Source organism: Cupressus sempervirens, chromosome 5 (assembly GCF_028749045.1).
Source record: "Cupressus sempervirens isolate cs-2001-9-10 chromosome 5, ASM2874904v1, whole genome shotgun sequence".
Classification (NCBI taxonomy): Eukaryota; Viridiplantae; Streptophyta; class Pinopsida; order Cupressales; family Cupressaceae; genus Cupressus; species Cupressus sempervirens.
In genome coordinates, this window is record NC_143122.1 from 721,382,200 (window position 1) to 721,454,288 (window position 72,089).

General features: G+C 32.6%; 1 protein-coding gene and 1 pseudogene across 3 annotated transcripts; one reads left to right on the forward strand and one right to left on the reverse strand.

The window, feature by feature from the left end:
* Positions 1–11,842: 11,842 nt before the first annotated feature.
* On the reverse strand, positions 11,843–37,858 carry LOC149558020 (putative glutathione S-transferase DHAR1, cytosolic pseudogene; annotated as a pseudogene).
* LOC149558021 (monogalactosyldiacylglycerol synthase, chloroplastic-like) lies at positions 37,857–50,284 on the forward strand. 3 transcript variants are annotated; one of them, XM_089832459.1, is made up of 10 exons: positions 37,857–38,278; positions 39,076–39,248; positions 40,477–40,638; positions 40,786–40,927; positions 41,098–41,322; positions 43,487–43,549; positions 45,866–45,940; positions 48,606–48,823; positions 49,827–49,943; positions 50,130–50,284. In XM_089832459.1, the coding sequence occupies exons 1-10, from the start codon at positions 38,069–38,071 to the stop codon at positions 50,167–50,169; spliced, it is 1,425 nt and encodes a 474-aa protein (XP_089688585.1). In that variant the 5' UTR covers positions 37,857–38,068; the 3' UTR covers positions 50,170–50,284. The 3 variants fall into 3 exon arrangements, with proteins under 3 accessions (XP_089688585.1, XP_089688587.1, XP_089688586.1); XM_089832460.1 differs by lacking the exon at positions 37,857–38,278 and adding an exon at positions 38,887–38,941; XM_089832461.1 differs by lacking the exons at positions 37,857–38,278; positions 49,827–49,943; positions 50,130–50,284 and adding an exon at positions 38,872–38,989 and having other exon boundaries at positions 48,606–49,185.
* The last annotated feature ends 21,805 nt before the right edge of the window (positions 50,285–72,089 follow it).

A 72,089-nucleotide genomic window follows, 5' to 3' on the forward strand; every position in this document is an offset into this window, starting at 1 on the left:
AAACTTACAAAGAAAATCTCATGTGATAATGCATACTATGTTGAAGGATTAAACGTGTGTCACAACTAGGCAATATAGGCTACAAAGTAGAATTTGGAAACAAGTTTTCCAAAATCTATGACACTGATGGAAATATGATAGGAAAAGTAGAAAAAACTAGGAGTAATTTTTTTTACCTAGATATGGAAGATACAACCTGTCATATTATTAGATTTGATGATGTCTGATTATGGCATAAAAGGCTAGGTCATGTTAATTTTGATAATTTGATTAGCATCAACAAAAAGAAGAAAGTTAGAGGTTTTCCTAAGTTGAAGAAGCTTGAAAATACCATGTGCAAACAATGTCAACCAGGAAAGATGACAAAGTTAAGTTTCAAAAGAAAAGTTTACACTTCCAAAGAAGTATTAGAGTTAGTTCATACAAACTTATGTGGCCCAATAGAAGTCCAAAGCTACCAAGGAGACATATACATAATGTTTTTTGTGGATGATTACTCTAGGATGATGACTGCCATGTTCTTAAAGAAAAAATCTGATGCATTTCAAATGTTTAAGTGGTATTTGGCCAGGTTTGAGAAGGAAATAGAAAAGAGTTTGAAGTACCTAAGATCAGATAGAGGAGGATAATTCACATCAAAAGAATTTGAGACATTTTGCAATGATAAAGGAATCAAGAGAAAAACATCAGCACTAAGAACTCCCCCACAGAATGGGATTGCAGAAAGAAGGAATAGATCAATGATAGACTGTGCTAGAACATTAATGACAGAAAAAAAGTTGCTCTGAAGTATTGGAGAGAAGTTGTAAGTACAACAGTCTACACCCTGAATTGAGTTCAAGTCAAGAAAGGTACAAATGCAACACCTTTTGAATTATGGTATGGTTACTCACCCAATGTAAAACATTTCAAAGTGTTTGGTTGTAAATTCTATATTCTTAAAGATGCTAGAAATGACAAGTTTGATGCTAAGAGTGATGAAGGCATATTCCTTGGATACTCCACTAGAAGAAAAGCATATAAATGTTTGAATATTAACACTAACAAGATTACGAAGAGTACAAATGTAAATTTTGATGAGTATGTAGAAGTCCAAGTTGATGAATCCAAGAGATCAGAAGATTATAGATCTTTTGTATACTTCTATGAAGGAATGCCTACTGAAGAAGAAGCTTTCAATCAGGTTGGAAACTAGCAACAAATTTTAGTATTGGCCGAGTTATAGCCAGTGAATGATGAGCTACATCCAGAAGCTAAGTTACAAAATGAAGAAAATGCACATTCTAATTCTGAAATCAGTACACATGAAAGAGATAATGAATTACCAAAGAGAGATGTGCACAATGACTCTGAAGCTGAAAGATCAAACATGGAAACAAGGACAGAACCAAGACTATCCAAGTATGTGAGAAGACATCACCCTATAGAACAAATAATTATGATAAGGATACCAGACCAATGACAAGGAATAGACTAAGGAATGAATTATGTCTACTGAGCAAGATTGAGCCCAAAACAATGAAAGATGCACTAAAAGATGATAATTGGCATAAAGCTATGGAAGAAGAGATAGATTAGATTGAGAAGAAAAAAACTTGGACCTTGGTTCCTAGACCAGCTGATAAGAATGTGATTGGTACCAAATGGGTGTTTAGAAACGAGCTAGATGAGAATGGTGATATCACAAGAAATAAGGCCAAACTAGTCTGCAAAGGTTATGCATAAGAAGAAAGATTGGACTATGGGGAAACATTTTCCCCCATTTCAAGAATGGAAGGTGTGAGAACACTACTTGCATATTCTACTTACAAGGGTTTTAAAGTCTACCAAATGGATGTAAAGTTTTCTTTTATGAATGGAATACTGGAAGAGGAAGTCTACATAGAACAACTAGAGGGATTTATTGATAACAACAACAAGGATATGGTCTGCAAATTGCATAAAGCACTTTATGGTTTGAAGCAAGCACCTAGAGCATGGTATGAGAGACTTCAAAAATATCTTATGAAGATAGGATTTAAGAGAATAGATGACAACAACAACCTGTATATCAAGGCAGAAAAAGTTAAAGACATTTTGATATCTAAAATCTTTGTTGATGATATAATATTTGGAGGAAAAGATGCCCTATGCAAAGATTTTTCTAATAAAATGAAACATGAGTTTGAGATGTCAATGTTTGGAGAAATCAAATTCTTTGTTGGATTGCAAGTACATCGACTGAAGCATGGCATATTTGTGACTCAATCAAAATACATCAAGGAGATACTCAAGAAATTTTACTTAGGAGATTCAAAACCAGCCAGTACACCAATGGTAACAAGACATAAGTTATCCAAAAATGATGAGTTAGTTGAAGTGAATTGGACAATATATAGATCAATGAATGGAAAGTTGCAGTATGTTGTGCATAGTAGACCAGACATTGCATTAGTTGTTGGAATAGTGGCAAGATTTTCTGTTAATCCAAGAGAAAATCATCTTATAGCAGTAAAGAGAATATTGAGGTACCTAAAAGGAACAAATGACTTTGGTTTATACTATAAGAGGAGTGAAAAGTTTGAGTTGAGAGCCCACACCGATGCAGACTAGGGAGGTAACATTGATAACAGAAAGATTACCAGTGGAGGAGCACTTTTCTTAGGGAAAAGATTAGTCACTTGGACCAGCAAAAAGAAAAGTCGTACCTCACAGTCCATAATAGAAGTTGAGTATGTTGCTACTGCTATCAACTACACCAATATTGTATGGATCAAACATCTGTTGCAAGGTATGAAGGAAGAAGTGACTGAACTTGTGATACTCTATTGTGATAACACAAGTGCCATCAACATATCAGAGAATCCTATGATACATGCTAAAACAAGCATATTTCAATTAAGTACCACTATGTAATAGAATTAGTGGAAGATAAGCAAGTGAGGATGGAATATGTCAGCTCAAAGGAACAAATTGCTGACATCTTCACAAAAGCACTACCTAAAGATACATTTGAGTATCTTAGAGGTAAGTTAGGCGTGATACCCCTAGCCAAGGCTGTTTGAGCAACAACAAGATTTCCCTACATCAAATGAGTTGATTGTTGAAATGTTATAAATTGATGCAAAGGATATTTATTTTAGCTTTTTGCCTAAAGTAATCAAAGTACTAAAATTTCAAACAAGTCACAAGCAAGGTGATAGAGGGAGAAATTGGAGTACTTGCAAATGCTACACTTGCATGTTAAGATGTTGAAATAGTATGTCTTATGCATTGTTTTCAAAGAGGGAGAAATAGTAGAAACTGATCAAATCTACATAATCAAATGGATAGAGAGAGAAGTAACTAATATTAGAATTAAAAAAACTGATCAATGTATATAGAGGAAGAAAAAAAAAATTGATCAAAATGGTAAGCTATAGAAAGGAGGAAGAAATAGAGGTCCAATTATTTAAAGGGAGAAATAGTAGACAGGAAAGAGAAAGGAAACACCAACTAAGAGGGAGAAGCAGAAATAAAGTAATCAGGATAGCAGATCAAAGAGGGAGCTATAAAAGCTGATAGAAATGGTAGAAGCAGAAGCAAAGTAATTAGGATAGTAGATCAGAGAGGGAGATGTGAAAACTGATGGTAAACAATTTCTTTTTGGCATTTTGATTTACTATTTTAACCCAGTTAGCATTTTGATAACTTGATTGATCAGTTTGGTTCACCATTAATGCCAAAGGGGTAGAGTGTTGGAAATCTGATTGAAAAGATCGTTGTTGAAGAACGAAGAAGATTGATTGCAAAGAGGGAGATTGTTTATGAAAAATGTTTTCAATCATTGTTTTGTCACTAATGTCAAAACTCTTATTTGATGGAATGACAATTTCTTATAAGATCCAAGTACTATCACTTAGTTGATTGATGAAGAGGATTTAATCAACAAGATGTAACAAAAGCACCTAAGGTAAAGGTTGAGTTATGGTTTTGTAATGAAGTACAAGGATCAATTAAGACATTGGTAAAATGATGTATTGACAATATAATTGAAGATATAGAGGTTGACCACACTTAGAAACACTAGAAGAATAAATTATAACAAGGTTGTCTGCAAAGCTTGACTAAGTTCATTAGTGGGTGTTGAGCAAGCTAGTTCATGCTGAGAAGATTTTCAATTAGTGCCGAGCAAAAATAAACTTTAGTAGACGTCGAGTGATATAGAAGGAGCCAAGCATGTTTAGGTGCTAAGAAAAGTAACAGGTGTCGAGCATCAGAAAAATTTAATGGATGTCGAGTGAATCCATAGTAGGTGTCGAGCATCAATAAAAAGTAGTTAGTGCCGAGTAACACAGTATGTGTCGAGCACCAAAAGTTCAATAGTGCCGAGCTACTACATTATTTGAAAAGTCAAAGATTCGCCAGATCTAAGCCGATAAGTTTGTTACCTTAAATTTTGTGAATCAGATGGAGGATAAGGATGATGAGCTAGTGGCAGAAAATTTTAGGTAAACCATTTATTGGCGAGTTCAGGAGGATTCTTCATGATGTTTCTAGAAGGAATAAAGATATGGGTTAGATTCATTGAATCCTACCTAATCCATTTGATCTAGAAGATAGAGTGGGAAGATTTGAGAGGGAAAATATTTTCTACACTTCTATTTAAGGAGTCACAGGCCAAGAAGTTAGAGTTGCTGGAGTGCCAAATTGTGAGGTGGTTGAAGGGTGTCAAGGACGAGACATCAAGAGAAGAAGGAAGAATAGAGAACAGAGACTCTACTTCGATAAGTGGCCATATAGGAGATTGCATTGGCACATTGAGCATAAAGACTCAAGGAGACAAAGCTTGAAAGGAGGGCAAGCTATTAGAGCTACAGAGACTGAAAGGCAAGCAAATTGTAAAGAGCTAAAAAGAGATCTGAAATCTGCAAGTTAAGTTGTGAGTTGTATCAGGTCAAAGCCCTTGTTGTTACTCTCTAAAAATTGTGTCAACTAGGGTAAAATACTATGGACTTAGGTTGGTTTAACAACCTTTTGTAAATCCTTTAACAAGGTGGCATTCTACTTGAATGTTCTAAAGTCCTCTAACCAGGCCCACTTCTACTAGGGCGGTTAAATCCTTTAACTAGGTCACATTTAACTGTGTGTTGTAGCCTTTAATAGGGCATCACTTTAGAAAATTGAAAATTGAGTAGCATGTTACTGGTGGTTTTTCCCAAATTGGGTTCCCATGCAAATCACTATGTTATGTGTTGATCTTTCATGTGTCATGTTTACATGTTGATTTTTAGTAACTTGCTAAGTAGGGAAGTTTAAGCTTGGATGAATGAATAGTTTAATAGGCTCACTATACTTGGTGAAAAAGTTTCATTAGGACATTTGGACCTTGAATAACTGATTCACCCCCCCTCTCAGTTATTCTAAAGCATTTCTAACAGCAATGATGTAGACCATAGAACCCTAACTATAATCCCAAACCTAAACCTAAACCTTAACCATATGACTCACTCTATCCCTAAACATGATGTAAAATATAATTTTAACTATAATCCTTATCCTAAACCCTAACCCTAATTATAATTATAGCTCAAAATGTATTAATAAGACAAACCCCAATCATAGTCATAATCTAAAATATAGCCTACCCTAAGTATATTCCTAGCTATAGTCTTTATTATAACCCCATCCCTAGCCCTAACCATGATTTAAACCCTACCCCTAGCCAAAATCTTAACCATAATCCTATAGCCTAGCCCTAATAATAATCCTAACTATGACTAAACATTAATTGTAACAATAATCTAGACCTTAATCTTAAACATAAGCCAAACTCCAAACCTAACCCTGAGTTTATCAATAATTCTAAACCTAATCCAAATCATACTCTAAACCTCCTAATGATAATTATAAGTCATGCCCTAACCATACCCTCAAATTCTAACCCCAACCATGATGTATACTTAAACATTCTAACCGTAATCCCAAACACAATGATAAGACCTATTTCTAGGAATAACATAAACACTCACTTTAGGCTCAATCATGATGTAAACCCCGATTATATTAGATTATATTTAATAAAATAAGTTATATAATTATATATTGATTTAATCAATCTCTAACGTGTACTGTGACCACTGCTAGTAAATATATAACCTATATACAATACGTTGAGATGTATCAAGGCATTTAATTTTTTCATCATTCAACTTTAATAAAAAATAAAGTTGAAAAAAATCATTCACTTCTAGGGTTTATAATATTATGTTATATCAAGATTTTTTTTATCATTCAATGCAATAAAACTATTAAATTAAAAAGCTTCACTGTCTTGATACATCTCAATGTATTTTATAATAACAATTCGAACCATTCCCTCATTATAATAAAAAATGTAACCTTAATATGTGCCCTAGCTAACTTTGAGGTGAACCCTAAATATAGTCCTAATCATTACACAATATTAGAAGTCTATCCATAAACCTAACCCTAAAATTAGACCTTGACACTTAATTATAATTATAATTATAACCCTAACCATATGTCTAAACCCTAACCATAATCATAGTTATTAAATATTAAATCCTAATCGTAAATGCTAAAATTTAATTCTAAATGGTAAACCATAAACCTAATGCTATATCCAACTACGATATAAATATGTTAGTAAATAAATTTATCACTACAAGTGCTTCTAAAAAACTGACCCTGGTTTCCTTGTGGGTAGTGGAAAATGTTCCAATAGTTAGAGAGATCGCAATTGATCACTATCACATTACAATTTTCCTCTAATGGGTGTATTTGGAATTTTAAGTACTTTGCACCTGAAAGCACAAAAGGATAGAAAGCATAAATTTGAGCCAAGGGAAACTTCACTGATAGACATACGAGCACTAAATGAGATTTTAGGATCAATAATGATTACAAAGGATATATTTATCACAACATGCAACAATGGTATAAATTTAAAAATCTTCTAATTGCACCATTACATAAAGGACTACCTACTCAACATATGAGAAACATGCATGAATAATTGGTAAATGCATTTGAGACATATTACTAAATGCATTCACATTATTTCTTTAGAGATGTACAACTCCAAAGACAATTGTGTTCTCAGTGCAAACTTCAAAAGAAATTTCTCCATAGTTTTCCCCCTTTACAAAAAGTCTCTCCCCCTTTTACATAACTAGCTTCCTTGTATTTATAGGCATTGTCATGTAACTAACTCCCTTCTAAGTTAATAACTAACTCCCTTTTACGTGTTTGAGGAGAGGTTAATTAACCTCAATAATTTGTACAAAAATAATTAGTTAATTAACTTTCACAATATTAACCCCAAACTTATAAATCCACTAATAAAAAATGTGCATAATTGATCATAGTGAAGCACTTGGTAAGTCTTTCATTGACGTAAAAATTAATCATTCCACAGGTAATTATATTTAGGGTGGTGTTCTTTGACTATGTTTTTGTCACTTGACATCCTTCAATTATTGAATGAAAAATAATTTCGATTGGATTCCCTGTGTGGTGAAATCTTCAAGAAAATCTTCACTAGAAATCTTGGGTTGCTCCAATGGATGCATGTATTCCTGTTGTAAGGAGATATGAACTTCTTTAATTTAACATGATATCACTTCAGATGGTCTCGATATTCTGTTTGTTACTAAAGGTCTCCATCTCTAAAAATGTCCTTCTACTCAACTCGTGCATTTTCTTGAAAGTTTTTAATGACTTCAAAACCTCGTCCCTTTATGAAACCCCATTTCTTGAGAGATTTTGTCAAATGAATGATCTCATGTTTCCATATGATGATCGCATTTGTTCAAAATCAAATTTTAATATATTTTTAATCAGTTTGTTTAACAAGTTTGGGATTTTTGGTTGCAATTATGAAGGCATAGACACCCTCTAAAGCATTATGTCAAATAAGTGACATGACTCATCACAATCCTCCATCAAATCTGATAGCTAAGGTAAAGATCGACAACATAATGCTGAAGTTTGTGTAATGCCCACTTGTAGCCTACTTTTTTATTATGATTGCTAAACTCTTTTTGGCATATTTCATGCATGTGTTAGTTTTAGAGATATTTGATTTATAGTTATATGATATTGTTTCATGACTTGGATTATGTATATATCAATGATGATTACTTAGTTGATTATATTTCATATTTAAAGATTAGGATCACTTACGTCTTAATAATGCTTTATTCTTAGTTAGTAAATTTGGTTTCTCTCATGATAACTTCATATGATTGGACTCTAAATGATTATTATTTTATATTCATAATGATCAATTTTAATGTTTGAATATGCGATGATTTGTACTCAAGATTTATTATAGTACTTACCCCATACTTGCATGTGTATAGCGTGTGTGTGTATTTTACTTTTCTGACTAACGTGTCCAATGTGGTTAAGGGAGGGAGTCATAGTCACCTGCTAGTCGAGATTTACACGATGTACTAATCCTAGCCATTTATTGTGTGTGTGTGTGTGTGTGTGTGTGTGTGTGTGTGTGTACATGCTCATCTTTTATGTAGGTTGTAGGTATTGGGCATCAACTTCCCTAAATTGCTAGGATGAGCATGCCCTGTCACAATAACTCAATGGTAAGAATGAGAAGTTAATGATCAGATACAATCCCAACCATAGCCTAAACACTTGTCCTGCAAATAGGACTCGTATCTGGTTGTCTACCCTTTGTAAGTCCATGAGTCTATTCGTGCACATGTTGTTTGACTTTCTATTTGGTTGATTTTCCTTATGTCTTATGTGGCTTTGACATTGTGATTTCTTGGTTGAATGCTTATTTGTGATTATTGAATCAATTATTGATATTTGAATCATTAAATATTATTTAATAAAAAAGAAAAAAATATTAGAATAAGACGATATTTCATTTGTTATAATTATTAGAATATTTGGCTAAACTAAAAGATTTAATTTAAATTAAAAGAATTTAAACATTAAATATTATTTTATTGTAAATATTTAATTACTATTGACTAATTTAGAGTTGCATTTAAATAATGCACTCTAATTATCTTTATTGATTAAAATAACACATATTTGTTGTTAAAGTGTTGGCATTAAACAGTATAGTGGGAAAATAAAATAAAAGAGTTTATTTAATTTTAAGTGAGTTAAATATGCATGAACATATTAATTAAATAAAATAATTATATTTTGGGCTTCTTAGAGACAAAAACGCTAAAGGGAGTTAGGGCTCTATATTAGAGGTTTTCAGGTCATTATTTCACACATAGGTTTTGGGAAGCAATTTTATGATATTTTGAGAAAAAAAATTGGAAGCTTTGAAGGGTTTATTGTTAGCATCAATGTAAGGTAGAGTTTGAAACTCGTAATAACATTTTTCATTTGAAAATATGTGTATGCTTCGTGTCTTCAGGGTGCTTGAAACTTGATTATTATTTTGTTTTATTAGCTCGAATATGTGCAAATGAAATGATACTCTTATTTGTTTTCTACAAGAGAAAATTTTGAAGAGAAAATGATTTAGATGAGTTAGGGTTTGATGGAATATTGCATAGATTGAATTTACAATTTATTTATTTTCTCCTCATCACGTTATTTTAAAAAAAAAATAGTTGGCTGGGAAAAGTTCGTATATAAGAGTGTTGGTATAAATTTAGTAAAAAGAAATTATTTAAAACATTTTATATGTTATTAAAATTTTATTAAAAAAATAACATATACATTTTTTTTTGGGAGGCCAAGCCATGACCCTTGACCTTCCTATAGTGTTTTGAGGTTGTCGCGGGTAGCTAAGGCTACCACGGTAAGCCAAGGTTACCTCACACAACAGGCTGCTAAGACAACCACCTCATAATTTGGAGTCTTAAAAATATTTTTATTTATTTATATTTATTTAATATTTTAAAATTAAATTTTAATAAATTTATTATTATTTAAAAAATCAAGTTACTTGATATATATATATATAAGTTAAAGTTTTTAAATTAAAATATATTTTAATTAAAATTTGATTATAATGGAATGTTTACATTTAGTTTAATTATATTAAAAGTTTAATATGTAATTTCTTTTAAATTATTTATTTTTAAATGATTATTATTTAGTGGAAAATGATTTGAGTTATTAAAATATGATTTATTAATTTTAGACTATTATTTTTAGATGCTCTATGAACTAGTTATGTTTAACTTGAAAAGGCATATATATTTAAGAATTAGTTTATAACTAATTATAAACTTGTTTAAATTTCTAGGCAATTACATTTAAATATTGTTAAAAGTCAAATGTAACGGTGATGTTCAAATATACTTGTTTTAAATATAATGACATTCGGGGATTTATAAGCTCGATAAAGCTTGTTAATAAATAATAAATAATTAGTCATGAAGACATCATTTGATTTTTTGAAAAAAAAAATGTATATCATTATGTTTAGAAAACATCCTTAAGGTCAAACTAGAGTTCAAAAAATAAATGATTTTTAACCATGTAACTTGGATGTTTGTGTTTCTCCTTATGTGTAAGTAATCATACACTATTCTTTTCGTGGTGGTTCTTTTTCCTGTGAGTTGTTTAGTTGACCAACTAGGACACACACCAGAGATTTTTGTGATTTTTTTTAATAATGTTTATGTGTTCTAATGCTATGATGAGCTTTGTGATCTAAATTGAAATTGCATTTATGAGATTTATTTGGTTGAGCATATATGTTTACTTGGGTTTTGAGAACTCATGTTATTTTTGGGTTTCCTGTTATGGAACCAAATTTGATCTTTATTGCTTTGTGGTATGGGACACAATTGTGTTCTCTTTGTTCGAGGCATAGTATTTTTTTGGAATCTCAAGTAATGTGCAAGAAACCTGAAATGCATGTGGCTCCATTCTTCTTGAAGGTTTATAAATTCTTCTTGCCTTAGTGGACTACATCTCTATCATATTGCCATGGTCCGCCCAACAACAAGTGGCAAACATCCATAGGCACTACACTATAAAGTATCTTATCTTGATACTCACCTATAAAAAATTCAACATGCATGTCTATGGGAGTGGCTTGCAATAGGGGTCAGGGATCCAAAGTGGTCAGTACCATGGTAACCTATTGTAAGTTTTGTAACAAGTGATAACATAGTAATTAAAATATCTTCCCCAGTCCTTTCCTTGAGATACACTAAAAAGATAAGTTAGAGATGTGCCTCACCCATGCCTTGAGTGAATCAGTTCATGTATATATATATATATATATATATATATATATATATATATATATATATATATATATATATATATATATATATATATACACACACAAGAAACCTTCTCACATACTTTAGATATATATATACATTCAATTGATGTATTTGTATCTATTCTCGCATACCTTGCAATATGTGCAGTGGAGGTTGTTCATTAAATGTATTTCATTGTATCAGTTGCATTTGCTTATGAGATGATGTATATGTTATTTCTTTATGATCATGGAACATTGTACTTGAGAATTAAACTAATTAACATAACTTCTTAAACATGACTTAGTGTGATGAAACCCTTGAATGGAATTTGTATTTTATTTGCTTATGTGTAATTAATGTGTATGTGTATATTTATTTGAAGCATGTTGTTATTTTGATGTTGTTTAAACTTTAAAAAAATAGTTCCACAAACATTGTAACATGTTAGGTTTATTTCTCTTGGGTTCCTGAGAGGGGTGTTACAATTTTCCTCAAAATTTCGCAGTCTCAAATTGAGAGATATCATAAACATGAATCTCAAGGATGTATTTTTGATACATTTCTCGAACATCTTCATCTTTTGTGGAATTCATGACCTCATTGAAAGGATTTGTTGACTATAGTTTCGATAATAAGTTCCATTAATTTGCAACCTTTGTATGAAGAAATGATTCATGGGAGAAAAGAGGCTAAATGTAGTTGTGAACACAAGAAAACTCTTCTCCAATAGACCACTTTTTGAAGTGACCCAAAGAAATCTTAAAATGATATAGCTTTGGAGAAAGACTCAGGTCTACAACCAAAATTTTCTTCTCATTAATGAATGATCCATTAGCTTTCAGGTGTTCATCTGAGGCACACAACTCATTCAATAAGGCCTTCTCTATTCCATTATTAGGGTCATGACTTTTCAAGAAGGCAATGAATGTTGAGAAAATCTTTGACCCTATTGTTGCCTTCTTAGGTGGTGTTTCCAATGATGGCTTAGGATATTTCTCCTCCAATATCTTGGTGATAACATCAGAATCTGGAATCCACTTATCATTAATCTTCACAAGGGAAACTTTTCCTTCAAGACTAATTTGTAGAAACTAGTCTAGCTTATCACTAAGATTTATCAACTTCATGTTGTATGAGATATGCTTTTCCATGTATAAAATTTCCCCTACATTGTCATTGTGGCCATTGGAGCTGATATCCTTGACAAAATCTATTTTTTTGCATTTCATACATTTGGCTTTATTTCTACGAAACTGCTTTCATGCCATGTTGTCATACTCTGTATACCATGCCCATAGTATGAGTAATTTAAAAAATGATTGATGTGTAGTTATTTATATTCCATGCTTGATATTTTACCAAACATTTGTCATTCTCACTATTTTGCACAAAATGGTATAAAATCTCAAGCCTTTCTTAATGTCATCGAATTAGCTTTTGTAGGTGTATTACAATCTTTGTTACATATGCATGCATTCCCGCAAGGTATTCCATTTAAGTGTTTCACATGTGTTCACAAAGACATCAAAAAGAGGTGGCAACATGATCTTTGAATGCACTTGATGGTGATTACCTAATTTCACACTATGCACATGCTTCTTGAATAGTTCATGTAACCTATTTATATCTCCAAGTTTTGTATACACTTTTCTGCAACATTTTTTCGAACCATTCATGGAGTCATTCTATCAAATAGCTCACATGTTTATTGTCTCTTTCTACATGCGAAGCCTAATAAAGTTTATCAACTTTTCTACTTGAAGGGATGTGTAAACCTTCTTCCAAGACCTATTTTTGATACATTTGGCGAGGATGTATGTATTCGCACTATCTCAAGGGATGTAAAGATTTACTTGGTGCAGGAGCATCTAAGGATTGCTTGATCAATCCAAGGTTTTTTTTTCTGTGTGTTCCTTTAGGATATTTTGATCATGTTTTACATAAGGTCACATGGACCATGGTAGTGATGGAAATATGAGGTAGAAAAGGTTACTAAGAGGGGGGTGAATCAAGAACCAATAAAACTTCAACTTATTTTATTAATTAATCCTTCATAAAATATTTTGATCTAATTGCATGCATGAAAGAATGAAAGCAGTAAAACATCCATAACATTTTGACACAAGATAAGGTGACCTAAAAACCTTCCAAATAGAAAGTGAAACAAGGGTGGGGATGATACCCACAAGATTTAGTACTATAGTATAAAGTTGACTGGTTAAGGCTTACAATTGATCACTTTTGATGATCTACCCTATTAGGAGCAATAAGGACTGCTAGGTCCACCTTGTGAAAGGTTTTACAAAACATACAATGAAGTATACACTCGGTAAAGAGATTTACAAAAGACTGTTGAGTCTACCTTGTTAAAGGATTTAGTTGATGCAGCTTTTAGGATGAACCAATGGCTAATCTCCAATCTACAACTTTTATTTTCTAGTTGAGATTCCTTTGAAATATAAAGATCACCTTGTTGTGATAGATAAATCTTTGTTGTCCCTTATACTACTTGTAGCCTTCTTAATTCACATTTATAATCTTTATATTTGCTTCATACTTTCTTCTTCATATTTAGATGTGATACAATATATTACATATATACCAATCCAAAACACAATTCATCAAAGTTGGCTACAACATAGATTTCCATCAAGATCACAAAGTCAACCCAACTATTGGCACTCAGATTTTGAACACAAACTCAGTGAGGTTCTAATACTTGGCAACCATTGTCAACACTCAACATCATCAAGCTCTTGGTAGACATATAAGATCAGTTTATACTAATTACTTCCAAGTAGCTTAAACTCGATCAACACTTGTGACTCAGTGAACACTACGAAACTTGACATATAAACTAAATCACTTGGTCGACACTACATGGATCAGTCAACACTAACACTGTGAGCTTGGTATAAATTGAATCACTTGGTTGAAACTCCTTGGCTCCATCAACACTAGATTCACATCACTGACACTGCAAACTCAGTAGACACTAGAGAACACAATTGACACTGTACAACTTGGTTAATACTGTGAAGCTTAATTTGCACTATCACTAATCAATTTGGTAGATACTACTCGATGTGAACTAAATGTAGATTCTAAAACTTGATAGCAACTGTAGAACTCATTAGTAACTAGATTACTTAGTTAACACTACAAACTACTAGATAAGCTTGGTACTAGTTTAACCAATTGACTAAGTGTGAGTCACTAATAAACAAACTTGACCTTAATATATAAAATCTCCCCCTTTGTCATTAGTGACAAAAAAAAATTATCAATCCAAAACTAAATACTCAAAATTTTTAGGTCAAAACATTTTTTTTATCTCCATCCCATGTCTTCAACTTGGTAACATACTTTGTTTTTGAGATTTTTCAAAATTGCTTTTGTAAAAAATGTTTTATGATTATCTGTACATATTATTTTTTAATATTATGTTGCTCCCCCATACATATATCAGATATTATGCTTTCCTAATACTCTTTATATATACATTCATCTTATATTATTCTTCTCCTCCTTATATATACATACTCTCCACCTTTTTGACATAAATGCCAAAGGTGTATACTACATGTTGATGCCAAAATGTGACAAGAAGTCAGAATGTACCTTTAAAATCAATACCATTGTCTTGTCCCAATTTTCCTATAACATCTTGCTTGCATGAAATTCAATATGTACTTTTTCTGATAACTCCATCATGTGATCAACTATGGAGAAGTTATTGTCATGGATAAGTGTCTTGGCATGTGCAATGTGCTTCTGCAATGCATCCATGTCTAGGGGAATCCCACCTTGGATGTCTAAAAGTGTGGCCCTTATCCCGGATTCCGCCCTTATCCCGGATTCCTCCCTTAATAATTTTTCTTGCAAATTTGTCAAATATTTGATCTTTGAATAGTGAGCAGCACTATAGCTTGGGTCAAGTGACAACTGGTGTGCACTTTCTTTCAAGTCTTATCTTTGATTCCTTGGGTGAAGATTGATGTATCACACAACTTATTGAATAATCAAGTTACATTATTTGTAGAGGTTTCCAATGAACTAAGAATAGTAGACAATTATACTTGATTTATTGCAATTTTTTGCCCCACTTGTTCCAATACCTTGTTCTCAAATTTCCTCTCTGTTCTTTGTACCAATTTTTCTTGTCCATTCAAATCTTCACTGAATTTTTAGACAACTTCTACTAATTGAATCAAAATAGGTTGTGAACTATCAACCTCAATGCTTAGTGCATCTAAAAATATGTTCTTTACATCTTCAAGCACTTGGTTTTCCCTGCTCTTCTCTTCTCTAAGCTTCTATTTCTTAGCTCTCTTTTGCAATAATTCACCCATGATGTTCATTTGATCAAGATTTAGAGTAGAGATATCCCAATTTGGGATAACTATATCCTCATCTAGATCAATATCTTTTTTTTTACCTTTATCCTTATTTGAAACTTTAGTACTCAGTTGAGACTTGTACTCAATTTTCCTTGTACTTTCTATATGCACACTTGGAATAGTAACAATAGTAGAAATAGAGGGGCTAGAAACAAAACTAGATATTGCACTGATAGTAGAAATACCTTTTTGATGTATTGCCAAATTTGATGATGTTGGAGGCACTTGTTGCTCGGTAGATGAAATGTTGATCACTTTAGTCAATATGGTACTCAGTTGAACAGGTGCAAAGATTGGTTGGGTGCTTGGTGTTGTAGTGGTTACCACAAGTCACTTGGCATAAGCTTTCTTAGAGCTTGATGACATTAAATCTTTTCTTGAAGAATGAAGAAATGAGACTAGCACAAGACATGTATTGAATTTAAGAGTGACCTTTTCCTCATTTTTCTTCATGAAATCTTTCACCTCTTTGTCACTAAGATTCGACATGAGTTACCTTAGAGTCTATTCATATATATCTTTTGTAGTCTTCTTAGCATTTTCCCATCTTGGCTTGATTTCTTGCATAAGCTCATTTGGAATTTTTCGTACAAGTTAATCAGGAGAGTATTTCCATTTACCCATTTTTTACATCATCATGTCTTCAACCTATTTTTTCTCATCTGTATTCTTGGTTTCATATCCTAGTGCTTTGAAGTTTTCCATTCCATCTCCTCTTTCTATTTCATTTAACTTCTCTTGAAATGTAGGTGGAGGCTTTTTGAAAATAATTTCCTCGGCATCCTCCTCACCTAACTTCAATTTCTTTTGGATTTTGATGTTCTTCTTGTGAATACTACAGTGGATGACTTAGTGGGTCTGGTTATGATAACCATACCTTTCTTCCTTATAGGCTCTTCTTCTTCAAACTTTGTTTCTTCTACTTCATTCTCTGCTTCATCTTCTTCCACATCATCTCATTTTCCTTCAGTCAATAGGAGAGTAGAACTTGCTTGCCTCAATTTTTCTATCCTCTTCTTTCCTTAGTTAACTACTTAAGGAAGTTTAATTTCAAGTTCTATTCTTTCCTTGGCTTCTTCATAAGTACCAAAATATGTGGTCTTGGTATCCACAGGTTCATTCAGTAGTCCCTCAATGATATCCTTGGTGTCATCAATGTTAACCTCATAGTTTAGAGGCTTAACCCACACCACTCTAGGTTTGACTGCTTGAATGTATACTTTCTCATAGTCTACCATGAAACAAATATCATCCTTGTAGTCTTTTACAAGTTTATTTGGTTTTTTATATCTTCTATTCATCTTTTCTTTGAATGAATAAAGATAGTTTTCCATGATACTAACAAAGTTTTCACCCATATCTGTTATATATTCATTAATCTAATATAAAATTGGTACATCTTTTCTCCATACAACTGAACCTTTAGAAGGGAAGAATTTTTGCACATAGAAGAATAAACAAGTTAAGAGTGAACCAAAATTACATGGATTGTTCTTTGAAGTCTTGATGCTCTCCATGTTCTTGTTGAATTGATTCAACATTAGCTCGGCACGGTCGAAGGTCATGTTGTTCTTCACTACCTTGAGAGCCAAATCAATTGCCTCACACTACACACTGTTGAGATGACTAGAGCTATAGATCTTATGAGTGATCACATGAATTCAAAATTTTAGTTACATGTTAGTTACATTTCTGATCTTCATTCCTCTTCCATCCCAATCGACAAGAGTCTCATTTTCTAGTTCTACCCGACTTAGGTTTTTGGTAGTCTTGGCTTTGTTCAACATTAGGAGTCCTGTGATTCTATGAATTATTTTCTTTTTGATTTGAATACGATGCTCCAACTATAATTTCCCATTGTGAACATGACTAAGGATAAACTTCATCCATTTTATTTGAAAGTATCAGGGCATATATGGAATGTGTGTTAAGCCCTTGGTCTCCAATTGTTGATGCTTAGGTTTCAACACACCATTCACACATAATTTCTTCAGAGACTCATCCATCTCTAGGGTTCTAATTTCTTGTATTGAAAAACAAAAATATGAACGGATATCATGAATGAGTAATACCTTGGGCAGAATCTGTGATTGAGCTCCAATTGGGTCAAGTGCTTCTGCAATTTAAAGACTCAACTTGAAGTCTAGTGTCTCTGAATCAATTCCTTGAACCAACATCTCATATCCTTTCCTAGTTTTGTTGCTGAAAGATGCCATGCTTGGTAGGGTTTATGAAAACATGAAAAATATTTAATGAAAAACACACAGATCACTTGGAAGAACATAAATTGCTCTTTGCAAATTACTCTTGAAATTTTATGATGGAAAAAATGAATTTGATTTCCTTCTTTTTAATAGATTTTCACTTTTCAAATCCCATAAAAGCTTGGTACGTCCGCTCATTCAGTGACAAACTATATTCCACTCAGCTCAACCTTAATGCTCGATAGAGTCATTCATAGCTTGGTGTCCACACAATATTTCAGTGTATCCCTACCTCACTCATTAGGGTCTTACAACTCGACCTAGCTCAGTAAGGTCTTGAATTTTTGCAATCACTTAGTGATCCCTTTGCATCTTGAATGCTGATATGGATCTCTTCTTCTTGCTATCTGGAACTGATGTGAGATGTCCACTTTAGAATCTGAGTTCCAATTATTCCCATAGGGAATTCAATTTGAGATGCTTGAGTCACCCAACTCTTGAGTGACATTTGCTTCATGACTCAGACTTGCATTCTCAGAAGATTTGTGTCCTTGTTTCTTTCACTTGTGACATTTACCTTCAAACTTAGGTTTCTCCTTGCATTCACTTGCTCTATAACTATGCTTATTGCAGTTGTAACACTTGTCATTGAATTTTTCTTTACTATTACTCCATTGTTTGTTTAATTTATGACCTAACTTACCAAAATGATTACAACTAGGACTTTGATTCTTTTGAGTTTCTTTCTTGGATGATTCACCTTCTTCTATGTATCATATTCCAAATTTTCCTTTATGTCTGTATTAACTTTGCTCATTCAATTGATTCATGTATGCTTGAGATTTTAATATTCTTTCATTGGTTTTCTTTTTAGTGTTTAGAGCGTTCTGCAATATTTGATTCTTTGATCTCAAATTCATGTTTTCTTCATTTGCATTAGTAAGTTGATTAATGAAGTCTATCTGCTAAAGGGATAGATGTTGAATTTTATTGTTCTTTCCTTCTATTTATTCTTTGGCTTTGTCTTTTTCTTCCATGACTTTACATAGTCTTATTGACTAGATTTATTGCCCCCTTTTTAGCTTTCTAACTTGTTCTTGAAGATTGGAATTTTTTTCTAATAGGTCTTTGATTATTTCATCAACTTTGTCTGAATTTCTTTCTGGACAGATGTCTTCAATTCTTTTTTTAGTGTAGAGATTGTCATTCATTTGTATTGCAAGATTTTTTCTTCTTTTCATTGATTGAGAGAGTTGCTCCTTTGCTTTCTTTAGTTGACCAATGGCTAATTCCAAGTCCAACTTTTCATTATTAATAGCCTTATCTAGCCTATTTACCTCCATTGCTCCTGATCTTTGCTCAAGCTGCTAAACTTCTTCTCTGAGAACCACAATTTTTTGATAGCAATTGTTGAAAATATGAGGTAGGCAAGGTTATTGGGGGGGGGGTTGTTAATTAGGAACCAAACTTCAACTTATTTTCTCAATTAATCCTTTATAAAATATTATGATCTAATTACGTGCATGAAAGAATAAAAGTAGAAAAACATTCATAACATTTTGACACAAGATATGGTGACCCACAAACCTTCCAAATAGAAAGTAAAATTGGGGTGGGGATGATACCCACAAGCTTTATTGCTATAGCATAAATTTGGCTGGTTAAGGCTTACAATTGATCACTTCTGTTGATCTGCACCCTTAGGAGAAATAAGCACTACTAGGTCCACCTTGTGAAAGGATTTACAAAACATACAATTGTCAGAAATCTAATTGAAAAGCTCATTGTTGTTGAAGATCAAAGAGGGAGATTGTTGTAAAAGAATGTTTTCAATCATTGTTTTTCCATTGATGTCAAACCTTCTATTTGTAGGGATGATATTTTCTTATAAGATCCAAGCATTATCACTTAGTTGATTGATGAAGAGGATTTCATCAACAAGATGTAATAAGAGCACCTAAAGGAAAGGTTGAGTTATGATGTTGTAATGAAGTGCAAGGATCTGTTAAGACAATGGTTAAGTAATGTGTTGATGACATACTCAAAGATACAGAGGTTGGTCACACTTAGATACATTGGAAGAAGAAGTTGTAACAAGGTTGACTGCAAAAGTTTAACTAAGATTATTAGTAGGTGCCGAGCAAGTAACTTGAAGCCAAGAAAATTGTTAGTAGAAGTCGAGTAATAGACATTTCTAGTGTGTGCTAAGTGATCTTCAAGTTTTGAGTAAAGATCAGGTGATGAGCATCAAAAAAATTTTAGTTGGTGCCAAGTGATCTTCAGGTGCAGAGCATCAGGAAAAACATAGTTGATGCTGAGTAACATAGTATGCACCAGTATTTCAATAGTGCCGAGCTACTGCATTATTTCAAATGATGAAGATTTTCCAAATCTAAGCCAACATAGTGATTGCATTGAATTTTGTGAACAAGTTGGAAGATAAGGATGATGAGTTGTTGGCACAGAATCTTATGTAAACCGTTTTTGGGAAAATTTTAAAGGATTATTAAAGAAGTTTCCAAAGGAAACAGAATATGGGTTAGATGTAATGAATCCTACCTAATCCATGTGAATTGAAATTGAAAAATGGAAGAATCAAGTGGAAAAAGGTACTCCAAGACTTCTATTTAAGAAGTCATAAACCAAGAACCAAAGAGCTGCTGATACTATTGCTACTGAAGTGCCAAATCTGTGAAGTGGTTGAAAGGGTGTCAAGAAGGAGACATATAGGGGAAGGAAGAGCACAAAGGCTCTCTTTCAATGAGTGGTCATGAAGAGATGATTGCACTGGTACATTGAGTATGAAGACTCAAGGAGACAAAGCTTGAAAGAAAAGGAAAGTTGTTAAGAGTTGTAGAGATTGAAAGCCAGGCAAGGGTATGAGCTGAGAAGTGATATGAGATCTACAAGATAAGTTGTATGTTGTAGTCAGGTCAAGATTTTTTAATACTCTCTAGCAATTGTATTAGATCTAAAAATCCTATGGACTTAGGTTGGCCTAACAACCATTGTAAATCCTTTAACAGGACGGCATTCCAAGTGAATGTTCTAAAGTCCTCTAACCAGGCCCACTTCTAACAAGGTGGTTAAATCCTTTAACAAGGTCACATTTAATAGTGTGTTGTAAGCCTTTAACAGGGCAGGCCTTTCATAGGGCATCACTTTAGAAGGTGAAAATTGAGTAGCATGTTACTGGTGGTTTTTCCCAAATTGGGTTTCCACGTAAATCACTATGTCATGCGTTGATTTCTTGTGTGTTATACTTGCATGTTGATTTACAGTAACTTGCTGATTAGATAAGTTAAAGCTTGGATGGATGAATGGTTGAATGATTTCTCTATACTTACTAAAAATTTTGAATAAGAAATTTGGACCTTGAATAACTGATTCACCCCCCCCCCCCCCCCCCCCTCTCAGTTATTCTAAAGAAATTCTAACAATTGGTATCAGAGCCATCTGTTGATTTAGTTTCAAGGTACTAGAAGTAGGAAGATCAAGATGTCCAAGAGAGAAGTTCCCAAGCTCAACAAAGAAAAATTTTCTACATGGTAGAGTTTGATGAAATTTCACCTTGGATCAATAGGTGACTATGCACAAACCTCAATTGGAATAGAGCATGTAACTCCAGCAAGACCCCTCACTGTAGATGACTTAAACAAAAAAGAGCATAACCAAGCAATGTTGGAAATTGCATCTGCACTTAGCTATGATAAATATGATGACATCAAAGACTGTAGCACTACATTCAAAATGTGGAAAACCTTATTAGATATCTATGGAGGTGATCAAAATGTCTAGAGAGCAAAGAGAGAAAGCTTAAGAGGGAAGTTTGATGACATGAAGATGGAAGAAGGTGAAAATGTTGCTCAGTATGCTGCAATAATAAAAGAAGTGGTGAGTACAATAAGAAGTCTAGGTGGACAACTAGAAGAAGAAACATCCATCAACAAATACTTAAGAACGTTGCTCCCTATCTATGTTAAAAGAGTTTTAGCCATCCAAGAGCTGAGGTGTGTACAAGGGAACACACTAACCTTTTAAGGAATAGTTGGAAGACTTACTGCATTTGAGGTATCAAATTTTGACAAATACAAACTTGAGAACCTTGAATCTGCTTTCAAGGCCAAGATGACAATAAAAGATACTGAGGAGGAAACATCAAGCAAGAGAAGAAGAAAAGGAAAACATGCCTCCAGTGATAGCAGCACAGATGAGGAAGATGTGGAACAATTAGAAGCACTACTGGCTAGGAGATTCCATAGAGGTAAAGAAAAATTCAAAGGTAAGCTCCCTATCATATGTTTCAATTACAATGAAGTAGGTCATATAGCTCCAAGATGCCCACAGAAGAAAAACTATAAAGAAGGAAACAAGTTCAAAAACAAAAGAGAAGATGATAGCAAAGACTACAAGGAGAAAGGCAAGAGATGCTACATTGTTGAAGAAGACTCTGATGAAAATGATGACGAAGTAGTCTATGTAGCCATGAAGGATGAATCAAACAAAGATGAAGATGAAGCAACATCATTAGTTACCTGTGTGAAGAAGAATAACATGTGGATTATAGATAGTGGATGCTCACATCACATGACAGGAGATAAAAGTAAGTTCATTACCTTTAATCAATATGATGGACATAGTGTTAGATTTTTTAATGATGCTCCATGTCAAATCAAAGGAAAAGACTCTATCAAACTTATAGAGAAAATTTCATGTGATAATGCATACTATGTTGAAGGATTGAACTACAACTTTTTGAGTGTATCACAATTAGGCAATGTAGATTTCAAAGTTGAATTTGGAAACAAAACTGCCAAGATTTATGACATTGATGGAAATCTGATAGGCAAAGGTGAACAAACTAGGAGTAATCTGTTTTACCTAGATATGGAAAAAAAAACATGTCTTGTTGTTAGACTTGATGATGTGTGGTTATGGCATAAAAGGCTATGTCATGTTAACTTTGATAATTTGATTAGTATGAGCAAGAAAAAGAAAGTCAGAGGATTGCCCAAGTTGAAGAAACCTGAAAATACAATGTGTAAACAATGTTAACTAGGGAAAATGACTAAGTCTAGTTTCAAAAGAAAAACATAAACTTCCAAAGAAGTACTAGAGTTAGTTCATGTAGACTTATGTGGCCCAATAGAAGTGCAAAGTTACTTAGGAGACAGATACATAATGCTATTTGTAGATGATTATTCTACGATGATAACTGCTATGGTTTTAAAGAAAAAATTTGATGCATTCCAAATGTTCAAGTGGTATTTGGCTAGAGTTGAGAAGGAAGGAAAGGACCTGAAATGCCTAAGGTCAGACAAAGGAGGTGAGATCACATCAAGAGAGTTTGAAACATTTTGCAATGACAAAGGTATCAAAAGGCAAACATTAGCACAAAGAACTCCACCATAGAATGGTATTGTTGAAAGGAGAAATAGGTCAATGATTGATTGTGCTAGAACCTTGATGATGGATAAAAATGTTGCACTAAAATACTAGAGAGAAGCTATAAGTAGTGCAGTCTACACACTAAATAGAGTTCAAGTCAAGAAAGGTACAAATGCAACAACCTTTGATTTGTGGTATGGTCATTCATGTAATTTTAAACATTTCAAAGTGTTTGCTTGTAAATTCTATATTCTAAAAGACACTATAAATGACAAGTTTGATGCAAAAAGTGATGAAGGTATATTTCTTGGATACTCCACCAGGAGTAAGGCATACAAGTGTTTGAATACTAACACTAAAAAAGTTGTGGAGAGTGCAAATATAAATTTTGATGAGCATGTAGAAGTTCAGGTTGATGAGTCAAAGCAAGTAGAGGATTATAGATCCTTTGTATACTTCTACGAAGGAATGACAGTTGAAGACAATGTTTCAAATCAAGTTAGGAATTAGCAACAAACCTCAGTATCTATCGAGTCTCAACCAATGAATGCCAAGTTACATTCAAAAGCCGAGCTACAGAATGTAGAAAATGCACATTTTGATTCTGAAAATAGTATGCAAGAAAGAAATGATGAAATGCCAGATGAAGAAGAACAAAATGACTCTAAAGCTGAAGGATCAAATATGGAAAGAAGGACTGAACCCAGATTAGCCAAGTATGTAAGAAGACATCACCCTACAGATCAAATCATTGGTGATAAGGATGCTAGACCAATGACAAGGAATAGACTAAGGAATGAATCATGTCTACTGAGTAAGGTTGAACCCAAAATAGTCAAAGATGCACTAGAAGATGATGATTGGTATAAGGCCATGAAAGAAGAGATAGATTAGATTGAGAAGAAAAAAACTTGGTCTCTGGTTCCCAGACCAGTTGATAAGAATGGATTGGTACCAAATGAGTGTTTAGAAACAAACTTGATGAGAATGGTGAAATAACAAGAAACAAATCAAGATTAGTTTGCAAAGGCTATGCACAAGAAGAAGGACTAGATTATGGAGAGAAATTTGCCCCTGTTGCAAGAATGGAAGGAGTAAGAACATTACTTGCATATGTTGCATATAAAGGTTTCAAAGTCTACTAGATGGACATGAAATCTGCTTTTTTGAATGGTATACTGGAAGAGGAAGTATACATATAACAATTAGAGGGATTTGTTGATGAGAAGAACAAGGACATGGTCTGCAAGCTGCACAAAGCACTTTATGGATTAAAGCAAGCACCTAGAGCATGGTATGAAAGGTTGCACAAATATCTTGTAAAGATAGGATTTGAAAGAACAAATGACAATAGCAATTTTTACATCAAAGCTGAGGAAGGTAAAGACATTTTGATATCAAAAATATTTGTTGATGACATAATATTTGGAGGAAAAGATGTTTTATGCAAAGATTTTGCTGATCAAATGAAGCATGAATTTGAGATGTCAATGTTTGGAGAAATCAAATTCTTGGTTGGATTACAATTACATCAGTTGAAGCATGGAATATTTGTGACCTAATCCAAATACGTCAAGGAAGTACTCAAAACATTTGGGCTAGAAGACTCAAAACCAGGTAGCACACCAATGACAACAGGACATAAACTATCCATGAATGATGAATCCGTTGAAGTAAATCAGACATTGTATAGGTCAATGATTGGAAAGCTGCAATATATTGTACATAGTAGACCAAACATTACATTAGATGTTGGAATAGAAGCAATATTTTTTTCCAATCTAAGAGAAAATCACTTAATGGCAGTAAAGAGAATATTGAGATACTTGAAAGGAATTGATGACTTTGGTCTATACTACAAGAGAAATGAGAAGTTTGAACTGAAAGCTTACACTGATGCAAATTGGGGAGGAAACATTGATGATAGAAAAAGCACTAGTGGAGGAGCACTTTTCTTAGGAAAGAGGTTGATTACATGGACAAGCAAAAAGAAAAGTTGCACCTCACGCTCTATTGCTGAATTTGAATATATGGTAGCTGCTATAAACTGTACCAATATTGTGTGGATCAAACATTTGTTGCAAGGTATGAAGGAAGAAGTAATTGAACCTGTGACACTTTATTGTGATAATACAAGTGCTATCAATATATCAAAGAACCCAGTAATGCATGCTAAAACTAAGCATATTGCAATCAAGTATCACTATGTAAGAGAGCTGGTGGAAGACAAACAAGTGAAGATGGAACATGTCAGCTCAAAGGAATAGATTGATAATATCTTCAGTACAAAAACACTACTAAAGATTATTTTGAGTATCTTAGAGGTAAGTTAGGGTTGATACCCCTAGCTAAGGCTACTTGAACCAAAAAGCAAGAATGCCCTACATCAAATAAGCATAATGTTGAAGATTTTACACATTGATGCAGAGGATGTTTACTTTGGGATCCATGCCTAAAGTAGTAGAACTGTTGAAACTTCAAATTAGTCATAAGCAAGGTGATAGAGGGAGACATTAAATGAACCTATAAGAGCTACATCTGCATATTAAGATGCTAATATGTCTTTGGCATTGTTGTCAAAGAGGGAGAAGTGAACAACTGATCAACAACTATTGAAGATAAAGGATCAAAAAAAGAGGGAGATAGTAGACAACTGGAATAAAGATAGAGGGAGATTTCAGAGGTTGGTCAAAACATCAAAAGATGAATAATATAGAGGGAGAAAGATAAAGATAAAGGATACAACAACAAAGAGGGAGAAGTGAAATGAATCAATCAGAATAAGTAGTAGGAGATGTGATGTTACAATTTACTTTTTGGCATTTGACTTACTATTCTAACCTAGTAAGCTTTTGGTGAAATAGTTTAGTCTAATGGTTGATCAGTTTGGTTTGCCATCAATGCCAAAGAGGGAGATTGTTGGAAATCTGATTGAAAAGCTCATTGTTGTTGAAGATCAAAGAGGGAGATTGTTGTAAAAGAATATTTCCAATAATTTTTTTTCCATTGATGTCAAACTTGCTATTTGTAGGGATGATATTTGCTTATAAGATCCAAGCATTATCACTTAGTTGATTGATGAAGAGGATTTCATCAACAAGATGTAACAAGAGCACCTAAAGGAAAGGTTGAGTTATGATGTTTTAATGAAGTGCAAGGATCGGTTAAGACAATGGTTAAGTAATGTTTTGATGACATAATCAAAGATACAGAGGTTGGTCACACTTAGATACATTGGAAGAAGAAGTTGTAACAAGGTTGACTCCAAAGCTTTAGCTAAGATCATTAGTAGGTGTCGAGAAAGTTAGTTGAAGCCAAGAAAATTCTTAGTAGATGCCAAGTAACAGACATTTCTAGTGGGTTCCGAATAAAGATCAGGTGTCGAGCATCAAAAAAATTTCAGTTGGTGCCAAGTGATCTTTAGGTGCCAAGCATCAGGAAAAACATAGTTGATGCTGAGTAACACAGTATGTGCCAAGCATCGTATCTCAATAGTGCTAAGCTACTGCATTATTTCAAATGATGACGATTCGCCAAATCTAAGCCGACATAGTGGTTGCATTGAATTTTGTGAATGAGTTGGAAGATAAGGATGATGAGTTGTTGGCACAGAATCTTATGTAAACCATTTTGGGTGAATTCTAAAGGATTATTCAAGAATTTTCTAAAAGAAATAGAATATGGGTTAGATGCAATGAATCCTACCTAATCCATGTGAATTGAAATTGAAAAATGGAAGAATTGAGTAGGAAAAGGTACTCCAAGGCTTCTATTTAAGAAGTCATAAACCAAGAAACAAAGAGCTGCTGATACTATTGTTGCTGAAGTGCCAAATCTGCGAAGTGGTTCAAAGGGTGTCAAGAAGGAGACATCTAAGGGAACAAAGAGCATAGAGGCTCTGCTTCAATGAATGGTCATGAAGAGATGATTGCACTAGTACATTGAGTATGAAGACTCAAGGAGACAAAGCTTGAAAGAAAAGGCAAGCTGTTGAGAGTTGTAGAGATTGAAGGCCAGGAAAGGGTATGAACTGAGAAGTGATCTAAGATCTGCAAGATAAGTTGTATGTTGTAGTCAGGTCAAGATTTTATAATACTCTCTAGCAATTGTATTAGATCTAAAAATCCTATGGACTTAGGTTGTCCTAACAGCCATTTGTAAATCCTTTAACAGGGTGGCATTCCAAGTGAATGTTCTAAAGTCCTCTAACTAGGCCCACTTCTAATGGGGTGGTTAAATCCTCTAACAAGGTCGCATTTAGCAGTGTGTTGTAAGCCTTTAACAGGGTAGGCCTTTCACATGGCATCACTTTAGAAGGGTGAAAATTGAGTAGCATGTTACTGGTGGTTTTTCCCAAATTGGGTTTCCACGTAAATCACTATGTCATGTGTTGATTTCTTGTGTGTTATACTTGCATGTTGATTTACAATAACTTGCTAATTAGACAAGTTAAAGCTTGGATGGATGAATGGTTGAATGATTTCACTATACTTACTGAAAAGTTTGAATAGAACATTTGGACCTTGAATAACTGATTCACCCCCCCCCCCCCCCTCTCTCAGTTATTCTAAAGAAATTCTAACAACAATGAAGTATGCTCTCAATAAAGAGATTTGAAAAATATTGTTAACTCTACCCTATTAAATTTTTTAGCTAATACACTTGTTAGGATGAACCAGTGGTTGATCTCTAATCTATAACTCTAATTTGCTATTTGAGATTCCTTTGAAATGTAAAGATCACCTTGGTCTGATAGATAAATCTTTGTTGTCCCTTATATTGCTTATAGCCTTCTTAACTCACACTTATGCTCTTTATATTTTCTTCATACTTTCTTCTTCATATTTGGATGTGATACAATATATTACATATATACCAATCCAAAATACAATTCATCAAAGTCAACTACAACATAGATTTCCATCAAGATCACAAAGTCGGCCCAACTGCTGGTACTTAGGTTTTGAAGACAAACTTGGTGAGGTTGTGATACTCAACAACCATTGTCAACACTCGTCATCATCATGCTCTTGGTAGACACAGAAGCTCAGTTCATACTAATCACTTCCAAGTAGCTTGAACTTGGTCAACACTTGTGACTCAATGAACATTGTGACACTTGACACATAAACTGAATCACTTGGTTGACACTGCATGGCTTAGTTAACACTAACATTGTGAGCTTGGTATAAATTGAATCACTTGGTTGACACTCCTTGGCTCGATCAACACTAGATTCACATTACTGACACTGCAAACTTGATAGATACTAGATAACACGATTGACACCATGCAACTCGGTTAATACTGTCACTGATCAAATCAGTAGATACTGCTTGGCATGAACTAAATATAGATTCTAAAACTTGGTAGCAACTGTAGAACTTGGTAGTGACTAGATTACTCGATTAACATTGCAAACTGCCATATAAGCTCGGTAGTAGTTTAACCAATCGACTAAGTGTGAGTCACTAATAAACAAACTTGACCTTAATGTCAATAGGTAGGAGTACAATAGGGTGTGCATGGAAGAGTCCTCGGACACTTGTAAGTGCAATTAGGGATCAAAAATATGTAAAAGCCCTTGATTGCAAAAGGATGATGATGATGTCATCATGAGGTCATTACAGTCTAGGATGGGTTAGGATGATGTTTTTACTTTACTTGAGGTTTTAGTTAAGTTTGGGAAGCATTGGAGTTCATTTAGCTAAGTTGGGAAAAACTTGCCAAAAAGATGTAAAAGTTGCATTGTGCAACTTTGCAACTTTGAAAAGTCACTTGAGCAACATTGTCAAAAAGTTACAATTTGATGGAAAAGAGCCCTAAGGAGAAAAAAACCACCAAACCACCCTATAAAAGCCATGCCCTAACCAAGATGCAGGGTTGGACACCCATTGTATAGACAAAAGTATTGAACATTGGAGTTTTGAAGTGGTTTATGAGAACATTTTGTGCATTTTCATGACTATAGTTGGTTAAAGGATTGAACTTGTTACTGTGAAACATGGTGCAAATATCTTAGATGTTTTTCCAATTCTATGTGGCATTAGATATGAATTTTGTGTTCATTTACTTCCCTTTTGTAAATAGTTTTGTTCTTGCACTATTGTTGGTTCTGTCTAGGCAATTGGCAAAGATGGAGTTCTAACTCATTTTACCACTGTCCAAACTATACAACCTCTTGGGAATAGTGAATAGACTCCATGTACCTTCAATTTACAGAATCTTGGGCCCTCAAATGCAGGGAAGCCATTTTGAAAGTCTTTCCCTAAGCGAACCTATGGTGAGTCCAATTAGGGAAGACTAAGGAGAAATCAACATAACTTGCAGAGGTGGATAGCTAGATCTATGATTCCACTTGGAGATTGAAGATATGAATTTCCAAGGTGTAGTGAAGAGGGTTTGATCATACCAATCTAGTTGATAGCCTCATACTTTCTAAATTGCAGAACAACCAGTTGGAGCCCTAAAACCCCTAAATTCACTCAAGTTGAGTTACGGTATTGTACGAAAGGTAGTGACCCCAAGAGACAAAAAATACTTGAGAGATTGACACATGATCCAAGAATCCTAAGAAAATTTATAGGGTTCCTCTAGAAGAATTCGGAGAAAATCCCTATTTTCTCGCTATAGGAGACCTAATTAGGGCTAGTAGCCTTCTATGCCTATTTGTGAAGAAATGATGAAATCAGATGAGAAGATGAATCAAATAGGACTTCTAACATACCTAGTTGGTTGAGTTGAAGTGTTTGAAAATACCTCCACACCTTTTCAAGGCTTAGTTCAAGATTTGGAGGTTGAGAGCCTTTATGATGCTTTAAGGGCTATGGTGAGTGAAGCAAGAATGCATCAAGTTTTGACTTGATTGATGAATCTTTCTTGGTAATTGGGTTGGCTAGAGAGACTAGGGGATCCTTAGGCAGTTAAGGTCCTATAGGTGGCAAGTGGTGTGGGAAAGACACCTTAAGAATCTTACAAGAAGACCAAGAGCATGAATCATTGATTGATTCATCCAACCTCCCTATTATTACTTCATTCCACTATTGTGAGGATCGATATTTTCCTTCTTTAACTAATCATCGTGAATATTGATTACACAATATTTGGAGTTCTCTAACGTTGTGGTACTTTATCAATGATTATCCTACCAAGTTTGTGCTTGTTCAGAAACAATTGAATTGACTCTATCAATATCAATCATGTCTCTTTGGAATTTGAATTCCTTTTAATTGAATCCATCCCTAGAATTTGGCAATCATTGGTTTCATGGTTTTTGACTGATGTGCCTATTGATCTTGTAGCTTGATTAGAGCTTTGTCTTTGTAACACCACACCACACAAATGTCTCCTTACATTCATTTGAGAGAATTTTGTATTCTTCTTCATTTTGGCGAAGGCATGGAAAATAACCAACCTCTCTTGAGGTTAATTAACCTCTTACTTTTTAACTTCTTCTATTTGGCAAAGAGGTTAATAATCCTCTCCAAAATTTAGATTTCTAGCCTAACCTTTTTGGCCTTTGGAGGTTAATGTTGGGTGGTCAAAACACATTTTTGGAATACTTTTAATAAGCTTCTTTTTGGGTAGGGAGGTTAAGAATTAGAATGAAATTACATGTTTTGAACCCACTTCTTAACCTCTTAATGTTTCAATTGAAAACACACATTTTGAGAGCTTTCATTAACCTGCAATAACTTGGGACTCAGGCGTCAGATTTCAAAAATTCGAAGTGTTGGGCGGAGCTGGAGCTGAGCCAAAGGCATCAAAGCCCATAAAATTATTTAAAAGACGATAAATTGTGGACTCTTTTAAAACTTGAATTTTAGCACACTTGAATTTGTTTAGGCTCAATAAGATGAAATTTTGGCACAAATTGACGGTTAAGGAACCAAGACAACAAAATGCTAACCCTCATTATATTAATTTACTTAACATATAACACTAAATCATAACCCTGATATTAACCCTAACCACAAGTCTAAATCTTAACCCTAACTATAATCATAAAACTAAACTAAACGTTAATTGTAAAGCTAATCTTAATCTTAATCCTAACCTTGATCCTACCCCAAGTCCAAATCATAGCCTTTGCCAAACCTTTATCTTTACCCTTAACCTAATTATAATTCCAATTCAAACCAAATTAATATTATCGTAAATAAGTTAATAAATCTAAATCAAGCTCTAAACATAATGTTAACACTAACCATGATATCAAATGAACATCTAATGAAAACACTAAAGATGATATAAATTGTACTCTAAATAATAACCATAATCATATTAATTTATTGAATACATTAAAATATGCTAAAAAAACATCGAGGCGCTAATTTTTTTTTGTCATTCACCTTCAACATAAAAAAATAAAATAAAATAATTTAGCGCCTTACATATTTTAAATATATAATAAATATTAACTAGTAATATTAAACATTTGTAACACTCTATGTATAAATTGAATAATATTATCATAAATTGCTTCACCCTAATAGACACTGAAAATATTCCATTCATTCATAAACGCCTCCAACTATATTTTAAATAAAAATAACAATGACCTTTACCTACACTTTACATATGGACAACTATTTAAAATCTATATGCTAGCTGTACATACTTGACTTAGGAAACACTACATTGTTAAACCAGACGGCAAAAGGTCACACAAAATCTAAACGCACACTTAGCAAAACTATGTCTTTCCCACGTGGCATCTCAATCCCTACAATAATATTACGCAAGCAGCGATATAATTAAATAATTATATTAAAACATTTTGCTAATGGACTCACGCTTTTCGGCTTCGTGACGTGTCATTCTAAAAATCGGTCATCGAAATCATAAATGTTAACGAAAAAAACACGGCGGCGGAGGAAAAATATTCAAATATTCAAAACAGATTCTTGCGGGCAAAAGAAGATTCATGTCCTGATGCGAATCTACGAAACTAAAAAAAGAATATCCGTTCTGTGAAGTGAATATGTGGCCAATAAACATTATTGAATTTTGAAAGACCGTACATTTAATCATTCAATTGGATATTTTTGTGGCATATACTTGCGTCACCAAGTTGAAAGTTTTTATATTAAAAAAATTATAACGAATGGTAGATATACTACCTACTAGTCGCTCTTATGAAAGGTCTCATGTGAAGAAAATATCATAGGAATCTCAATTATTAAAAGCAATGACAGAATTGTACCACTTTTTTTTAATCTCAACCTTTTTTTTTTATCAATAGTATTTTCTAATTTTAGTATCACAAATTGTGTAAATGATTCACTTCCTCTATTTAGCTGTTAATGATTAAAGGTTTACAAATCTATTCTCTTTGAAAGGAGATAGGTAAGTATTATATGTTGGCATTTTTGTATTTTATATATTTAGATAAATATAAAATTAATGTCATTGGACTTTATTCTATTCATGAAGTTGTTTGATTAATCAGTCTACCATAAGGAATAATGTTTCTATTTTTTTATAGATAAAAAATAATTGGTATAAAAATATAGTTAATTAAATAGTTTAAAAGTTAAATAATAAGATAATTAGTATTTGCATTTTGAGGTGTACTTGATATATTGATAGTAATTATAATTTAAATAGCAATCATATTTAAACTCTTTTTTACTTTCTAAACACATTATCTTTGTAAACTATCTTTTACATCAAATTAAAAAATATTGAAAATTTATGTTTTGTATTATTATGTTAATTTCAAAAAATATATAAATTTTAAAACAATATTTAAATGCTGTTTACAAATGTATTTCTTTTCATAAAAGAAGAGAATCTTTTAAATTATATTTAAAAATTAGATTGAAAACAAAGACAAAATTATTAGGCAATAATATGAAGGTTTAAATTTGATTGTTGACCTTGAATGTCAAGTCAATTTTCTATGTCAATTATCTATTCACGTCTTTCAAATGTAATATATGCTTTTGAAAATGATGTCATAGATCAATACATATTTAATTATGTTATTATACAAATTTTAATATTTTTTCCTTTTTTCCATATAATAGATTATTGAAAAATTTAATTGTATTTCATGATTTAAAAATAACTAAATATGACCATATGACCATCATATACATACATGGCCATTCATAATATAATTAGGTGATGAAAATGGACATAAGATATCCTTTTGGTATCTAATTAGCGTGGAGGCCTACATAAGAAAGCTATTAACTACTTAATGATATTTAGTTAGACATGTTGTGATGGGTGGCTTAAAACTTGATGTATCAATACTGTAGAAATATTAGTAAACATTAGATGAATGCTCTCAAATTTTAGCCTACATTAATGTTCTTAGCCCGTTTTCACATAAAAATGGTTATTAGTAGAGATAAATTATTTCCTTTTGTCAAACCATGTAAAGACATTGATTTAATGACTAGAAAAAAGATTAAGGACAACTCTCTCCAAGATACAAGATACATTAAATGATTGTTCGATACATGCAAGTAGTAATGACTAGATTGAATGGTGTATAAATCAAATTAGGGATTGAGCCTCTAAATGCAAAATTAATTTTAGAAGAAAACACTAATCAACACACAATAGTTAGAACATGGTTGAAGTACATAACTAAAATTAGATTTTAAAATTTTTTTTTTTTTATAAAGGTAAATCTAATATAACCTAAAAACGAAATAAACTAAAGATCATAACTATTTTCCTAAATAAATACTAATATATACATCTTAAATAAATCTATTTAAAAGAAAAATACAATTTAGATCTACTTCATTTACGTAGCAATTATATTATTACTTGATCGCTTCATTAAAAAAATAGTTATATTATTATTAACTATTAATATTTTCTTAATATTTGTTTTATTATCAAATATAAATATTTACTTAAAATTTGTTTTATTATCAAATATTAATATTTGCTTAAAAATTATTTTACTAACAAATATTAATATTTTGACATATTTGACATATAAAAGAGAAAAATCTTATTCATATTATATCACATCACTCTTACAATCATTATATCATTTAAATAATAATCATTATAACATAAAATTATTAATATCTAAATAAATCCAAAATATGAAACAATTTTCATAATATTTATTCTTATTCATTTGCAAGTGTTTGAAATAGACTCCTACTTAACTTCGTCCATTTGTATTTAAATTACGACTTTGAACTCCGAGTTAATTTATATAACTAACTAAAATCCATATGTAACCAATTGTTAAATTAAAAAGAAAACTATTATATTTCATATAGAGTAGTTACATAGGTAACGGTAACGGTTGAGTCTTTAAGTTTTCAGCAATGACAAATTGAAGTCGACAAGATATGGGATAGGTTACTTTTAAATGACTATCATTTCTAACTTGTAGAAAAGGAGAAAGATACTATGCAATTGTCAATTTTCTTAAGATTCAATTACAGGTTAACAAATTTAGTTAAAATTATATATAATAATAATAATAATAAGAGAATTAAATTTAACATATATTAAACAAATATAAAAGGATTAGTTGTCAATTATTTTTTTAACAAATATTATTAAAAAGTTTTATTTATTAAAAAAAATTAAGAAATTAATTGTTTTATTAGATTTATTTTATTATTAAATTAAAATTTTAAAGATGAATAGGTGATGGTGCATTCAATAAAAAATAGATAAGATTGATGACAATTGTTTCTTGTCTTTAAAATTTAATGAGTATTAATTCTTAACATTTTGACAAAGCATTAAAGACTCAATTTTAAAAGAAAGAACCAACTAAACCTAAAATAATATTTCATTCTATAATTATCATATCTTTTTCAATTAATTAAACTTATAACTCACTTAACACAATAATTTAATGTTTATCTTATAAAATTGATACTCACCATTTGTATTAAGATGTTATTTTAAATTTAAAAAAGATAACTTACATGATGAACCTTATAGAAGGGAAGAGCACTAGCTACATTCATCCTTCTAATCCTCTTTGTAGGACCAGAAAAACGGGTTATAAGCATAACACACTATGAGCAAATCACAAACCCAATCAACATGTATTAGCACCCTCTAGTCTACCATGAAAGCCAAACTAATCAAAAGAAATCAAACATAATTTACAACTCCCTTTTCCGTTTGTAGCTCCCATGTTCTTCTTTCTTCTCCAAATGATTGTAGCTCCAAAATTGCCTATAGTGCACACAAGATTGAAGCCAAAGCCTATGATATGGATAATGCCATGAGAATACTAGAAGTGTGATTTTAAGCTTGAGAGAAAGAATGCAACATGCAAAGAAGTAGAGATTCTAAGACTCAAAAACTTGGATTTTCAAAACTCCAGCATTCGGATCTCGAAATGAGAGGAAGAATGTCCATTTTATAATTTTCATGGAGGGTGAGAGCATTGGATTTGTCAACCACAAATATGCGATGTGGCAAGAGATTCTTATGACGCATATGACAGAATATGCCAAATGCAAGATTCTATGACACATGAGAGTCAAATTTGGCTAAATGTGGAAGAGAATCTATGACGCGTCATAAGATTCCTCAACCCACTTAAAGCCAAGAATCTATAACGAATAAGCCAAATAGGGACATGCGTAAGAGGTAATAATATTTGATTATGGCAAATCTCAGCCAAGTGTCAAAGGAGGATCCACGAGGTGTCACATCCAAGTGTCATGATGACACAATATTTTATGGAATATTTGAATTAAAAACCTCTTATTCCACAAAATAAGAATTAGTAGAAAATGGATTTAATAATGAAAAATGGAACTTAGGAAATTAAGAATTTCCATGGTTTGCAGATAATGAATCAATTAATTAATAAAATTAATTAATTGAGGATGATAATTGGGAAGAATGATTAGAAAGAATAGGATTAAATTATGGGTTATTTAATCCTATAGAGAAAATTAGCAGATGATTGGCCAAATTGATTAAATGAATGCGACCGTATCCTTTGATGAAAATGTGACGATGATGGATATCGAATAAGATGATGAAAAGGTAGATCAAAGCCATGGTCAAATTAATTGATAGATCGAAATTGATAACATGCCAAGGACACATGACATGAATAAATTGATATGTAACATTTAACCAACATTATAAATGCTATAGGATTGAAATTGATTGATAAGGTTTGATCATAATAACACTGACGAACACTGTCAATATTATTAAAATGGTTGATGATGCCATGATCTAACATTGAAAGCCTCAACAACGTCAAAGATTGAATGACATGAATGATATTTTGACCTAGCACTGAGAGCCATGACAATACTAAGGTCAAATCAATAAGATTGATAAGTTGATAGGTTTCCAAGGCACTGAAAGCCACAACAATGCCTAGGAGTGGATAATGATGATTGATTTGGGATGTTTGATATGTTTTGAGTTGATTAGGACCGATTTCGAGTGATTCCGAGTTCATTTGGGGTGATTCCGAGTTGATTTGATATGATTTCGAGTTGATTTGATATGATTCCGAGTTAATTTGATATGATGTGAAAGGTGATATAAATGACAAAATATGGTCAATCTGGCCAAAAGATCGAAGTTAGTAGAATGAGAAAATGGGACAAATTAGTATGAAGAAGTGATGAGGTCGTAGATGCGAACCATTTTTTAGCGTCTACACTCTTAATTACTAAAATTAGACAATCCAAAAAATCATAACTAAAATTCCACCTACTTGTACTTCTAATAGTTAAAATATGTAGACAACTGTAGGAATTGGGCAACTATCATGAAGATATCTTTTTGGAGGTGTTAGGCGCTACTTTGAAATAACCATTTTTTAACCATATGTATATAAAATATCTCACAAAGTGCCTCATTATTACCCAAGAAACATAAGTAAAAATAAGTAAAAATGTTGAAATCCCTTTTACTATTTAGAAATATTTGATAAGATATTCAATTAAAAACAGATAAGATTAATGATAACTATTTCTTGTCTTCAAGATATAAAAAATTATTATTAATTCTTAATATTTGAATAAAGTATTAGAGACTCTATTTAAATATTCATAACTTAAACTAAATCTAAAATTGTATAATATTCTATTATAATAATAATCATAATCTTTATTTCAATTATTAGACTTATTGTGGACACCTTGGTTGAAGGGTTTTACCTTATTTAGTTGAATCAATTGGAAGACCTTGATTCAAATCACAAGAACATCTTTATAACTTTCTAAGTTGTGTGTTCTCCTAAAGAACTAGAATCTATTAAACTTATTTCTCACTTAACGCAACAATTTAATATTTCATTTTCCTTTTAAATTTAAAAAACTTAACTTGCACATAGAAATCTCTAACTATAAATCCATTTTGATCTATTTTATCTTTAAATATTAAGTTGACACGTTCTTTTGAAATGTTAAAGTTACCATCTGAAAACCTGCTTGCTCAAACACATTGTTACTCTTTAAACCTCGCATGGAATACTTGTTAGTCCCTGTCATATGCCCCACCTGTGAAACAGATCAAATATTATATTTTTAATGGAATTCTTTCATCTTTGTTCAGTACACAGCAAAGATTCAGACAGGGAAGTAACTTGCTATAAAGCTTCCCTATTAAGTTACTCTCCCTCGTTTCGTGCAATGACAAGTACCCCCAGCCAATCATAACAATGGCCACAACAATAAGACGGCATCCTAATAATTTATTCGGAGAAGCTCAAAGGAACTGTGTCTTTCATTATTTGGAACAATTCTTAAGATAAAGGAATGAGATTTTTAATTAAACCTATGAGGCTACAGTGTTTCCGAATTTATAGTGCAACAACGAAGAATCGGAGAATATCCCTCTGCTGCCAACGAATTTTTCCTGTGAATGCCAACTATAAACACAATTAAATAGCTTAATGCAAAACCAGCAAGGCTTAAGGCGATCTCTAAAGTTGGAATTGTCCATTTTGATGAATAAGCAGAAAGATTCAATGGAGCTCATGCAAGTAGCCGCAGAAAGAACGAAGACGGTTCTTATTCTTATGAGTGACACAGGTGGTGGTCATAGAGCATCTGCAGAAGCCATTAAAGCAGCCTTCAAGATTGAATATGGTGATGAGTACAAGGTCAGAATGACTAAATCTTAATTGGGCGTAATTTTCTTTGATCAAAATCGATTTGGATCCATTTTTTCTGCTTACACTAATCATGTTTTGCCGATGCCCATTTCGTTTTACATTCGTAGTTTTCTATACCAATTGTGATCGTTTCTGAACATATTTTTCACAAAATCATGTTTCTCATGCCAGTTTGCTTACAATTTACTTCCATGTTTTGCTGAACACCCATTTTAGTTACAATCATGCTTTACTGAACACGTATTTCGTTTGTTGAGATGTTTTTGCGATACCATTTTGGTATAAATTGTTTGCATACAGATTTTAAGATGGTCCTGTAAACTAAATTCTTGTCTATATGTTTTCTTACACAGTTGACCTCAGAATAAAAATGATCTGCTTTGAGAACAATTTTAAATATTACAGATTGTTCTATAATATGTTTGCTCTTCACGAGACAGAGAACTTGAGACCTAGTACTTCGCATATATTAACCCGGGGGGTCTGACCGTTTTTGAAGGGTAGTTGTATGGACTTTTAGCGCAAATCTGATTGTTTGTTTTATCTCCGATCAAGACAAAAAGTATGTAGGAATAGCTCGCATGGAATGATTTCATCCTTGGCGGCTCTTGATGTTTCCTTTCGAACTTTTAGTTCGAATTGTCAATTCTCGTAGAATACAAATTTCTTCTTCATATTGCTCAAAGGATTTCACCTGAAGTAGTGGAGAAATTGTTTTTGTCATGGAGTTTGATATAAATGGATATAATGGATTCTGTTTAATGGTGAAAATTATGTTTTTGTAGGTTTACGTGACAGATTTGTTTAAAGAGCACACTCCTTGGCCCTTCAATCAAATGCCTAAGAGCTATAACTTCTTGGTGAAGCATGAGACTCTGTGGAAAGTTGCTTTTCATGGAACTATTCCTCGTTGTGTACATTGTCCTCAATTTGCAGCAGCATCGGCCTTCATTGCTAGGTCAGGATCCTAAGCCTAATTGTATGATGATATGATTTAAGTTGCTTAACTCCAAATTGACCTCTGGAAGCTATCTACGTGACCTTATTTAGATTTTTTTTTTCATGGGTGTAGCTTTTAAATAAATTCTTCAAGCTCTGTTTGATTTTATCGGTTATAGATTTCATGTACTAGGTTATGACTTCAGACCGTTTATTGTTGATTTTCGTGTGTAGATTTTTTCTAGGAAATTGAGAAACAATTTTAAATAGCCTTAAGTTGCTTCTTAACACATATTCGGGCAGAGGTCTTGACATGTTCTCTGCAACCCTGTGATCGCCAATATGGAGGGAATCCAAATTTAGAAAATTGATAAACGAGGCCATGGTTTCAATTTGATAAACAGTCGTCTGAACTTCACCTTTGCATCTTCCTCTGCAACCCTAATGCTACAACATATGCATGTATACTACTTAAACCTAGTTGAAAAGGAGATAGTACACCCTAATTGGTGCAGCACATGCATGCAAACTCATTCCTTTGACATCTACATCTGCTCTGTTAAGTCACCAAAGATTAAGGGGTACAGAACTGAACCAAATTTAAGAAAAAAATGTTTGGTCTTAAATTGATACAGTGCATAGATATCCAAGAGCTGATTCATATCATCTTCCATTGCAAAACTATTCTATAGATAGAGGGAGAGAGAACACTTTAACATCAAAGCACAAAGCCAGCAACCTGCAGCAATATTTGAGGCCAATTTGTCCTTGAACTCAGAACCTGTACGAGTCGCTCGGTGTTAATAGAGGTGAAAGATCAACTGTGTCCTCGCATGTTAAAAATGATAGCCTATAGCCAAAGTGGAAAGCAGGGAAGGTCAACACCTTAAAACTGAATGGCTGTATTTCCCTTTGATTATACGGTTACTGCAATGAAACCTAATAGGACGTGGACATATAGGTTCATTGTCTATCAATTAGGCGTGGTGATTTGTGAATTGAGCTCATGACCACGAAGAGGGATTTGTCATACAATAGCCCATCACTTTTTGCATTGGGCAATTTGAAATAATTGTGGGATTACCATTGCAGCATTCAAGTCAAATTTCATATATTTTCATCCTTTGAATTGTTTGCATTCTGTACACATTAGTAGGACTTTTATTTTGTAAATCTTGCTTCATTTCATTCAACTATCTGCTAACATGGTTGATCTGCTAATCTTAAATATCTGCTTGTATATATAGCAAGGTGGAAAAGGGCTTGAGGAAGTACCAACCTGATATCATTGTAAGTGTACACCCTCTGATGCAACATATTCCCATCCGAATTATTGACTCAATGGATGTCCCAAAAAAGATAATGTTCACAACTGTCATCACAGATTTGAACACATGTCATCCTACATGGTAAGTGCAAACATTTCTATTGCTGTGTCATCTTTTACTGAAGATCCATTTAATACAAAGCTTTCTGTAATATTTGATTTTAGGTTTTTTGATCCAACAGTTTCCTGTACTGTTTTCAACATGATTCCTATCCTCATTTGCACATAGGTTTCATAATCGTGTAACAAGATGCTACTGCCCGACTACTGAGGTGGCTGTGAGGGCATCATATGAAGGTTTGGTACCTGCTCAAGTACGTGTCTATGGTTTGCCTATACGGCCATCATTTAGCAAGAATCTTCACCCCAAGGTCATTGGTTTCTTACTTCTTTTGTTCTCTTTAGTCTGTATTCATATGTTCTATTAGAAACTATTTATTTATTTTTTGGCTGTGAGAAACTTTATTTAGAGGCTTTCAAAATGTGAAGGAAACTTCTGCTAAACAGTCACGTGTATGTTGTCTATGTTAACTTACATCAGGCTGAACTAAGGAAGGCTATGGGAATGGATGACAACTTGCCAGCAGTCCTACTGATGGGAGGAGGAGAGGGCATGGGCCCAGTTGAGGCAACTGCTATGGCTCTTGAGCAAACATTGTACAATAATATTTTGGGAAAGTCAATTGGTCAGCTTGTTGTAATCTGTGGTCGTAATAGTGAACTTTCTGACAAACTGCAGTCAATCAGCTGGAAAATGCCTGTCCAGGTATGTTTCCAGAAAAGAGAAGGCCATGTTCAATTTTTATAATTTCCTTGATTAAATGCATGAAAGTTTTAGAGACCATGGAAAACTATTTGATGGTTTCTGGATTAGACTGCGTGATAAATTTATTTCCTAGGAAACTTTCTTACCAAAATGATTTCATATTACATGTCTGTCTATGTATCCATATGTTGAGGATTCATCCCTCTCCTATCAATTTTTTTGCTTTCTAGATTTAGATCCTAATTTAGTTGCAAAATTTATTTTGGATTGTTAGAGGTCTTTTTGTTTTAGGACTCCTATTTCAGAGTACTTATTGTATCTTTTCATACATGCCTGTCCCATTGACCTGCTGTGGTTCTTTTTGGACATATATTTTCTTTCTTTGAACTTTTTTGTTCTTATATGCTCATGTAATAGTTGTATCTTTATACTCAATTTGTCCCAAAGATGAATATCTGAATTATTCTAGTTCCAGTCACCAATCATTCCAAGAGTACTTCTATTAATCCTTTGAATTTTCTTGTCTGGGTGCATGTTATGTAAACTTCATCTTTTAGAGCTCAGAGGAGCAGATTTTGTGATCAAGTTGCAACTAGTCTCTGTTATCTCATTTTTTAGGCCTGGTTTTATTTACCATTTTATCTCTTATATCATTTCATTGATGGAAAACGTTACTTGTGCAAACAATTATGGTAGTAGATATCTGATTGTGTTTCTCATGAATTAATTTTTGTCTCACAAGAAAGTGTAAGGATTAGAATTTCCTAGGTTTAACTTAGGTGTGAGGTAAAAATTGTAGGTTGAAGTTCCAAGAGGAAATGATAGTCATTCTCCATTTGAACCAGGTTATTTTATATACTGTTGGTTTGCATCCCATGTTGAATGATGGACCAACTCAAAGGATGGGTTCCTGAATGTAGCTTTATAAGGAAGGGAGACTATATTCCAATACACCTTCAACAAGGGTTATATATTTTCATATTTTTTAAACTTACATGGAAGAGATCTCTTAGTTTCTGAGACTTCAATAAACATCTTTTTGCTCAATTATTCACAAACGTGTAGGATATTGATGTGAAATATTATATTTCCAACAGTTTCTACACAGTATATCCTAAGATCATTATCAATGTGGTTCCCACTTGCGCGATCTACCCAAGTGTACATTGTTACCTACCTGTAAATTTTAACTGCAGTAAATAAAAATTGATTATTACATTGTGTTGTAGTGAATGCTAATAATACATCTTCAAGTGAGGTTGGCAAGTCAAGGGGTTTGATTTCTTTTTCTTTGTCACTACAGAGTTCAGACTTTCTGAAATGAGCATAAAACTCCAAAGTCTGTTTGGTGATTCTCCCAAAACAAGCTGAATATATCTCATTTGAAGCAGTTTTTTGTCCAAGTTTAAGGAGACTGTCCAAATTTTGGCAAGATTCACCAGTTCCAAGCAAAAGATTCAACCACCCAAAATCAAAGGACAAAAATGTTAAAACCCTACTTCCAGGTTAAAGATCTCATTTGAATAGCAGTATTTTGTCCATTTTTGGTCAACTTAATTTTCCCGAGTCTGGCTCTGCTTGGAATATCAGTCCTATCAAACTCAAGCTGAGCCTAAGAGTCATTGCCATATATCAATGTCTAGAAACATAATGGACTTATTGTTATCCATGAAGTGTCCTTTTGCCGAGATTTGGACCTTAAGCTTTAGATGTGATGCACCAATTTTATTTAACAGGAAAGAAGATGTAATTTGCCCATTCTTTTTTTAGGGCCTGGACTTTTATTAGAGGTAATATTTTTCCAATAATTTACAGCTAACGTTAATCTATCTGCTACTATTTTTGTGAGCATGCAATTTGTAACTTTTGTCTTGCTATGTCTATTCTTGTCACTTGATCAAGTTCAATAATTTAAATAGAATTTACTTGAAAATAGCCTGGATTGATGGACATGTGTATTCGGCATACTGCTTCTGTTATTTTATATTCACCATGATAAAAGAATTCACTTACAAAATAACCTGGATTGGTTGATATATCTATTGACATAGGTTTCTGTTATTTTATATTCACTATGATAAAATTAGACAAGTTCTTTGCTTGTTTGAGTATGTATGCTCTCTTGATGAGAAACCTAATTTATTAGGGCAATGACATTTTGCAGATAAAGGGCTTTGTATCCAACATGGAGGAGTGGATGGGAGCTTGTGACTGCATCATAACAAAGGTAATTAAAATAACTTTTTTCAGGCATCTGGATATAGCATGCAAAGTTCAGGAGAAAGAAACACCTAAAACCTGAGGAGTTTGGTTCTTTTTCTACTATAAATACAGCTGATGGCAATCACATTGTTGAATCTGTTAGAATATAAAATCTAACTACTGGATTAATCACAAAGACAAGAATGACCACACTCAACTTGTCCATGTAGGCTATGTTCAATGACATTTCAGGGAAGGGGGTGGAAGTGTATATATATGACATCGAAATTTAACCTTAGACATCCTTTATTGAATTTGAATGGACATAGTTGACAGCAGTATAACAGCAATGGAATATAAATTTCTGATTTCATTGCTCAAAGCTTTTGATAGACAAAGTAGTATAAAACATGTAGTACAAAATTTTATCTAAGTATTTCATAGGATTTTCATCCAAAGCCTATATGCAAAGGCTTTTAGATCTGGAACCTTGATGTGCTTTTTGTGTCCCTGCAACAACCATGTCTGTGTTAAGTTCAACCTCTTTCATAAAGTTCGTTTCTTTTTCTCTGACCACCATTTGCTTGAAAGAAGAACCAGGCTGATAAGAAGCCCTTCCACCCTTCCTTTAAGTCATTACATTAATCAATTACCTAGACAATATATGAAGATTGAGAAAAACACCTAAAAGAGCTTGGTAGTTATTGAAATGTTCCTATTTCTTTTATAAATTGAATACAAATTGATGTCAGCAATCCCTGGGTTTGCCCCCAAGACAGTTGAGGGATGTCTCGGACATCCTTAGCCATTTCAAGGATGACCATAAGTAGAGGCAACGTCGTGCCTCTTTGGAAGACATTTTGATAATGTCCTCAGGAATTCCCCAGATACAGAGGATGGCCAAGCCACCAAGGGGTGTCTATTGATGACTTTTGCTACGGTTTGCTATCGGGATGTAGAAGGTAGTGGGGGTTTCAGAGGGGAAGGACACATCCCCGTTTAACAATGTGATTTGAACCACTTTAAATGCAAACTAATGACAAAAACAATAAAAAACACTCCCAGGTCAAAAACAATACAAACATACACACATGATTCAGAGAGGATCAACTTATGGGTTATTTCATTTTATACTTTTGTTGTGCAAATTGGCAATAGAATTTTAAAATGCATATTCGATCAACGTTGGAGAGTACAATCAGGGATAGTTACAGAGTTCTTAGCAATGTGTATCTCCACCTTTGTATTCTGATTAAGAACATCTATATAAATAGCAAGTTTGTGCATCTACTTGATTCTTACATGCCCTTGATACTCTTGCCTTTTGCTAATGGTCTTATATTCTGTCATAAATCTTCCAAGTTCCATTTTCATCTCACGTCCTCATTTCTGTTTTGATCTCCATATCTCCTCATTTGTGGTCTCATGTCTATTAGTAAAATGAGACAGTATATGTCTCCAAGCTCTTTTCTGTACATCAGTGCTATTATCCATGGCATAAAGGGTCTACAAGTTATTTTGTAAGAGTTGGATACGTGTTATGTTTGAATGTATGCATTTAACACTATTTCCATTTTCTCCCAAATCTGAATAGCAATACGAGTTTCCTTTGATAAATATAAGGGCCCTTTCTTGAGTAAGTACAGGATAACTGTTTTGAGAGTAGTCAATATGTTTAATTTAGTATATACTAGGAATTAATACTTAGGGCTTTCCAGTGCAAAATTTTGATTTTCAAAAGGAAACAATTAAGCAAATGAACCCAAACCTACGTGTAGGAAATAAATAAGCTGATGCAATTATATTGCTCAATGCTGAAACATAGATAATAAATACATATGCAAAAGCATGAAATTTAAATATAAGAGAAATCAAAGTACTATTAGCAAAGATTTTTTGACAGTTTGGAGCAAAGAATAGCAGACCCCAGTGGAGCCAACTCTTTTGACTTTCTCCAATTTTCCACTAAGAATCTTATGTAGACAAATGAACAAAACATTCATCAGCCTAATTCCCTTCAAGAATCAAGCTAATTTGAAAGGTTCAGCAACTAGAAAGATACACAGCCACAAATAAATGTAGCATCTGTCAATGTAACTGCTGTTTTATTTTGTTGGACAGGCAGCTCTATATTGCAACAGTAGTTTTCAATTTGAATATATGATGTTTCGACTATTACCTGACTGTACTTACCCATGTCCAGTATCACTGCACAATTGTAAAGGAAATATACATGGCCTAAAGAATTTAGCTGTTGGATCAAACTTGAAACTCTTCAAAATGAATCTTGTTATAGCTATGCTTGTTTGTAATCATATATATGGTTGAATCATACTTGCAGGCTGGACCTGGAACTATTGCAGAAGCTTTGGTACAAGGACTTCCAATTATTCTTAACGACTTCATTGCAGGCCAGGTATTTTCATGGCTCTGAAATCTTTTAGTGTGCAAAACATTGTAAATCATATATTTTACAAGAACCATATGATGGCTATTTCCCTTTGTAAGTCCACCCCTCTTATCTGAAATTCTATCTGATCAGACTCATTTTACCACAAGAAAGGAGACAATGGACTTTGGAAACTCAACCTCACAAATTTTTAGAGTAGCAGTTGTGCAAGAATCAGAAAACATACCAAGAGAGGAAATCCTAAGAATTTTACAGCAACAGGCCATACTAATAATGGTTCCACTGACTTGTTTGAGAAAATATTAAAAATGGTCCCCAAAATCTAGTTCCAATTGAGAAAAGAACAGAGATTTTGGAGGCTAAACAAAAGGTGTTGATATATAGGTTCATAGGACTCTACGGAGGAGGACCTACATTCGGTTGACATTAGGATGATACCATGTGGTTACTTCACATAAGTTTTCTCAGCAAAAGCTTAATTCCAAGGAGCCTGGAGAACCATAAGTTAATAACATATCTAGTCTGCTTAAGAAACATTAGATTTGAAGTTTAACTTTCAAATCCACATAAGAGCTGGCTTAGACCATGCCAGTATGGGTTTCCCTCCAGCTTTTACATGGAATTTGTGGGAGCAATCATTCTTGGAGTTGAAAATGTAATCTTAAATAAAGGATATATCAGTATATCCGAACTTAAGATCCATCAAACAGTTCTTAACCATGTCAGATAAAAAAATTTAAAATATTGATTGGAGAAAGTTCCTAGGTACATATGTTATCAGGAATGGCATGGAACAACCATTATATATCAAGAATATACGTTTCATGTCTAGAAACTTTCATCAAAATGGATATCCAGCTAATTTCTACCCACCACTCAATAAGAAAATGAATGACAGAAGAAACTATCCCAGACACAAGAAAAAAGAAATTGGCTGGCAGGCAATCATACATCCAACTAAGAGGAGGGACATGAACCTACAAACAGAGGATGATGACACGAAGATGAGATTATATATACTAGGTCAGTACATTTTATAACTTCAAATATGTTTCTGCGCTAGAGCGATTAGAAGTACCACAGGAAGACACCATAGCCATAGAGAAAGCTTTAGCACACCTGTGAAAGCAATTGTAAATAGAGATAGTTCTAAAACTATGCCACTGAATGCATTGTGTGCAAAAGTTGTAGATAGTTTGAAAATAGAAATTCAACTGATACTCCTGTTGCTTAATGGAGGCTACAGAGAGGTGTTAAGAATATGCAACAAAAAGTGAAACTAAGGATTTAGGCACAACAAACTATCTTCTCCTATGAACTCTGGAACACTAGATTAAATGAAAAAGTTGTCATATAATGGTATTTCATTCAGAATCCCTTTCAAAAGCAGACAAATTTTAACTCATATGCCAAGCTCATGAAGATGATATAGCATTGGACAATTTTGCAGGGGTTAGATCAGTATTACAATAAAAGCAAAAACTATTATTTGGAAAATAAGAGTATTATTGCCAAACCTAGTTCTATGTGAGCAAAAACAGAAGTAAACTAAAGGAAACTAAGTATGCTCCTTTTGCAGGAAGCCAAATGTAGTTTTCAATGTGTAGACAAAGTAAAGAAGTTAATTTGGACAATAGCAGACTTGGTATGTACACATCCATCAGGAGGATCGAAAGGAGCATTCATATTTACGAATCCGGCCAAATTTTTTATCAGGGGATCGATCATATCTGCAGAGCTGTTAGGACAATTTCTTTTCAATATTTCAATCCCAAGTCCAGCATTGTATCAATGTGTATTACAAGCCTTGATAAATGATGACTGTATCTGATTGTCAAATGATTTTCTTAAAGCAAATATTAGGGATCATATTTACCCTCATAAATCCAACAAAGAAGCTGCTAAATCTTTAGGAAAAGGAAAAATGCAATCTGGGACTGAAGTTAAAGAGAAACACTGATAGAAGAATGGGACAACAAATGTTTTTTTTCTGCGAAGAATCCTTCAAAATGCTCCAAGGGATATTTTGCAGTGGTTGATTGGTGGGAGCTTAGTTTCATTGCCCCAGGTTTTATCTTTTTTCTAGTCTTGTAGCTTTATATTGTTTAGGAAAGATAAAATTAACGAATTTTCCCTGATACTGTATTTTATACAAGGGATTTCAAACTAATGTTGGCATTACATAAAGAGGAACAGAACTATATTTATCCCCAGTCATTAACATTCAAAACAATGAAACCTAAGAGTGGAAATGACAGTATATTTCAGTTCTCTTTCTGTAAGGTAGAGAACAAGACCTTTATCATATTGAAGCTTATTAGTTAAAATTAAAACATCGAACATGGTCGAAAAAAATGACTGAAAAAGGACAATTTTTTAGGAAATTGCCAAATTGGTAAGTTAGATGCTAACTATTATCTTCACAGTTTAAATTTGAATTTTTCTCCAATAATAATTTTTAGATATAACACATGTAGCATTTAGATCTTAAGCTAGACAATGTTAAGATGTTAGTATCCAATGGGCTATTTGACTAGCATATAAACTGTACAAGTATTATAAATTTAGTTTACAATGAATTTCTTGAGCACAATGGTAGTATAAATTTGCAAAATATGACAACCGTGTTACGAATGAACTTAATTGTTTTGCTGATTGGCTCAATTTGCAGGAAGTTGGCAATGTGCCTTATGTAGCGGACAACGGAGCCGGAGTCTTCTGTAAATCTCCAAAAGAAATAGGCAATATTGTTGCACGTTGGTTTGATCCAAAGTCTGCAGAGCTTAAGCAAATGTCTGAGAATGCATTAAAGCTAGCACAGCCGAATGCAGTTTTTGACATTGTTCGAGATCTTAATGACCTCATCAAACAAAGAGATTCAATACCCAAGTACTTATATTCTCTTTTTGATTATTGATGTCTTTCCTACTTTGTTCTAACATCAATTTTTAGTGGGCTTTTTCATTTTAAAAAAACAAAAAAAAAAAGAAAAAAAAATCCTTGGTAGACAACCCATATCTGCAAAGTCCGGATTTGTGGGTGCAATTGATGCTTTCACAAATAGAAATTCTATTATTTCATTTATTCTTCTTCTTGAGTGGAGTGCAATTTTGGCCCTCAATTCCTCTAACTGGATTTGGTAGATCTGTAAGCCTCGTGAGGCAATTGTACAATAGAATTTTGTAGTCAGTGTGTACAAAAAAACTGGTTCAACCAAAGCATTTCTCTTCCATTGAGGATTGGTGGCACAAGTTCAGTTGTGTTGGATCTGTGTTTTGATCCTCTTTTGTTTGCCTTAGACACTAGATTTAATTACTTCATGCACAAGAGTTGTAAATTTGTCTATGATAATCTTGGTAGCAATTATAATTTGAGGAAACAAAGTAAATCGGATTTAGTGTTAGGATTGGTAGGCAGGCTTGCACACACTCTATAACCAGTAATATTTTTGCAATATTTTTAGATTTACTAAATTAAAATTTGTTGATGTTTTTATATGCCATATTAGGTATTATTTGATAATACTTCTACATTTTAACTTAATATATATATATTTTGTTACAATTTTATGTATATATTATTATGAATTGATATTATATCATTATTCTCCATCATTTTCATAAAAATATATGTTTGTTAAGATAATTATAATGGATTTAAAAAAAAAAAAAAACACAAAAAATACTTATTAACACTTAAAATATAATTTAAGAATAGTATTAAAAATTAATAAATATTAATTATAATAGATTGATGATTATTATCATCATTAGTCAAAATTTATATTAGTAATTAAATTTACAATAGAAATATTGTAATATTGTAATATTAATATGATATTTTATCTAAATATAAGGTATCTAATGTTCTTGTACATTTCACATTGTGACAGATATATAGAGAAAGGAAGAAACAAAAATATCAAATTGAGATTGTTTCAAAGATGGGAAAGAATTAAGTCAAAGATGTATATTTCACATTCATCTAGAATCATAGAGATGAAGGGAAGGTATACCTTAAAAAATCAAAAACCTTTTTAGAACTTTTTGTTAATTTCTTTCAATTTATATTTAACTTATAAAAATAAAATTATGTAAAAATTACATTAATATTATTTTTAATTTTTATAATATTAGTTCCATTGGCCTTTTAGTTTAGAATTCCTATACTAAATTTTAATTGGTCATTTTTGCAGGGGATATATACTCTGGAGAACTATTAAAAATAATATGTAATTATGGACTCATATTGTATATAGGTTGTATATAATTATTTAGTGTTTTCATAAATATAAAAGAATTGTAAATAATATTTATTCTTTATAATAAATATTGATACATTGTGTATAAATTATGATATATATTTTGTTTATGTTTTATTTTTATAATAGATTAATTAATTATCTTTTGATAATATTTTTTCATAATATAATAAATATAATATTTAATTTATATTTATTCCTTATATTAAATAAATTAGATTACAAATATTGCATTTTGATAATAATAGTTATTATTATTTTATAAAATTTAAATATCATTTAAAACGGTACAAATGAATTGATGAAAAAAATTGAACATTCAAGAAAAATAATCTTGACAAACAAAAGACAATATACCAATGGAAATACAAATTACTATGCCATAAAGTTGAACTAGACATAATTTTTTTTCCACCAAAACCCTTTTGGGATATAAACCCCACTGGATAATTAAATTGCCTTTGTTATTCAACAACATAATTACAATACAATCTTATAAGCTTTGACATGGAGATTAGAATTTTGCAAAAATCTTGCAAGATAAACCATGTAAAATGAACTCCTCTCATTGTCTCACATACAACTCTTCTAGAAACACTTTATTGTGGAGTTTTAAAATACAAAAGAAAATGATTTGTCAAAGAACTGTCCACATTAAATGTATCTTCTACATATATCTAGAAACTTTGTCCATGCACAACTCTTGGATGAATAATATTTTAAAACAAATATTATTCTGTTTAAGAGCTTTCTAGTTTTACTCCAAGTATATATGCATGAAAAATTTGGTCCCACCAAATTACTTTCCCAAAAATGTGCAAAAGAAAGAAAGAAATCTAGGATACCACATGTTGCATGATCACGTATTAATTATTTTCTTAAAACACCCATCCTTTTGACACATAGAACAACCTCTTTCTCTTTTGAATATCAATTGCTCCCAACTCCTACTCAACCTTGTAATTAAGTTATGCACTTTGGAAACAAATAATATAACATTGATTCACTAAAATCAGCAACATCACACTATTTAAAATAACCAAATAAATTCAATTAGGACTCCTAAGGTTGAGACACTTTAATTGAAACAATCTCCTACTTGATGAAGATCTTACAATAGTCACTAGAAACAACATGATTTAAATTATTAAGAGCCACTAGATGCAACCAAATTCATTAATGTCATCTATAAAATCACATGGATCCCAAAACATGCTTTTGTACTCCATCATAACACCCACAACAACATCAAAGATGTCCACCATTTCAGACAACAATCACTATCATCCTCCAACATGCCACCTATGGAAGAAAGGAAAGAAGCTAAGGTAAATATGCACCTGACAAATGAACACAAACATAAGATACCAAGACATCAAAAGGATATTGGATACTACCACTACTACATTGAGGTCATGAGATATAGAAAAGGAGAGAGAAAAGAAGGGGAAAAAAAAATCAACTTCAAATCTAGTAAGCATGACACAAATGCAAAGTAATTCTCCATAAATAATATAAAACACCAACCAAAAGAACAATCAAAGTGACCACTCCAATCTAATTCATAAATTGGTGCTGGAACATCCGGGGTGTAAGAGCAATCTCGCATCTCACAAACCATTTCTATTTTGTCTTATCAATAAGGGCTAATTTAGTGGGGAGTTATTTTCTGGAAGCTTACTATTTTTAGTAAGTTGGTCATTCGAAATGAGAATGTTTTAATTTTATCAATGGAGGTTCATTTTAGATATATCAATTTACCAGTCAAGTTTAATCACAATATCAAGTGTAGATTTGAAATTATTGAGATTTTGTGGTACAAAAACTTTGAACTTAGTTTTGAAGGCCTTAGAGGCTCCAAAAAGGGGTCTAAACCCATATGAGTGGAACTTGCGCAATCAAGTGTTGTAGATCAGGAGGTGTCATTTTTGAAACGGGGTTATCATAGTCAATCATAGTAATGGTTGATGGGTTATGATCTTTGAAAGTTGTGCTTCTTGTAATTACAAAAATGAAATTGTTTGGGTTGACTCTAATGTGATAAAATATGAAAAATAATAATAATTTAGGGTTTGTTGGTCTCAATGTCTTAAGATAAAATTCTAGAACCTTCTTGAGCACTGGAAAATTTCCTATGTAAAGAAGAACCATAAGGTTGCCTAAGGTGGTTTGGGGTTATTGGTGGTGGCTTTGGCTTACACAATATTGTAAAGAAAATTCTCATGTGGCTTTTCATGTTATATTTCTGAAATTTGTAAATCCATACTTTTGGAGATAAAAAGAAGTCCATTTTCTATTCTTACAATTTGTTTTTATTCCTCTATTTATTGTGTGTGTTTGTGTTCATAAGGGGAGTACCCTCCACCAAATGGTATTAGAGAAGGAGTTCCTGCTTGTGTAGATAGATCATCAACTGTGAGGTAGTTTACACTAGGACCCTGGTTGTGGGTTTTAATGTAATGCACAAAAGTGCCTCCACAAAAGGAATGTGACAAAATAGATGGAGGTGTGACAACTAAGGGTCTTAGGGCCCTCTAGAGACAATTGTAAGCATTGCAAGAGGAGATTGACATAGGAATGATTATTACAGTGAGAGATGAAAGTGAGAATGCATTTGATGAAGAAGGGACTTTGAATAGGAAGGAGGAGAAGTAGCTAGCAATCCTGAGGAGGATAGTTTTTTCAAAACCATTTCTAAGATTGGAATATTTCCCAAGATTGAAATCCCCACATTTTTATAAAATCTTCAATTGGATCGATGATTTAGAAGAATATTTTGAGTATGAAGAAATCAAAGATCCTCAGAGGGTCAAATTTGTGAAGGTCGAGATGAAAAGGGATGCAAAAATTTGATGGAAGGAAATTCAGTTGGAGTAGAATAGAAGAGGAAAAGATAAAACCATGCAAGATGGAATAAGATGGTGGAGAAATTAGTATGACAATTCTATTCGATAACTAAGAGGAGGGGGGGTATGAGGGGGTGGGGGACAAATAGGTTATGCCTAGATATCCCACAACCCCTTCAACATTTAATCACCGTCAAAGAAACATAAACATTAATAACAACAATAACTTCAATACATCCAATCATTCAATATATATATCCAACATAAAACTTAACTCATTAATCAATGCCTTCTCAAATCGTTATCAAAATGTTCCTTACATTAACAACTATTAGTAAATTTCTAGTTATTACCTAGTGATATCTTAGTTACTATCAAGTTGCAGTAAACTATAAAAACATGTAAAAAAAAATTGCAACACAAATAACATTGACACAATTTTGACACCAATATTTAACTGGAAACCCTATTAAGGGAAAAACCACCTGGGACTAGCAACTAAAAAATTTCACTCTTTTGAAGTGATCTTTGTTAAGAGACTACCTTGTTAAAGGTTACATACACTTTGTTAAAGTGGCCTTGTTAGAGGATTTCACCAAAAGATTTTCTAGACCTTATCATTCCCTATCTAGGACTAGAAAGAGTGGTCTAATTTAAAGGACTTACAAACACTACTAATCGATGTTACCATATAGGATTTCACAAACTTGTCAGGTCTACTCGATGCTTTTGAGGTTTTCTGCTACAATGGTTAAACCATAAACAATGTAAAGTGATCTATAAAGAATATCAACCATCTTTGGTTGATCATATCTTTGTTCTTTCTCTATCTCTGTCATTTACTCACTCAAGAACTTCATTTTCTTTTCTTTGCTTGGCTTGATTCACTTGGCTCAATACTTAGCTCTTTTCCTTCAACAAGTTTGTATTCCACAACAACATTCAATCATATCTCTTACAACTTCTTCAACTCTCAAACAACATCACACCCAATTCATTATCCACTTCGAATCAACAACCTAAAAAATGTCAAATTCTCCTCCTTAAATAGATTTCTCTATGCTTCCAAATGCTTCCCTCTTTTGATAATCAATCAGAATGATTGATCTTAGGTTTACAACTGAATTCCTTCATAAAATGAATTTAGACATATAGAAAATATAACTTTATGTCCATCCTTATCCTTCTTCAAATTCCTTTGTCAGATCCTTCTTGATTTTTCTCCATTGTTGATCTTGCTACAAACTTAGGGTCTCGCAATAGACCGTATCAAACTTTCCAAATTTTCATCAAAATTTGGCCTCAGATTCCAATTTATCAATCATGTTCATCTAGCTATCAATTGGTAAACATACATTTATTCAGGCAACATATAACTTGGTTAACAATAACTTGCTCGGGCAACACTATGTTCTACATTTTTCTTTTGATGCAGGGAGGAGGAAAAATTTAGTAGAATCATCTCAACTCAAACCTAAAAACATCCCCTTCTTAGAGTTATACATGAAAGAAACATACAAATCAATGTACATAAGGAAAGATTCCAAAATTTCACTCGGGTGTAATTAATAAGAAAGACATTAAACATAGGGCTTGACAACTGGCTGCCGCACTATTATAATTATTAGAAGAAATTAAACAACATGTCCAGCTATGAGGCCTACTGGGTTAAGGCCATATCCAATAAAATTATGGAATAAGAATCCAAACTCCCATTCCTATCTTCTTCTTCAATTTCCTCCCATTGTTGCTGATTATGAATTACCACTAACCAAGCTTCTTATATAGCCAGGTAAGCCAAAAGTTGTCTCATTAGGGATTTAATCGTGCATTAAAGGTCCAACCTTGGAGGTGTGAACCAAAATCAAAGAAAATATAAACATGAAGTGACACACACTTGAAGGTAGATCCACGTGTCCGAGGAGTTAGTTCCTAACTTCATAATATGCCAACACAACTTAGAAAACTACACTAAAAGAAACAAAATGCCTCACAATAAGAGAGATATAGGAAACAATGACCACAAAGAATGGTACACAACTTGAGACATATGAATGATCAAGGCTTGCACACTTAGGATGAAGATCCAAGATAGGTCCTCTACATGACGTTAATTGTGCAACTAACAAAACTACAAGTAACAACAACTACTTTACGAACATCAAAATGGTACAGAAAAAGAGACATATTTTTGGTTGATGCAAGATTTCTCCAAGACCTAAGATGGTCCTACATCAGACACTTGGGGTTAATAAAGAACTGATGTCCACATCAAGCACTACTCATATTCTAACTTGAATCATAAGTATCCAACTCAACCTATAGAATCCATGAACTATCTTCAATTGATTTGTCTTTCCACTGAACTAAGTATTCCATGCAATCGTTTCCTCTTGTACTTTTTCTTTCTTTTCTATTTAGAATCCTCTCAATGCAGTCTTTCTACTTCCTAGGATAATCTGGGTTATTGTCATTCACATCATTAGGCTCATAGTATGGAACAATATTTCTACAGTGTTGAATATATGTGATATATCCTTTTCTTCTTGTAGTTTCACTTCATAGGCATTTCCACTGTTAAACTTCTTCAAAATCTCACAAGGTCTAAATTTATTTATTTTCAACTTACTATAGGTACCAACTGAAAATCTATTCCTCTTCAAGTGGATCATAACCTCATCACCAACTTCAAAAGATTTGTGTCTCTTTCGTCTATCACCTCTCTCTTTATACTTCTAATTACCATCTTCCAAATTCCTTTTAACTTCCTCATGTCTAAATGCCATATTAGGTATTATTTGATAATACTTCTACATTTTAATTTAATATATATATTTTGTTACAATTTTATGTATATATTTTTATGAATTGAAATTATATCATTATTCTCCATCATTTTCATATAAAAATATATGTTTGTTAAGATAATTATCATGGATTTTTTTTAATAAATAAATACAAAAAATACTTATTAACACTTAAAATATGATTTAAGAATAGTATTAAAAATTAATAAATATTAATTATAATAGATTGATGATTATTATCATAACTAGTCAAAATTTATATAAGTAATTAAATTTACAATAGAAATAACGTAATATTAATATATTAATATGATATTTTATCTAAATATAAGGTATCTAATGTTCTTGTACATTTCACATTGTGACAGATATATAGAGAAAGGAAGAAATCAAAATATCAAATTGAGATTGTTTTAGAGATGGGAAAGAATTAAGTCAAAGGTGTATATTTCATGTTCATCTAGAATCATAGAAATGAAGAGAAGGTATACCTTAAAAAATCAAAAACCTTTTTAGAACTTTTTGTTAATTTCTTTCAATCTATATTTAACTTATAAAAATAAAATTATGTAAAAATTACATTAATATTATTTTTAATTTTTATAATATTAGTTCCATTGGCCTTTTATGTTTAGAATTCCTATATTAAATTTTAATTGGTCATTTTTGCAAGGGATATATACTTTGGAGAACTATTAAAAATAATGTGTAATTATGGACTCATATTGTATATAGGTTGTATATAATTATTTATTATTTTCATAAATATAAAAGAATTTTAAATATTATTTATTCTTTATAATAAATATTGATACATTGTATATAAATTATGATATATATTTTGTTTATGTTTTATTTTTATAATAGATTAATTAATTATCTTTTGATAATATTTTTTCATAATGTAATAAATATAATATTTAATTTATATTTATTTCTTATATTAAATAAATTAGATTACAAATATTGCATTTTGATAATATCTGTTATTATTATTTTATAAATTTTAAATATCATTTAAAATGGTACAAATGAATTGATGAAAAAAATTGAACATTCAAGAAAAATAATCTTGACAAACAAAAGACAATATACCAATGGAAATACAAATTACTATGCCATAAAGTTGAACTAGACATAATTTTTTTTTTCCACCAAAACCCTTTTGGGATATAAACCCCACTGGATAATTAAAAAACCTTTGTTATTCAACAACATAATTACAATACAATCTTATAAGCTTTGACATGGAGATTAGAATTTTGCAAAAAACTTGCAAGATAAACCATGTAAAATGAACTCCTCTCATTGTCTCACATACAACTCTTCTAGAAGCACTTATATTGTGGATTTTAAAATACAAAAGAAAATGATTTGTCAAAGAACTGTCCTCATTAAATGTATCTTCTACATATATCTAGAAACTTTGTTCATGCACAACTCTTGCATGAATAATATTTTCAAACAAATATTATTCTTTTTAAGAGCGTTCTAATTTTACTCCAAGTATATATGTGTGAAAGATTTGGTCCCACCAAATTACTTTCCCAAAAATGTGCAAAAGAAAGAAAGAAATCTAGGATACCTCATGTTGCATGATCACGTATTAATTATTTTCTTAAAACACCCATCCTTGTGACACATAGAACAACCTCTTTCTCTTCTAAATATCAATTGCTCCCAACTCTGACTCAACCTTGTAATTAAGTTATGCACTTTAGAAACAAATAATATAACATTGATTCACTAAAATCAGCAACATCACACTATTTAAAATAATCAAATAAAATCAATTGGGACTCCTAAGGTTGAGACACTTTAATCGAAACAATCTCCTACTTGATAAAGATCTTACAATAGTCACTAGAAACAACATGATTTAAATTATTAAGAGCCACTAGATGCAAACAACATCATTAATGTCATCTATAAAATCACATGGATCCCAAAACATGCTTTTATACTCGATCATAGCACCCACAACAACATCAAAGATGTCCACCATCTCAGATTACAATCACTATCATCCTCCAACATGCCACCTATGGAAGAAAGGAAACAAGTTAAGGTAAATATGCACACGACCAATAAACACAAACATAAGATACCAATGACATCAAAAGGATATTCGATATTGCCACTACTACATTGAGGTCTTGAGATATACAAAATGAGAAAAATGAAAAGAAAACATCAACTTCAAATCTAGCAAGTATGACACAAATGCAAAGTAATTCTCCATAAATAAGATAAAACACCAACCAAAAGAACAATCAAATTGACCACTCCCATCTAATTCATAAATTGGTGCTAGAGCATCCTAGGTGTAAGGGCAATCTTGCATCATAGAAACTATTTCTATTTTTTCTTTTCAATAAGGTCTATTTTAGTTGAGAGTTATTTTCTGGAAGCTTACTATTTTTAGTAAGTTGGTCATTCAAAATGAGAATATTTTAATTTTATCAATGAAGGTTCATTATATATATACCAATTTACTAGTCAAGTTTAATCACAATATCAAGTGTAGATATGAAATTATTGAGAATTTGTGGTACAAAAACTTTGAACTTAGTTTTGAAGGCCTTAGATGCTCCAAAAAGGGATCTAACCCTAGATGAGAGGAACTTCTGCAATCAAGCGTTGTAGATCAGGAAGTGTCATTTTTGAAAAGGGGTTATCATAGTTAATCATAGTAATGGTTGATGAGTTATGATTGTTGAAAGTTGTGCTTCTTGTAATTACAAAAATGAAATTGTTTGGGCCAATTCTAATGTAAAAAAATATGAAAAATAATAATAATTTAGGGTTTGTTGGTCTCAATGTCTTAAGATAAAATTCTAGAACCTTCTTGAGCAATGGAAAATTTCCTATATAAAGAGGAACCATAAGGTTGTCTAAGGTGGTTTGGGGTTATTGGTGGTGGCTTTGGCTTACACAATATTGTAAAGAAAATTCCCATGTGGCTTTTCATGTTTTATTTCTGAAATTTGTAAATCCATACTTTTGGAGATAAAAAGAAGTCCATTTTCTATTCTTACAAAAAAAATTTATTCCTCTATTTATTGTGTGTGTGTTTGTGTTCATAAGGGGAGTGCCCTCCACCAAATGGTATCAGAGAAGGAGTTCCTGAGTGTGTAGATAGATCGTCGACTGTGAGGTAGTTTAGTTTACACTAGGACCTTGGTTGTGGGTTTTAGTATAATGCACAAAAATGCCTCCACAAAGGAAATGTGACAAAAGAGTTGGAGGTTTGATAGCTAAGAGTTTTAGGGACCTCTAGAGACAAGTGTAAGCATTGCAAGATGAGATTAATAGAGAAATGATTATTACAGTGAGAGATGAAAGTGAGAATGCATTTGATGAAGAAGGGACTTTGAATAGGAAGGAGGAGAAGTAGCTAGAAATCCTGAGGATGATAGGTTTTTCAAAGCCATTTCTAGGATTGGAATATTTCCCAAGATTGAAATCCCCAATTTTTTATAAAATCTTCAATTGGAGGAGTTGATCAATGATTTAGAAGTATATTTTGAGTATGAAGAAATCAAAGATCCTCAGAGGGTCAAATTTGTGAAGGTTGAAATGAAAAGGGATGCAAAAATTTGATGGAAGGAAATTTAGTTGGAGCAGAATAGAAGAGGAAAAGATAAAACCATGCAAGATGGAATAAGATGGTGGAGAAATTAATATGACAATTCTATTTGATAACTGAGAGGTTGGCGGGTTGGGGGCGAGGCGGGGGGGGGGGGGGGGGGGGGGGGGGGGATGAATAGGTTATGCCTAGTTATCCCACAATCTCTTCAAAATTTTATCACCATCAAAGAAACATAAACATTAATAACAACAGTAACTTCAATACATCCAATCATTCAGTAGATATATCCAACATAAAACTTAACTCATAAATCAACATCTTCTCAAATTGTTATCAAATTGTTACATTACCAACTATTAGTAAATTTCTAGTTATTACCTAGTGATATCTTAGTTATTATCAAGTTGCAGTAAACTGTGAAAACATGTAAAAAAAAAAATTTGCAACACAAATAACATTGACACAATTTTGACACCAATATTTAATTGGAAACCTTGTTAAGGGAAAATCCACCTAGGACTAGCAACCCAGCAATTTCACTCTTCTAAAGTGATGTTTGTTAAGAGACTACCTTGTTAAAGGTTACATACACTTTTTTAAAGTGGCCTTGGTAGAGGATTTCACCAAAAGATTATCTAGACCTTATCACTCCCTATCTAGGACTAGAAAGAGTGGCCTAATGTAAAGGACTTACAAATACTACTAATTGATGTTACCATATAGGATTTCAAAGACTTGTCAGGTCCAGTCGATGCTTCTGAGATTTTTGCTACAATGGTTAAACTATAAACAATGTAAAGTGATATGTAAAGAATATCAACTATCTTTGGTTGATAATATCTTTGTTCCTTCTCTATCTTTGTCTTTTACCCACTCAATAACTTCCTTTTCTCTTCTTTTCTTGGCTCAATTCACTTGGCTCAATACTTAGCTCTTTTCCTTCAACAAGTTCGTATTCCACGACAACATTCAATCATATCTCTTACAACTTCTTCAACTCTTGAAGAACATCACACCCAATTCATTATCCACTTTGAACCAACAACCTAAAAAATGTCAATTTCTCCTCCTTAAATAGATTTCTCAATGCTTTCAAATACTTCCCTCTTTTGACACTCAATCAGAATGATCGATCTTTAAGCTTACAACTAAATTCCTTCATACAATGAATTTAGACATATAGAAAATATAAATTTATGTCCGTCCTTATCTTTCTTCAAATTCCTTTGTTAGATCCTTCTTGATTTTTCTCCATCATTGATCTTGCAATAAACTTAGATTCTCACAATAGACCTTATCAAACTTTCCAAATTTCCATCAAAATTTGGCCTCAAATTCCAATTTATCAATCATGTTCATCTAGCTATCAATCGATAAACATTACATTTATTTAGGCAACATATAACTCAGTTAACACTAACTTGCTTGGGCAACACTATGTTCTTCATTCTTCTTTTGATGTAAGGAGGAGGCAAACTTAAGAATAATCATCTTAACTCAAGCCTAGAAACATCCCCTTCTTAGAGTTACACACGAAAGAAACATACAAACCAATGTACATAAGGAAAGATTCCAAAATTTTACTAGGGTGCAATTAATAAAAAAGACATGAAACATAAGGCTCGACAACTAGCTGCCGCACTATTATAATTATTAGAAGAAATTAAACAACATGCCCAGCTGTGAGGCCTTCTGGATTAAGGCCATATCCAATAAAATTATGGAATAAGAATCTAAAATCCCATTCCTATCTTCTTCTCCAATTTCCTCTTTTTGTTGTTGATGATGAATTACCACTAACCAAGCTTCTTATATAGCCAGCTAAGCCACAGGTAAGCTCATCAGGCATTGAATCACATTAAAGGTCCAACCTTGGAGGCATGAACCAAAATCAAAGAAAATATAAACATGAAGTGACACACACTTGAAGGCAGATCCACACTTTTCTAAGGAGTTAGATCCTAACTTCACAATATGCCAACACAACTTAGAAAACTACACTAAAAGAAACAAAATGCCTCATAGTAAGAGGTATACAACTTGAGACATATGAATGATCAAGGCTTGCACACTTAGAATGAAGATCTAAGATAGGTCCTCTACATGGCATTAATTGCACAAAGAACAAAACTACAAGTAACAATGACCATTTTATGAAAAAAAAAACTGGTACATTAAAAGAGATATATTTTTGGTTGATGCAATATTTCCCCAAGACCTAAGATGCTCTTCCATCAGACACTTGGGGTTAATAAAGAACTGATGTCCACATCAAGCACTATTCATAGTCTAACTTGAATCATAAGTATCCAACTCAACCTATATAATCCATGAATTGTCTTCAACTAGTTTGTCTGTCCACTGAACTAAGTATTCCATGCAATATTTTCCTCTTGTACTTTTTCTCACTTTGTTATTTAGAATCCTCTCAATACAATCTTTCTGCTTCCTAGGATAACCTGGGTTATTGTCATTCACATCATTAGACTCATAGTATTCAAAAATATTTCTATAATGTTGAATATAGGTGATATATCCTTTTCTTTTGGTAGTTCCACTTCATAGGCATTTCCACTGTTAAACTTAAAAATCTCACAAGGTCTAAATTTATTTATTTTCAACTTACTATAGGTACTAACTGAAAATCTATTCCTCTTCAAGTGGATCATAAACTCATCACTATCTTCAAAATATTTATGTCTCTTTCTTCTATCACCTCTCTCCTTATACTTTTGATTACTATCTTCCAAATTCCTTCTAACTTGCTCATGTAAAGTCCTCATGAAAATTGCAAAATCTTCTGCTTCAACACTTCTCCTTGTATCAGTAGGTAAATCTCTCAAATCAATTGTTCCTTTAGAATGAAATCTAATAACAATCTCAAAAGATATTCTCTTAGTGCTTCTTTTCACAAAATTATTGTATGCAAACTCTGCTTGTGCCAAAACTAAATCCCAATTAGCTAGCTTATCTCCAACTAAACATATTAGTAAATTACTCAAGCTTCTTTTCAGAACCTTAGCTTTTCCATCCATCTGAGGGTGAAATGTAAAACTAAACTTCAACTTTGTATTCATCTTCTTCCAAAGTGTTCTCCAAAAGTAAATAGTAAACTTTTTAATCTATATTTGAAACAATAGTCTTAAGAAAACTATGCAATCTTATTACTTCCTTGAAAAATGACTTAGCTACATGTAATGCATATGAGGTCTTCTTACTATTGGATACAATTGTTCAATTGTGTGTTGTCTTTGATGCCACACAAATGTCACATCAGTCATCAGATAGTGTCTACTGAGCTTAGAAGGTCAGCAAGCCAAAGGATAGTGTCTACTGAGCTCAGAAGGTTAGCAAGGCAAATGATAGTGTCTACCAAGCTCAGAAGGTCAGCAAGGCAAAGGATAGTGTCTATTGAGCTTAGAAGGTCAACAAGGCAAAGGACAGTGTTTATCGAGCTTAGAAGGTCAGCAAGGAAAAGGACAATGTTTACCAAGCTTTCAAGGTAATCAAAGAATTTTAGTTCTTACCGAGATCACTCGATAATCAAAAAAAATATGATAGTAACAGTTCTTACCGAGTTCACTCGGTCATCAAAGGAAATTTGGAAGATTTAGTTCTTACCAAGCTAACTCGGCAGCCAAAGGATTTTAAGGATATTGTAATGTTAACCGAGTCAAGAAGGTTAACTCTAGAAATTTGTAGAAGCAATACTTACTGAGCAGGGTCGGCGAGTAAAGGATTTCATTGTCTTATGAAATAATGTTTATTTGGTTAAGAGTAATATCTATAGCCGACTAATAAATGGATTATTGATAAATGTAATATGTAAATGGGCTAACTTGACAACCTAAATGGTATAAGTAAGAAGTCAAGTTGCGAATTCAAAGCAGCATGATGTGGAGATATGATAAGTTAATATGATATGAAGACTGATTATTATGGAAGTGAATTTGAAGGATGATCAAAGATCATTGAGGAGCAGCAGAGTCATATTTGATCAAAGAAGATCTAGTGATGCTAAACAGAGACCTGTATCCAGAAAATTCAGTTGCATCTTGTTCAAGTCAATTTATTGTTGCTTTCTAACCATTGTAGTAGTGATTTCAAATCTCTTAACAAAGTTAGTTTAACAACCATTTTGTAAATCCTCTAACAAGGTGATAGTTTAGTTGATTTTTTTCTAAAGACCTCTAGCAAGGCCGCTCCTAGCAAGGTGATTAAATCCTCTAACAGGGTCACACCTAACAGTGTATATTGTAACCTTTAACGGGGTTGGCTCCTAACAGGGCTCACTTCATAAGAGTGAAAAATTGGTGACTAGTTACTTGGTAGTTTTTCCCATATTGGGTTTTCACATTAAATCTGGTGTCTCTTGTGTTCACTTTATTTTCAATTACATCCATGAATGCTTGAAAAGAAAGTAATAGTTTAATTTACCGAGTTACAGTAGTTGTTTATCGAGTAAAAGTAGTAACTAGACCATTAAGACATCTAAGGGATTTGTGGATTAATTTTTGTAACTGATTCACCCCCCTCTCAGTTACTCTATCTTTAATTCCAGCAATTGGCATCAGAGATTTTGGTACTTATAGGAAAAGATTTCAAGGATCTAAGCTAAAGATCAGGATGTCTTACAAAAGGGAAATTCCAAGACTTAATAGAGACAACTTCTCAGCATGGCAAGGATTGATGAGGCTTCATCTGGCTTCCATTTGTGATATGGGACTACAGTACCTTGATGAAAAATATGAAGAACCTTCTGTTACATTATTTGTCAATGATATTGCTGAAAAGAAGACTCACAATAACATGATGATAGATATAGCATCTACTCTGAGTTATGAAGAATTTGATGACATCAAGGATTGCAAAACTGCCTTTGAAATGTGGAACAAGTTGAAAGAAATCTATGGAGGAGATGATAATGTAAGAAGAGCCAAAGCAGAAAGTTTGAGAGGACAATTTGATCAAATGAGGATGAGAGAAGATGAAAACATTGCAAAGTATGTTGAAAGAGTTAAAGCATGTGTTAGTGCAATCAAAGCATCTGGAGGAGATATCAGTGTAGAGATAGTTATAAGTAAAGTTCTTAGAATTCTACTTCCTATTTATGCAATCAGAGTCTCTCCAATTCAAGAAAGGAGATGTGAGGAAAATCATAAAATAAATTTAGAAGCCATAGTTGGAAGATTTACTGCATTTGAGCTAGACAACTATGACAACTATGTTCCAGCTACCAAAAATGTTGAATCAGCATTTGAAGCCAAGCTTTCACTCAAAGAAAAAGAGAAAAAGATGAAGGAACCACAATCAGAAAGTGATGAAGAATCTAAACAAAGTTCAGATAATGATCTTGAAGTGGTTGAAGCTCTACTAGCAAGAAAATATTCAAGAGGCAAAGGAAAATACAAAGGTAAAGTTCTTCTAATATGTTTCTCTTGTGAAAAAATTGGACATATTGCTGCTAGGTGCCCAAATAAGTAGAACAAAGATGAGAAGAAAGGTCACAAGTACAATGGCAAGAAAGACTTCAAATATTTTAAGGATAAAGGTAGGAAAACATGTTTTATGGCAAAAGATTCTAATGATTTTGATAATGAAGAAGAAGATGAAATTGTCTACATTGTTGTAAAAGATGAATTTGATAATGATGAGGAAATGGCACTAATTTCTCATATGAGAAAAAATGATACATGGATCATAGATAGTGGTTGTTCTCATCACATGACCAGTGATAAGACTAAGTTTTAATACTTTGAAGACTATGATGGTGGCAGTGTAAGATTTGGTAACAATGAACCTTGTTGTATAAAAGGAAAAGGAAGAATCTCTCTAACCAAGGAACTTGTATGTGATAATACATATTGGGTAGAAGGACTAAAGCACAATTTGTTGAGTGTGACAAAACTACTCAATAATGGATTCAAAGTAGAATTCATGCATGGAAAAGCAAGATTGCTGGATGGCAAAGGAAAGCTGATTGGATCTAGCACTCAAATAAAAGGTAACTTATTTTATCTTGAACTTGGTGAATGTTCATGTTTCATTGATCAAATTGAAAAAATTTGGTTACGGCATAGGAGGTTGTGTCATGTAAACTTTGACAACTTAATAAAGATCAGCAAATTCAGGAAAGTAAGAGGTATTCCTGACATAAAGAAACTTGAGGTTGGTCTCTGCAAGAATTGTCAAATTGGTAAAATGAGAAAGACTGGTTTTAAAAGAAAGAACTATCAAACTGAAGAAGTTCTAGAAATTGTGCATACTAATTTGTGTGGACCTATTGGCATTGAAAGTTATACTGGTGAAAAATTCTTGATTCTGTTTGTTGATGATTATTCAAGAATAATGACTATCATGTACCTTAGAGAGAAATTAGAAGCATTTGAAAAGTTCAAATGGTATTTGGCTAGAGTAAAAAAAGAAATAGGCAAAAGATTGAAATGCTTAAGGTTTGATAGAGGTGGTGAATTCATTTCACATGAGTTCAATAACTTTTGCATTGAAAGAGGAATCAAAAGACAAGTTTCAGCACCTAGAACTCCAGAACAAAATGGAATAGCTGAAAGAAGGAATATATCTATAATGGATTGTGCAAGAAATTTAATGATTGAGAAAGGCATTTCTATCAAATACTGGAAGGAAGCTATCAATGCTGCAGTTCATACGTTGAATCGAGTATAGCTGAAAAAGGACTCATTCAAAACACCCTATGAATTGTGGTATGGCTACAAACCCAATGTAAGTTATCTAAAGGTATTTGGAAGTAAATTTTACATTTTGAAAGAATCTAGAAAAGGTAAATTTGATGTAAAAAGTGATGAAGGAATATTTTTGGGATACTCTTGCAAAAGAAAAGCATATAGATGTTTGAACTTATCTACTCACAAAGTCATAGAAAGTGCACATGTGAAAGTTGATGAGTTTGCAGAAAGAACAGAGGAAGAAAGCAAGAAGGAACCTAAAGATTATAGAAGATTTGTTTACATTGAACCTGATACAATACCAAGTATACCAATCAATCAGGAATTCTCAACTCTAGAGTCTTCATTAACTGAGTCGCAAGAAGTTCAAACCAAGTCAGCATCTACTGAGCTGCAAGAACCCAAGTTGCAAATAGAAGTTACCAAGTTAGCATCTACTGAGCCTAAGCAACCAGAATCAGAACTAGAAGTTGAGATACAGAAGGATAACAATGCAAGTCATTCAAAAGGAAAGGAGCCCATGTTAGCCAAGTATGTTAGAAAGCATCATGCACCAGATTAGATCATTGGTGATAAATCAGAAGGAACAATGACAAGAAGTAAGTTGAAAGGCACTTGTTTACTTGCTGATTTTGAACTTAGAAATGTCAAAGATGCACTAGATAATGAAATTTGGATTGAAGCTATGAATGAAGGGATAGAACAGATAGAGAAAAACAAAACATGGACTCTTGTACCTAGACCTAAAGACAAGAATGTGATTGGAACAAAGTGGGTATTCAAAAACAAACTAAGTGAAGATGGTAAGTTATCAAGGAACAAAGCTAGACTAGTATGCAAAGGATACTCTCAAGAAGAAGGTGTAGACTATGGAGAAACTTTTGGTCCTATTGCAAGATTGGAATGTGTCAGAACCTTACTTGCATATGCTGCATACAAAGGATACAAAGTTTATCAGATGGATGTCAAGTCAACATTTCTCAATGGCATATTGGAGGAAGAGGTTTACATTGAGCAACCTGAAGGTTTTGTTGATCTAGACAAGAAGGACATGGTCTGCAAATTGCATAAAGGGTTATATGGTCTAAAACAAGCCCCTAGAGCATGGTATGAAATATTGCATGTAACTATCTTATTCAGATTGGTTTTCAAAGAACTAATGACAACAACAGTTTGTACATAAAGGAAGGACTAGATAATAAGATTGCTTTGGCAGAAATATTTGTAGATGATACTTTGTTCGCAAGAAATGATGATCTTTGCAAAGAATTTTTAGAACAAATGAACAAGGAATTTGAAATGTCAATGTTTGGTGAGATCAAATTCTTTGTTGGTCTTCAAATTCAACAGAATAAGAATGACATCTACATCACTTAATCTAAATACATCAAGGAGATACTAAAAAAGTTTGGTATGGAAGATTGCAAACCAGTTGGGACTCCTATGTGTACTAGATTAAAACTCACCAAGGATGATGAATCAAAGGAAGTGGATCAGACATTGTATAGATCTATGATTGGAAAGTTGCAATATGTAGTGCACACAAGACTAGACATTGCCCTTGCAGCAGGGATTGTAGCAAGATTCTTAGAAAAACCAAAAGAAAATCACATGATGGAAATCAAAAGGATCATGAGATACTTAAAAGGAACTGAAGAATATAGATTATGGTATAAACTTAGAGGAAAACTAGATTTAAAGGTGTTCACTGATGCAGATTGGGTAGGAAATATTGATGACAAAAAGAGCACAAGTGGAGGAGCTTTCTTTCTTGGAAAAAGATTGGTTTCTTAGACAAGCAAAAAGTAGAATTGTACATCTCAATCCACAGCAGAAGCTGAATATGTTGCAGCAGTAGTAAATTGCTCAAACATTGTGTGGTTTAAATAATTATTGAAAGGTATGAAGCAAGAAATCATAGAACTAGTTGTTACATTTTGTGATAACACAAGTTCAATTAACATCTCCAAGAATCCAGTGATGCATTCAAAAACCAAACATATTGCCATAAAGTATCACTTTGTTAGAGAATTGGTGCAAGAAAAGGAAATAAGATTGGAATATGTGCATACAAAGGAACAAATTGCTGACATATTCACAAAGCCTTTATCTAAGGATGCATTCTTGTATCTAAGAGGTAAGTTAGGGGTCATTCCCCTATCTGAAGCTCACTAAAACACATTTTTAGTGATGCATCAACATGAACAGAATTGAAGATCTATTAGTTGATGCAGCAAATCAATGAAGACATTACATATGAATTAGTACATTAGGTACAATACTATTTAGTTGTTTTGAGTTGTCTTTGGCATGTGTTGTCAAAGAGGGAGAATATAGTGTCAAATCTTTCTGAAATTTGCAAATAATAAGAATTTGTGTAAGAGGGAGAGATTATTATGAAAGATGGAGTTTTGTATTCTGACATTAAAAGACTTGTTTTCAAATTTCATTCTATGACATGTTGTGTTGCCATCAATGTCAAAGAGGGAGATTGTTGGATACAATTATTCAATTGTGTGTTGTCTTTGATGTCACACAAATGTCACATCAGTGATCAGATAGTGTCTACTAAGCTCAGAAGGTTAGCAAGGCAAAGGATAGTGTCTATCAAGCTCAAAAGGTTAGCAAGGCAAAGGATAGTGTCTACCGAGCTCAAAAGGTTAGCAAGGCAAAGGATAGTGTCTGCCGAGCTCAGAAGGTCAACAAGGCAAAAGATAGTATCTATCGAGCTCAGAAGGTCAACAAGGCAAAGGATAGTGTCTACCGAGCTCAAAAGGTCAACAAGGCAAAGGACAGTGTTTACCAAGCTCAGAAGGTCAACAAGGAAAAAGAAAGTGTTTACTGAGCTTTCAAGGTAATCAAAGAATTTTAGTTCTTACCGAGATCACTTGATAATCAAAGAAAATATGACAGTAACAGTTTTTACCAAGTTCACTCAGTCATGAAAGAAAATTTGAAAGATTTAGTTCTTACCGAGCTAACTCAGTAGCCAAAGGACTTTAAGGATATTGTAATGTTAACAGAGTCAAGAAGGTTAACTCTGGAAATTCTTGGAAGTAGTACTTATTGAGCAGGGTCGACCAGTAAAGGATTTCATTGTCTTATGAAATAACATTTATTTGATTAAGAGTAATATCTGTAGCCAAATAATAAATAGATTATTGATAAATGTAACATGTAAATGGGCCGACTTGACAACCTGAATGGTATAAGAAAGAAGTCAAGTTGCGAATTCAAAGCAACATGATGTGGAGATATGAGAAGTTAATATGATATGAAGACTGATTATTGTGGAAGCGAATTTGAAGGATGATCAGAGATCATTGAGGAGCAACAGAGTCATATTTGATCGAGGAGGATCTAATGATGTTGAATAGAGACTTGTATCTAGCAAATTCAGTTACATCTTGTTCTGGTCAATTCATTATTTATTTCTAACCATTGTAGCAGTGATTTCAAATCTCTTAATAGAGTTGGTTTAACAACCATTTTGTAAATCCTCTAACAGGGTGATAGTTTAGTTGAATTGTTCTAAATACCTCTAGCAAGGCCACTCCTAGTAGGCTGATTAAATCTCCTAATAGGATCACACCTAATAGTGTGTATTGTAACCTTTAACAGGGTTGGCTCCTAACAGGGCTCACTTAAGAAGAGTGAAAAATTGGTGACTAGTTACTTGGTGGTTTTTTCCATATTGGGTTTCCACGTTAAATTTGGTGTCTCTTGTGTTCACTTTATTTTTAATTACATGCATGAATGCTTGAAAAGAAAGTAATAGTTTAATTTACCAAGTTACAACAGTTGTTTACCAAATAAAAGTAGTAACTAGATCATTAAGACATCTAAGGGATTTGTGGATTAATTTTTGTGAGTAACTGATTCACCCCCCTCTCAGTTACTCTATCTTTAATTCCAACACTTACAAGGTATGAAATGAGCTATCTTTGAAAGTCAGTCAACCAACTATCAAAATATAATCATTACCTCTCTGAGTTCTAGGTAATCCAAGAACAAAATTTATGCTCACATCTTCCCAAGGTCTATCAAGTACAAGTAAAGGTGAATACAATCCCACATTCTAACTAGTTCCTTTTTTCACTTAACAAATTCTACAACCTCTAGTCATTCTCTGTACATCTCTTTATATCTATGGCCAAGAGTATCTTTCTAAAATCAGTTTCACAGTCTTATCAATCCCAAAATATTTAGCAAGTCAACCACTATGTTTTTTCCTTCATTATGTTCTCTCTCATAGATCCTCTAGGCATGCATAACTAAATTCCTTTGAACAACATATCATCTTGAATGAAATAATCAGTCCACTTATCACTCATCATTTCTTCCCCACAAAATCAAGATCACTCTCATACAAAAACTTCAAATCATCAAAACCAAGTATCTCAACTCTCATGTTTGTTAGGAAATTTATTTTTTGGATCAATGCATTGACAACTTTGTTCAACTATCCACTTTTATGCTTTAATGAGAAGGAAAAATTTAGTAAGAACTCAACCCACTTGATATGTCTCTAATTCAACTTATTCTGACTTCCCAAATACTACAAATATTTATGGTCAGTATAAATACAAAATCCTTAGGCATCAAATAATGTCTCCACTTCTTCAAAGCTTGAATTATTGCATAGAATTCTTGCTCATAAAATGAATATTTTCTCATAGAATTGTTCAATTTCTCACTAAAGAAAGATACAACTCTTCCTTCTTGACTCAAAGTATCTCCAAGTGCATTTCTACTAGCATCACATTCAACTTGAAAAACTTTACTAAAATTAGGCAAGGGAAGTGTAGGAAATTCTACAATCTTTTGTTTTAATGTTTCAAAAATCCTTTGTGCTCCACGTGTCCATTTGAAATCCATGTTATCTCCTCTCATAGTCCCAGTCATAGCATTACAAATAGAATTCAAATTTCTAATTAAATTCCTATAAAAATTGGCCAATCCATGAAATGATCTTACCTCTCCAACATTTAGGTGTAGGCTAATCAAGAATTACTCTCACCTTATCAGGTTCCATCTTTAAACCATTAGTTGAAATTAAAAAACCAAGGTACACAATATTCTCTTTCATAAACAAACATTTCTTCAAGTTAATTAGTAATTTTTTCTACTTCAATCTCTACAATACTTGTTTGATATGTTCGTGGTGCTCTTCTTTACTCTTACTAAATATCAAAATGTCATCAAGGTATACAATCACAAATTTACCCAAGAATCTTTTCAAAATTTCATTCATCAGCCTCATGAAAGTACTAGGTGCATTAGTTAAACCAAAAGGTATAACCAACCACTAACACAATCCTTCATTAGTCTTAAAAGAAGTTTCCATTCATCTCGCTCTTTGATCCTAATTTGATGATATCCTCTTTTCAAATCATTATTTGTAAAGTACTTGGTTCCACTCAAACTATCCATTATGTCATTTTTCCTAGTCAAAGGAAATTTACACTTCACTATTATCTTATTTAAGGCTCTAGAATTTGTGCACATTCTCCATTCTCTATTTTTCTTAGGTGCCAATACAATAATTACTGTACAAGGACTCAAACTTTCCTTTCAAACCTTTCTCAATATATTCATGTACTTGTTTATTCAACTCAATCTTCTCATCAAATGTTAACCAATGTGGTGCTTTATTAGGCAAACTAGCTTCTGGTATTTAATCCATACAATGAATTATACTTCTCATAGGAGACAAACCATTAGGTATATTATTAGAAATGATGTCATGAAATTTTGTCAAAAAAGGTTCAATCTTAGGTGCATGTTCTAACTCTTCTTGTTTCATAGTTTTCCTTAGAGTCAAAGCATAAAAAACATTATGTTCTTTTGAATTTCTTTGGCAAACTTATTACCCTCAACCATGCATACTTTGACTATAGTAATATAGTGAATTTCATCCAACTTCTCTAGCAAAGGTAACAATA

Coding starts and splice junctions, on each gene's coding strand:
- LOC149558021 (XM_089832459.1), top strand. CDS start 38,069: ATGCAAAACCAGCAAGGCTTAAGGCGATCTCTAAAGTTGGAATTGTCC. Junction 40,639..40,785: donor AACACATGTCATCCTACATG/GTAAGTGCAAAC, acceptor ATTTGCACATAG/GTTTCATAATCGTGTAACAA. Junction 40,928..41,097: donor GCAAGAATCTTCACCCCAAG/GTCATTGGTTTC, acceptor AACTTACATCAG/GCTGAACTAAGGAAGGCTAT.